The sequence below is a fragment of the Macaca fascicularis genome, chromosome 5 (genome assembly GCF_037993035.2).
Source record: "Macaca fascicularis isolate 582-1 chromosome 5, T2T-MFA8v1.1".
In the NCBI taxonomy this organism is placed as follows: domain Eukaryota; kingdom Metazoa; phylum Chordata; class Mammalia; order Primates; family Cercopithecidae; genus Macaca; species Macaca fascicularis.
The window spans coordinates 174,849,641-174,921,729 of record NC_088379.1 but is presented as its reverse complement, the minus strand read 5'-3'; the positions used below and the strand labels follow the sequence as shown (position 1 = coordinate 174,921,729).

The window sequence follows — 72,089 nt, the reverse complement described above, 5'->3', positions numbered from 1 at the left end:
AAATGGAATCAAGGAGTTCTGTTCTTCAGCAAACCAGAAATTTGAGGCAGGTGAATGAAGTTCAGGCAGAGAGCATAGGTTAGCAGGAGACTGGCACAAACATCCGAAAACAATGTGTAACTGTGGGGAAAAGAATCGGAAGAACTGTAAATCAAGCGTTAGGTCTAAGCCTAAAATACCGTCTCTGAATCCTACGGCTGAAAACAAGTGCGCGAGCGACACCTAGTGTTCAAGTCCATAAATGATGCTGTGTCGAGGCTTCCTTTCCTTTCCTGGAACCCACGCTGCAAGGACCGTCGCGCTCCTCGGGTAGGTACAACTCTCATCTGTGTACACAGCAGATACAAACTGCTATATTAGAGATTAAGGCCTTCAGAGAAGTCTTTAAGCCATTCCATTTCATTGTCCACCCACTCTTTTTAGATATTTCATAGCCCACCCACTCTTTATAGATATAGGGAAACTGAATTCCCTGTATAGTTATAGGAAAATGAATTGCCATTTCATAACGAGATATGTTTTGGGGAAAGTTATCACTGCACTTTTTTACCTCCTTAAGCTAGTTTCTACTCCCTCTAGAGCAAAACAAAATATCAGTGAAGTTAAAAACATGGGATGTTCCAGGAGCAAAAGGCCTGGTGCAAGCAGATTGCTTTCTGGGTAACTAATAACAATATCTAATCGTTATCGAGTCCCTTGTATGTACTAAATTTTGGACCAAAGACATGGCAAACAGCACCTCAAATGCTGACAGCAGTCCTGCCTTGCAGGCATTATTATGCAGAAATTCTATGAGGAAACTGAAATTTGGAAGCTGTCAGTGATTTACCCAGACACATCTCTAAATTGCAGATTTAAATCCAGGACTGTCTTCCAAAACTCACATGCTTCCCATATGCCTCACTGCCTCTCAGCTGTGCATGCATCCCAGCTGAACCTATCTCAGCAGAGAAAATTGGCGTAAAAGAAACATTTCACCATGAACATTTCATTACCTCTTTATTAGTGAGTCTTTTAGAGTTCAGCAACTAATTAATTCCATTTGATTTCTTACCCTCTAAATCGGTGTATATCAAACATCATTTTAATAGCTTTTACGACTTTTGAGCATTTATTTTTAAACTCATTTCCAATGAAATATTTAATATTTCCCCTCAAGTAAAGTTCCCTAATTTTCAAAGAGGAATTAAGTTAATTTACATCACCTAAAGAAACACAGCACTATTAGTGGCACAACCAGGCCAAAAATAAATATTATAGTTAGGGTATGTATGGCAGATGCACCTGACAGCAATAACTTAAGCATACCATGAGAATGACCGCACAAAGAATGTGTGTTCAGAGTTCTGAGCTAAGGAATCTGGGAGTGGCCAACCCAGAGGTTCACTCCTTCTCTATGAAATTATGAAATATCGGCCCCATCCCTTGGAATACAGGATGAAGAGGGGATCGGAGCCCTTTGTTTTGAGTTAGATGGAGGTTACTAGGTGGAGGGTGCTGAGTGAAAATGCCGTATAAACTGCTGCATTTATGAACTGCAGCAGTTCTCCTGTCTAGCCTGCCTCCACTGAACCGCCCCTGCCTGTCAGTCCCCCTAATAAACCCTATGTCTCATTCACTGTCTCCAGGTGTCTTCTTTGGCCTCTCAGACACAAGTGCCATCCCTATTGGCGTCAATAGGGGTCCGGTTCAACAACTGCCAAGCCCAGCCAGGAGGTCAGAGAATATCCATGAGCACCGAAAGGATAACATCAGGAACGGGAGATCCTCAGGGGAAATCTCAGGTTGGCCATCCACATCTATGTGGAGCCCGATAGATGGATGGGGCCCACTGCATTAGTATGAGGACACTCTGAAAATGCCAAAGGGTCTGGACGAGCTGTTGCAGGGAGTGAATACAACTAAGTGAAAGTCAGATGCCCAAGCCATCACAGCCACACTTGGCTGGCCACTCCTGACTGTGCTACAAGCAGCCAGAGACTGAGTTTGTGGTACAAGCAAGGGTGACTCAGTTATAAGATGAGTGAGGCTAGAAAGAGATACCAGATTAACTCAGGCTAAAACACTGGAGACCTTTGGGCACAGGATGACAAAAAGTAGACCCTGGCTTGTCAGGTGGGTCATTCAGAGGGTGGCAAGCTGCCACATCAAGTCAGGGCTATTATGACTAAATAATTCTGGGACCCTAAGTCCTGGAACCCCATAGAGAGCAATTATGAGAAGGACAGTGAGGACTGGGACAAGCCTGTAGAGGTTCCTTTCCTCTCTTCATGTCCAGTTGTCACCACCAAGATAAAAGCAGACCAACTGTGCATATAGGGAGTAGCCCCACAAGACTTGCCCCCACCTGAAACTGCAGTGAATCCCAATGCAAGATTATACCACTATAGAATTGGCAGAGCTGGGAAATTGGTTCAGATAGAAGGGGAGAGAGTTGATTGAGGGATGGCCTGTCTGTCTATGGAACATAAAGGCAGAGGGAATGATACTTTCCAGATTTGAGATGAGTAAAGTGGCATCCATCACAAACCACCCATCCCTGAGGCAGGCCTCTCCTTACCTGAGTGTTTGTGGGCTGCCAAGCAGTGACAATAGATATAGAGCTACAAGTTGAGGCCCTGGCTAAATCTATGGCTGCAGCCTTCAATGATACCCGCCATGCTATTACTCTTCTCATTAAAGAAACTACCCAAATTGGTTGCATTACTTTGCGAAACTGTATGGCCCTAGTTATCTGAACTGCCATCCAAGGCATAACTTGTGTGTTAATTAAAACTAAATGTTATGTATATATCCCTGATGACTCTCACAATGTAACCCAGGCCATGCATTCCCTAAGTACCCATATTTCTGCTATAGAGTCTCTGTCTTTTTTTCAAGATGGCAGATAAGAGGCAGAGTTAGTGTGATTCTCCCACTTGGAAGAACAGAATAGTGGGTAGAGAGTAACACTGTGAATTTCTTTTTTCAAGAGCCACCACAGAAACTTACCAGGAAAGAAGCAGCAGGCTGTAGTATAGTCCATGAAACAGGCAAAAAAACTAAGTTCCCAGATTGCTAGAAGGGGAGAGTCTGCCTCCAAGCACTCATCCCCGCCAAGGAATCTGAAAATCCAGACCACAGGAGAAGGTCTTAACCCTACCCAGAGCTGGAATGGAACTGGGGAGCAGCATGCAATATACAAGTAGAAGCAGCATCAGGAAGTACTTGTAGGCACTCCCAATCTCCAGCATGAGCCTAGGGAAGACATTACTTACTAAATCTCACAGGGGTCCTCGGGGAAGTCAGCCAACAATCTTAGGGAAAAGTTGCAGGGTGAAAGAAGCTCCAAACTGAATTTTGTGACATAATCTCAAGTGGGGATGAACTCCCTCGAACAGAACCCGGAGTGCGGCGGTGAATGGGAAGTGAACCACAGACACGAGGGCAGAGCTGGGCTCCCAGCCTTGCCAGCAGACATGGAGGAGCATGGCCTCAAAGCTCTGGTTTCTATCTCTGTGGGAAGCTTATGGCCTGGGGCAGGTCTGAGTTCTGTGCACAGACCTGGATCTAAACCCAGTGCTGTTGGTGGAGCACTGCAGGAGCAAGACCAGCCTCTCCAACTGCATGGGAGCTGGGTGAGACTTGCTGCTGCCCACAACTCCCCACTCCCTTTGTGAACTCTTCTGTGCAGCAGAGGCACAGAGGGGAGGGGCAGTTTTCCTCTCCCCTCTGGAACATTGCCCCAGTTGCCTGAGAATGACTCTCCCCAGAGGGACTATGGCCTGCCCCACCCAGAAGAGTCTGAACTTAGACCCACCTAACCCTGCCCCAACCTGGTGGTATTTCTCCACCAGCCCTGGTAGCTTAACACAAAGGACATAAACTTTTGGGAGCTTTATGGCCCCATCAATCACCTGAGAAACCAGATTACTTCCCCTGGACAACTTACAGAAAGCTCAAATCCCACTGCTACTATTGAAGCTGGTGCTCTCTTGCAAGCAACACCTCCTGGCTAGAGGCCAACCAACTCGGGCCATTACAGCACCTCTAGCACTGCACCCAGGAAGGAGAAAATGGCTGAATGATCTCAGCTATCACCACTGCCTGCAACACCCTGACTAACCAGAGATCCTGAGTCTGATCATGTCATGAGTTCACTACCAATATAAGCAGCATTTGAGAAAGCCAGCATACTAGGTTTGTCTCAAATCAAGGAATCTCACAGAGTCTACATCACTCCCCTTCCACCTTTGTCAGAGCAGGTGCTGGTATCCACTGCTGGGATATTTGAAGACAGGTTACATGACTGGATCTTTTGCAGATATTACCGAGCACCAGCAAAGAATCTGGTAACCCCATTGGGTTGCTAGAACCAGAAGAGCAGTAACAATCACTGTAGTCTGGCTCCCAGGAAATCCCATTCCTAGGGGAAGGGGGAGAGCACCATATCAAGGAAAACCCTGTGGGACAAAAGACTCTGAATGTCAGGACTTGAGTCCCAGATTGTTCCACTGGTGGAAAGTTTCTTACAATGGAGACACAACTGCAGTGCTGGGCACAGTAGGGAAAATCTGCACCTCTACCCCATCAGGCAGGCAGCCTCTGTGATCATAAAGGGTCTTGGAAAAGGGATCCTTGTTCTCCCAGGCACACTACTGCAGAAATGGTTAGGGCTTCTCCCATAGGCATGCAGCATAGATGAACCTATAGACAGCCTTCTTGGAACAATTCAGGTTGATTGCAGCCCCACAAGAGAAGCACTCTCCAGGTTCAGGACTGCACAAGAGGCAAAGTCATAATTCTTTTCTACATGGAACATCAACATTTCTACAGATAAAAAGAGATGCCTGTCTGACCTGAGTAACCAGAACATTAGGATAGGAGTGGGGCTGTGAGGTGGATAGCTTTTCTGCTAGCTTTATAGGAGAGATAAGGTAGCTCCCATCCTTCAACCTGATAAAACTTCAGCACATCTAATTGAGACCCCCCCACACCAACCACCACCTTCATCAAGGCTGGGACCTCTACCCACCATTGGCTGTTACATCTACACACCTGCTTTAGCTACAACTGGTGCCAACAGAGGGATACTTCCCCTAGTTGTCTGAGGCCTAAATCATTAACTCAATAAATAAAATACTGTGGAAAAGAGTTTCTGGGGTGTTAGTTGAGTTGGCCTCCCATGTGTGAGACACTCATGGGGAGCCATGGGCGACCTCTGAGGAGAAAAGTCTCCTTATTGCCTTCATGTCTTTATGCCCCAAGAGCATAACCACTCAGTGGCCTTCCACAGGTTGCTCAGGGAGACAACACTCCCTTGAAGCAGTGGAGTATAATCAAACATCTTGGCTTCTCCTGAAACCTGCTCCCATCCGTTTCAGTCCTAATAAGTTAAAGATCTTAAGTAGTTTAGACACATGCTTTTGCTCAAGGAAATTCACAGAAACAGCCACTGCTGTACATCTTATTGAATTACTCATGAGTTCTCCTTCACTGATTAATCCTTTTCCTCATCACTTCCTCCCCCTCCCATCTGCCCTAAGAACAAAGAGCTTGTAAACCAATAAATTGTGAGGAGCCCGAGAGCTCTGGGCCATGAGCAAGCCTCCAATGCCCCGGACCCTTGGACCCGCCTTTTAAATGCTTATTCTGTCTCTTTCTAACTCCTTTGTCTCTGCCGGACTCAGAGTACCCACTGGGTGGTGTTGGGCTGGTTTCCCCAACATCTGGCGCCCAACGTGGGGCTCCCTGTAATCTCTACAAATAACCCAGTGAAGAAAACCAAAGTGTGGAAAGTGGAGGATGACTGAAGAAGGACGCCTGGGTATGTTTTCACTTCAGGCTGTACGAGAAAGTAGGGCATTCAGAGAATTCCAGGGTAACCTCGGGAAAATATGGGTCAGGCTGAAAGTAAGTTTGCTAATTATTTAAGCCTAGTGTGGCAGTTATTGCACCATGGGGGGTAATTGTGAGTACCCAAAATCTCACATCTTTGTTCCATCTCGTAGAAAACTATTCTTCTTGGTTCCTGGAATATGGAACCATGAATGTAAAAGATTGGGACAAGGTTGGATCAGACTTAAAACGAGCACAACAAAAAGGGCCACAATATTCCCTTCTCCACTTGGTCTGTGTGGTCAGCAATTAAAACAGCCCTGGAGCCCTTCCACACTGAGAAGCAGGAGGAGGAGTTTCAGGATGACACAGAAAAGTTTAATAATAGTCTGATGATCAGCAAAGTGAACCATCACAGTCTAGTTTAGAAAAGGGGGAGAAACAGGAAGGTATATATGCTAACCTCCAAAAACTTACGAAAGAAACAGTTCCACCTACTGCAGAAACAGTGCCACCTACTGCACCTTTAGGGAAAGGTTCGGAAAGGCCACCACCACCTCAGCCTTACAAATTTTTGGAAGAGGAACCTGAGACGCAGCTTGCCGCTCCCATTGTTGCACACCCTGCCATTAACTATGGTGAAGGGAAGCTTCAGTTCACCCAACAGCCAATTAAAGTGAGGGAATGATCCAGGCTTGCCCACCTGTTAATTATTATAGAGGAATGCTGCAAGCCGGCCCAAATACAAATTATGGTGCAGGGACAATCCAGGCATCCATTCACCAGGCACAAGAAATGGGGGATTTAAATGCTTGGCAGTTTGCAGTAATTATTTCGCCAGCTGAGGAGCCCGGAGAACATGCTCAAGCAGGCTGGGAGCCATTTCCTTTTAAAATATTAAAAGACTTAAAGCAAGCAATTGGACAAGATGGGCCAAATTCTCCTTATGTTCATTCCTTGTTACAATCTGTGGCTTATAACCAGTGTTTAATACCTATGGATTGGGAGTCATTATTCCAATCCACCGTATCCCCCTCTGAACTTCTCCAATTTAAAACCTAGTGGATAGATGAAGCAACAAATCAGGCATGCAAAAATGCTCAAGCCCAACCACCCGTTAGTATCATATCTGATCAATTGCTTGGAATCAGACAGGCATGGGGTACTCTAAATTAACAGATGGCAATGGGTGATGAGGCTGTTGATCAGCTCAGAACTCTATGCCTAAGATCCTGGGGAAAAATTCACAACCCTGGTACTGCTTATCCTTCTTTTAACTCAGTTTAACAGGGTCCCAGGGAGCCTTATCCAGATTTTATCACCCATTTGCAAGATGCGACTTGAAAGGCTATTTTGGATTCTCGTGCCAGGAAAGTGATCGTTCAGCTGCTTGCTTATGAATATGCTAATACAGAATGTCAGGCAGCAATTAGACCTATTAAGGGAAAGGCAGATCTAAATGAGATCTAAAAATCTTTAAGTGAATACATTAAAGCCTGCAATGGCATTAGGGGACACTTACATAAGGCCAGCCTCCTTTCTCAGGCAATGGCTAGACTAAGGGTAACAAAAAATACATGAGTGTTCCCTGGATCTTGCTATAATTGTGGACAGATAGGACATACAAAAAGAGAGTGTACAAAGAGCCAAAAAAGGGAAAACTCAGGAAGAAAAAAGCAGGGAACCAGGTACCTGTCTTAGATGTAAAAAAGGAAAACACTGGGCTAATGAATGTCATTCAAAATTTGATAATAGTGGACAGCCCTTGCCAGAAAATGGACAGAGGGGCTAGCCCCAGGCCCGGATTCAAAATGGGGCATTCTCAATTCAGGACAGAATGTCCCTGACTCCAAATGGAGTGTTCCTGGCTCAGTCTATCCCTGTACAAATGTATAACAATTGTCCCCCTTCACAGCTAAAAGTAAGGCAGTAGATTTATGCTGTACCGAAGCCGTATCCCTCCTTCTTGGGGAGCCTTCTAGGAAGGTCCCAATGGGAGTTTACAGCCCATTGCCAATTGGCACAGTGGAACTTATACTGGGAAGGTCCAGCTTAAACTTAAAGGGAATTCAAGTACATACTGGAGTAGTGGATCTGATTGCCAGGGAGAAATTCAAATTGTTATCTCTTCCCACTGTTCCCCGGAGTACTAATCCAGGTGACAGAATAGCTCAACTGTTGCTTTTACCATATGTTAAGTTAGGAGAAAGCTCAGAAAAAAAGAACAGGCGGATTTGGAAGCACAAATTCAGCAGGCAAGGCTGCCTGTTGGGTAAATCAAGTCTCTGACAACAGACCTATTTGTATGGTCACTATTCAAGGAAAATAATTTGAGGATCTGGTCAACACAGGAGCAGATGTGTCAATCATAGCTCTTTATAAATGGCCAAAAAACTGGCCCAAACAAAAGGCCCCAGTGGGTCTTGTTGGGATTGGAACTGATTCAGAAGTTTTCCAAAGTACTTTTCTCTTACCATGTCTTGTTCCAGAAGAACAGGAAGGCACAATACAACCTCTAATTACACCCATTCCTGTTAACTTATAGGGGAGAGATCTGCTTCCACAATGGGGCACAGAAATTTCAATCCTTTCTCCCAGGTACAGTCAAGCTAGTCAAAAAATAGTATCAAACATGGGCTATGTTCCTGGAAAAGGCCTAGGAAAACAGGAGACAGGCATTATTGAACCCATACTATAAAAAATGACCAAAAAGGATTAGGTTACCATTTTTAGGGGCGGTCACTGTTGAGCCTCCAACTCCTATTCCCTTGAAATGGAAGACCCAAAATCCTGTTTGGGTCAAGCAGTGGCCGCTTTCTCAGGAAAAACTGGGGGCCTTATAGGAATTGGTCAAAGAGCAATTAAACAAAGGAAACATTGAGCCCATATTTTCTCCATGGAATTCGCCAGCGTTTGTAATAAAGAAAAAATCCGGCAGATGGCGCATGCTAACTGACTTACGAGTGGTCAGTGCAGTCATCCAGCCAATGGGAGCCCTGCAGCCAGGGCTTTCATCCCTCACCATGATTCCTAGAGACTGGCCATTAATAATTACAGATTTGAAGGATTGCTTTTTTAATATTCCTCTAGCAGAGTCTGATTTTGAGAAATATGCTTTTACTATTCCTGCCATGAACAACAAGGAACCAGCAGCCAGATATCATTGGAAAATCTTGCTGCAGAGCATGTTAATAGTCCTACTATTTGTCATACTTTTGTGGGGAAGGCTATTCAACCTGTGAGAGATCAGTTTCCAGATTCGTATATCATTCATTATATGGATGACATACTGTGTGCAGCTGAAAATCGAGACCCACTTATCCAGTGTTACTCATATTTACAGGAGGTGATAGCCAATGCTAGATTGCTCATAGCACCAGATAAAATTCAAATGGCCACTCCTTTCCAATATTTGGGAATGCAGGTTCAGGAAAGGGCAATTAAATCCCAAAAGGTTCAAATTTGAAAAGACTCTCTGAAAACTTAGATTTTCAAAAATTATTAGGGGATATCAGTTGGATTCGACCTACTTTGGGAATCCCTACCTACGCTATGTCTAATCTGTTCTCTATTTTAAGAGGAGACCCTGCTCTCAATAGTAAATGAGAACTGACTCTTGAGGCTGCCAAAGAATTACAAATGATTGAAGAAAAAATGCAACAGGCCCAGGTTAATAGAATACTCAAGTTTACCATTAAAGTTCATTGTGTTCCCTACTCTCCGTTCTCCTACAGGGGTTATAGTTCAGAGTGAGGACTTAGTTGAATGGTCCTTTCTGCCTCACAATACTGTCAGAACACTCACAGTACACTTGGATCAGATAGCAATCTTGATTGGGCAAGCTTGCCTTAGAGTTGTTAAACTTTGTGACTCAGATCCAGATAAGATTATAGTTCCAATGAATAAAAATCAGATTTGGCAAGCCTTTGTTAATTCAGCCAATTGGCAGATAAATTTAGCTGGCTTCATTGGAGTTCTTGACAATCATTATCCAAAAAAAAAAAAAAAAAAACAGTTCAGTTTTTTAAAGCTAACAATATGGATCCTTCCAAAATTACCCATAGTGCTCCATTGGAAGGAGCAGTGATTGTGTTTACAGACGGCTCTAGCAATGGAAAAGCAGCTTATGTAGGACCTAAAAATGGAATTATTCAAACTGACTTTCAATTGGCACAGAGAGCTGAATTATAGGCAGTTATAGCTGTGTTAGAAGATGTTAAGCAACCTGTAAATATTGTCTCTGATTCAGCTTATGTTGTTCGATACATAGAAACTGTACTCATTAAATATCTTATGGATGAACAACTCTATCAGCTGTTTTCTTCTTTATAAAAGGCAATGCGTGATTTCTGTTTTCCTTTCTATATTACACACATTCAAGCACACACTAATCTTCCTGGGCCCCTTGTAAGGGCTAACGATCAAACTGATTTACTAGTTTCCACTGTGCTTACTAATGCCCAAGATTTTCACTCCTTAACACATGTAAATGCAGCAGATCTCAAACAAAAATATCAAATTACTTGAAGACAGGCAAAGGACATTGTGCAACATTGCCCTCAGTGCCAGGTACTACAACTGCCACATGAAGGGACTGGTGTTAACCCACGGGGATTACCCCCAGTATGTTGTGGCAAATGGATGTAACCCACGTACCTTCATTCAGGAAACTTCCATACATCCATGTTACTATAGACACCTTTTCTTATTTTGTATGGGTAACTTGCCAAACAGGTGAGGTGGCTGCTCATATTAAAAGACATTTACTTTCCTGTTTCGCTGCCATGGGCATCCCAGAAAAGATTAAAGCAGACAATGGCCCAGGCTACTGTAGTAAATCTTTACAAGCGTTCCTTCAACAATGGCACATTGAGCACCATTCTGGAACACCCAATAATTCTCAAGGCCAAGCCATTGTTGAATAGGCTACTCGAACCTTAAAATCTCAATTACAAAAACAAAAGACAGAAGGGGGAATAGAGAATACTCTACTCCACATATGCAGCTACAATTGACTCTTATCACTTTAAATTTTTTGAATTTGTCTGGAGATCAGGTTACAATGACAGCAGAGCAGCATTTAACAGGGCAAAAAATAAATCCTCATGAAGGAAAACATGTGTGGTGGAAGGACGTCAGAACCAAAACCTGGGAAAAGGGCAAAATCATTACATGGGGTCAAGGGTTTGCTTGTATCTCACCAGGAGAGAATCAGCTTCCTGTCTGGGTACCCACAAGACATCTTAAGCTGTGCCATAAGCCAGAATCCAAGGAAGAGGAAAAGACCTTGGAACATCCCTGCACACCCAGTTTGTCAGATGGCTCAGAGGAACATCTCTGTTGAGCAGATGGAAACCAGTAAAACTCACCAAGCAACTCCAGCAACCTGGGGGCAGATGAAGAGACTAGCTCACATTGCAGAAGAGAACCTGAGATCTCAGAACAAGTCACTGACCACTAGTAATCTAATGGTAGCTATGATGGCGGTAATCTCCCTGGTGGTGAGTCTCCCCATAGCTGAGGAAGATCAAAATTACATATAGCCCTAGTAGAGGTTCTCCATGAGAGTCTTGCCCCTGTAGCAAACTTCTGCCTGGACATTGAGGTGTTTCCAGACATCCTCTGAAATCTAGGCAAAGGTTCCCAAATTCCAATTCTTGACTTCTGTGCACTGGCAGACACAACACCACATGGAAGGTGCCAAGGCTTGAGGCTTTCACCCTCTGAAACCATGGCCCAAGCTCTACATTGGCCCCTTTCAGCCATGGCTGGAGTGGCTAGGACACAGAGCACCAAGTCCCTAGGCTGCACACAGCATGGGGGGCCTGGGCCCAACCCACAAAACCACATATTCCTCCTAGGCCTCTGGGCCTGTGATGGGATGGGTTGTCCTGAAGGTCTCTGACATGCCCTGGAGACATTTTCCCCATTGTTTTGGTGATTAACATTCAGCTCCTCATTACTTATGCAAACTTCTGCAGCCAGCTTGAATTTCTTCTCAGAAAATGGGATTTTCTTTTCAGTCACATTGTCAGGTTGCGAATTTCTGAACTTTTTTGCTCTGCTTCTCTTATAAAACTGAATGCCTTTAACAGCACCCAAGTCACATCTTGAATGTTTTGCTGGTTAGAAGTTTCTTCCACAAGATACCCTAAATCCTCTCTCTTAAGTTCAGTTTCACAAATCCCTAGGGCAGGAGAAAATGCTGCCAGTCTATTGGCTAAAACATAACAAGAGTCACCTTTGCTCCAGTTCCCAACTTCCTCATCTGAGACCACCTCAGCCTGGATTTCATTGCCAATATCATTATCAACATTTTGGCCAAAGTCATTCAACAAGTCTCTAGGGAGTTACAAACTTTCCCACATTTTCCTGTCTTCTTCTGAGCCCCCTACACTGTTCCAACCTCTTCTTGTTACCCAGTTCCAAAGTTACTTCCACATTTTTGGGTATCTTTTCAGCAGCACCCCACTTCTGGTACCAATTTACTGTATTATTCTGCTTTCGTGCTGCTGATAAAGACACTCCCAAGACTGGGCAATTTACAAAAGAGAGAGGTTTAATTGGACTCATAGTTTCACGGGGCTGAGGAGGCCTCACAATCATGATGGAAGGCAAGGAGGAGCAAGTCACATCTCACATGGAAGGTAACAGGCAAGAACAGAGCTTGTGCAGAGAAACTCGTGTTTTAAAACCATCAGATCTCATGAAACTCATTCACTATCACAAAAACAGTGCAAGAAAGACCTGCACCCATAATTCAAACACCTCCCACTGGGTTCCTCCTATGACATGTGGGAATTGTGGGAATTACAATTCAAGATGAGATTTGGGTGGGGAAAAAGCCAAACCATATCACTATATAACCCAAATGCCACAAACAGTATAAAATAATTGAAGTGCTTACTTATTCTAGAAATATTTATGAAGTACCACAGATGTTTGAGGAACTAAGGAAAGCAATTCATTCTAAAAAAATGAAAGGAAATAAATTAAAAAGGCATGAGGGCCAAACGCTCTTGGCCCCCTAAATGACTGCTAAAAATCACTGACAGGAGGCAGATTGATTAATGCAAGAAAGGGCATACAAATTTATTTAACAGTGTATAGAAAGGAGCCTTCAGAATGAAGACCCAACATCCCAATGAGTTACAGACACTTACATACCATCCTGAGGCCACTGTAAAGAAAGCACACTCAGATGGCCAGAAACAAGTGAATCAGTTTTAGTGGCAAGAGGTGTTAAGAGAGAAAGGAAGAAGCTTGGCTAGCAAAGATGGCCTTGTTATGTGGATGAAGACTCCTTCAGAGGAAACAGATGGTAAATGTTTCCTTTCAGACTTTAAAAGGTGTCAGACTGTCAGTCTCTCCTGGATCCAGGGAAAGGAATAGGAAGGGAAGGAAGGCATGGCTGCATTAAGGGAGATTCTCCGCAGATGCAAATTTTCCCCACTTAAGACAGTTTTGCAATGCCACCTCTAATAAGATGGCCAAGAGGCAGCCATTTCAAAATACGTCAAAGAAATATATTTGGGGGTAAAATATTTTAATTTTCTTCAGTCTCCACCTTGCAATTTAAAATAAGTTTCACATATCAAAAGCCAAGCTGATAGCTTTGGAGAGATTTGATCTAGAGATTGTTAGATAGACATAGAGAAAGGAGTAGAAAGACAAATTGAGATGAATAGAAAGGAGCAAATTTAAGTATATGTTCCCATATCTTCTTTAGTCAGTCTCTGAGTACTGAGAATAGACCAGTTCAGTTAAACAACTGTGTCCCATTCTGAGAGGTGGCACTGCAGATGGACTAGGCCTCTATATATGATATAGGCAATCAGATCTCTAATAAAGGTATTTCTATAAAAACACAAGAAAAAGAAAAGATTAATGATTGGAGCAGTCTATATACAGCTTTCCTAAGGTCTCTGAGGCATCTTCAGATTGCAATGACAATCTGACAAATTCTTCTGGATTGCAATTCAAACCAGGCATTCAGGCTAACTTTCTGAGAAGTCTTTACATTAGCAAGTAGGCTCAAAGCTTATTTATATGTAAGTTGCTGTTATTTTCCCCTGGAGTTTAAGTTGCATAGCTTCAGTTTGCAGAGCTTTAAGAAAAGCAGAGTTTTAATTTCTAGTGATTTCAAGATAAAAAAAATTGGAGGGCAGAAACTGAACATATTAGCTTGGTGACTTGTAGCCAGAAAAAAAAATTTAGGATCCAGTCCAAGTGGTATAAAATAATCAAAACTGAATGCAATGGATAAGGCTAAAATTCAATAACAGGTATAACATAGTTTCCTTCTAAATATAATTTTTGTGTCTCCAATCTTCCAATATTACTAAAGACAAAATCATAGTAGGATCAATTTCTTAGCAAAATTAGTTTAGTCTTATTATGCTTGGACTGATTATTTGCACAAAGTGCAGCAAGAATAATTATTTTTCATATAGACTGTTTTAAGATGACTTTTCCAAAAGCTTTTTTCATAAAGAATCACAAATTAGACCTTTTAAAAGTCATGAGCACAGCCAAGTATTTATCCCTGCAGGTACCTGTATGAATTGGGAAACTTCTCTCTTCCTGAAATCCCAAAATAACCTGGGGTTCCTGGGCCTGTCAGAAAGTGACACTCTTTACTTACCACAGGTCAGGAACATGTAAGGAAATCTGTAAAGGAACTACATAGAAAATGTTTGAGGTCAGTTTTTCCAAAGAACTTTTATCAGATCTATAAGTCAATCTCAATTCCTCACAGAAATCTGCTCATATCTGAAAATATACCCTTCCAATTAAAGCCTTGGTAAAAGAGCCAGTGCCTCCAACTGTGTCCTGTTACACAAGAAAACAGATCTTACTGAATTTATGCAAATAACTATATTACCATAAGTTAAGAATACTCACAAATAGCTTTCAAATTCTGGAAAAATCAAGTAGAAAGAAAGAAATGTGCTTCAAATTTTGCTCTAATCAATTGTTAATTGTTAATTGTTTTGAGTAAGTAACTCAAAAAAGATTTTCTCAACTCTGTAAAACGAAACAAAAAGAATTAGCACTGCTTCAAACACAAGAATTCATAAAAAAAATTATTTCAATCTTCTATTAGTTCAGTCCATGCAATTGTAACTGCCCCATGGGTTCACCTTGCCTGCTGTCTAGATAGAGCCAATTTATTGAGACAGGAGAATTGCAGTGGAGATGGAGTAATTCACTCAGACCGGGCTGTGTGGGGAGATCAGAATTGTATTATTACTCAAATCAGTCTCCTCAAAAATGAAAACTTGGGATTGGAGTTTTTAAGGATAATTTGGTGGGTAGATAGTTGGGAAGTGAGGAGTACTGATAGGTTGGGCTGGATATGAAATCACAAGGGGTCAAAGTGAGTTCTTGCTGACATCTGTTCCTGTGTGGGATTGCAGAACTGGTTGAGCCAGATTACCGGTCTGGGCCATGTCAGCTGGTCCATCAGAATGCAGGGTTTGTGAAATATCTCAAGCACTGATCTTAGGCTTTACAACAGTGATGTTAATCCCCGGAGCAATTTGAGGAGGTTCAGGCTCTTGCAGCCAGAGGCTGCATGGCTCCTAAATGGTAATTTCTAATCTTGTAGCTGATTTATTAGTCCTACAAAGGCAGACTGGTTCACAGGCAAAAAGGGATTTTTTTCAGGAAAGGACTATTATCAGTTTTGTTTTAGGGTTAAACTATAAATTAAATCATTTCCCAAGGCTAACTTGGCCTATACTCAGGAATGAACAGAACACCTTAGAGGTTAGAAGCAAGATAGAGTCTGTTAGGTCTGATCTCTTTCACTGTCACAATTTCCTCTGTTACAATTTTTCCAAAGGCAGTTTCACAGTTAGCTCCTGTTCTGCTCAGTATTGGGCCAGCAAGCCTCATGAACACATCATGAGTCCTAGATACTTTTTTCTCTGCTCCAATGGCACAATTTGTAAAGTTATCAGAAACCTGCATTTAAGGGCATCTGTGAGAATCATTTAACCATAATTAGTTTATAATTAAGCTGTCTTTATAAAAGATCAAAGCAAAATAATTTTAGATAACAAAAGTCTTAGAACAGTCACGGTCAAAGACACAATTGACAAAGAAATTTGGTTATTTCTGTGGTATATAACAATTTAACATAATAATTATAATTACTACTGATAATGTATGCTAATAGGTATCAGAATTATAGGAATTCACAATTTTGGAACACATACTAATAACACATTTACATAAATATAAACCAAAAAAAGTTGAACACTGTTTTATTTTTGACAATGTTTCCTGTATGATTTTAACATATTAATTAAGCTAAATCTCTCTCTCTCTCAGACTTCTATAAAGTTAGTTTGAGGTCAAAAGTTTGAATCTAGAATTTGACTTTGGAAGAGTTGTCAAATATTGAAGATTTAGAACACTTTATATCACAAAATAGGATCATGAGTCATTGTAAAATAAAACAATTGTTTAGCCAAAATGATAACTTAAAATTTTCAGAAAGCGAAAACCTTTACTCTTTGAGAATGGAGACTTACTTCCCAAACAATAAGACCTAATAAAGACAGCATGAGGCCAACTAAATATGTCTCTCTCTCTCTCTCTTGCGATTTACTCAAAAGGTAAACACAAATCTTTCACTATGTCTTAATATTACACAAAAATTTTGTTCAAGAGAAAACCAATTTTTACCTTTGTGTGGTGTATTATTAGCACTAAATCTAATTTTAATAAAACCATATGAACAAATCTAACTTTAATGAATTTGGCCATAATATAAGGTTGTCATAAGCCTTTTATAACCTTTTCTAATTTCCTGTCGAAAAGCAGAGAGATCAATACTCAAAAAAACCCCTGTTATTCAGACACAGGAGCCCAGATACTGGCTCTCCATCATTGTGCTTTTTATTTTAATGCTTAATTTACAGAAAAACTAAATAATCCCCTTCAAATTTTAGCAAACTCGTTCACATACAGAATTCCTTTTACAGGATCAATCTTTTCTCAAACTTTCCACAACTTGCTTAACATCTTCCATTTTGTTCTATTTATAACTTAAAAGAATCCTTAAAACCCCTTAAACTAGACAAAATTCCTTCCCCTTATTAAAAAAAAAAAAAAAAAAAAAAACATATTCTCATGCCTTCTTTTAACTTTTATTTTTTTGCCAAAAATACGTCTTACTTTTCTTACACAGTTGAGTATATCCAGTAATTTTCATTACATGCATTAATTGTAATGTTAATTCTCAGTAACTCTTATTTTAGTGAAAAACCCTAGTAAGTAAGCAATTTTAATTATGTACCAGGTGCATAACCCAGAGCAAAGAACAATGCCTGGAGTTAGGCTTCATATCCTAAAGGCATAAATCTAAGCACGTAAGTTACAGACAAGTTAAGCAAGTATCAGGAGCAAAGTTTTGTATCTTAAAACATCTAACAGACACAGTGACTAATTCAGATCAAATGTCTAAATTCTGAACATGCTTCTATTTTATTTTACTGATAATTTTAAAACTATATTTACCAAAAATTACTAAAATCATATTACTTGAAAAGCATTTAGGATTATTTACTTTATTTATGAGTAAGTCAATTTAAAACCCATGCAGACAGTATACAGACAAACATATACCCATGTACACATAAAGATTATACTAACATAAAGACTTTGTAGTTTGTATTCATTTTAAGTCCCAGGCTACATGTGCAGGAAGTACAGGTTTGTTACATAGGTAAACGTGTGCCATGGTGGTTTGCTGCACCAATGGACTCATCACCTAAGTATTAAGCCCAACATGCATTAGCTATTTTTCCTGATGCTCTCCTTCCCACAATCACTTCCCCATAGGCCCCAGTGTGCGTCATTCCCCTCCCTGTGTCCATGTGTTCTCATTGTTCAGCTCCCACTTATGAGTGAGAACATGCACTATTTGTTTTTCTGGTCCTGCATTAGTTTGCTGAGGATAATGTCTTTCAGCTTCATCCATGTCCCTGAAAAGGACATGATCCTTTTTATGGCTTCATAGCATTCCATGGTGTATATGTACCACATTTTCTTTATCCAGGACTTCATAGTTTGATTTTAAAATTTTAGTCATAAGATAGATACACTCACTAGTCCAAAAAGACAGTTGGATTAAATTGTGCAAATGTTAAAGTTTATCTATTTCTCATGGCCATGACTAATGCCCTCACTGAGTTTTGGAGAAAACAAGATAGCAAATTTACTTCTCAAATCAGAGAGAGAGAGAAAGTTTGAGTGTGTTAGAGAAGTTTTAAAATAGATGTCGGTCGGGCACAGTGGCTCATACCTGTAATCACAGCACTTTGGGAGGCCAAGGTGGGCAGATCACTTGAGGTCAAGAGTTCAAGACCAGCCTAGCCAACATGGAAAAATCCTGTCTCTACTATAAATACAAAAATTAGCCGGGCATGGTGGTGAGCGCCTGTAATCCCAGCTACTCGGTGGCTGAGGCACAAGAGTCACTTGAACACAGGAGGCAGAGGTTGGAGGGAGCCAAGATCGTGCCACTGCACTCCAGCTTGGGCAACAGAGCAAAACCCTGTCTCAAAAAATAAAATAAAATAAAATAAAACAAAACATGGATGCCAAGACAGCACAAAATCATAAAAGTCTATCATAGTGTTTTGTTAGACCAATTTTATTTAGATAGGTGTTTTTTAATTTACTATCTTTTAACTGAACCACTGAGCCCAGAGCAGAGCCCACACTGAATCCTGAATCCCAAAAAGAGAGAAATGCCATGGGGCCAGGCCACATAATATTTTTACAGCGCATTTTGTCATGAAGACATTTCTCTACGTGTTTAAACCATGCCCTTTCTTATCTCAAACACACAGAGTATCCCCTGTAGTAATAACTATTTGCTCTAAGCAACTACCATTAACCATCTCAGAAAGTATATCTATTACAAACACCAATGTCAAACATTTTTTCATAATGCAAAGTAATTTTCAATTCCCCAAAAGCCAAAAAGATTAGGTAATGCAATACAAAAGAGAAAAGAGCTTTTAGATCTGAGTGGAATCTGTCCATTTACAACTCTTGGGATTCCATGAAGAAAATCAGAGGTTCCTTCCAGACACAGGAGTCTGGTACATTTTCCATTTTTCCCAGGGGATCCTGGGCTGTTAGAAATCCCTTTTTTATTTTTAGGTCCCTCATGTGGCATACATGATAGAAAGAGGAAGGAAGGTAGGGAGAAGTAAATGGTGGAACAGACAAAATTCACTGAGAAGTTTATACAGAGAGAGAACAGAGGCTTTAAAACAATATAGATACACATATGTAGCCTAAATACCTGTTTTAATTATGTTGACTTTTGACTATAGAACTCTTTAAAAATTCTTTCAAATTTCTTATTATCAGATTTTAGTCAGGACAAACAGCTGATATTTCTGAACTTTTGAACTTCTTTACCAAAGGTAACTTCCTAGGTGAAATCAATAAGCCTAAGCTAAGGCTATGAGTTAACTATGGCAAATTTTTCTCAAAAAAAATTATTAAGGCTAGCTATAACATTATTACATGTCTTTTTAAAAATTTAACCTTTTCATCAATTGTTTAGTATAAGAGATCTCACAAATCTTTCTTTTAATCTATCTTCTGGCCACTGGCAATTAGAATTTTCAATGGTGTACTTTATTCCAATAGCAACTATATTCAAAAGCCTCTGTAAAGCCCAGGTGGTAATTTTTCAGGTTTTACATTACTGGAGTATCCCCTGTAGTAATAAACACACACAGCATATCCGCTGTAGTAATAAACACACACAGAGTATCCCCTGTAGTAATAACTATTTGCTCTAATCAACTACCATTAGCCATCTCAGAAAGTATATCTATTACAAACATGAGGAAAAACATGAGACATCCTCATGACTCCCAAAAATCCACCCTGAGAAACAGAGTTAAGATAGACAAAAGATGACAAAAGCTCCATAGGGATGGGTCTTGTAAGGCAAAATTTCCCTAAGAGTGTGACACATTCAGTATAAAAAGTGTCTTGCTTAAAATATTATGTGTCTCAGACTCCCAGTCTTTTCAGACTGCCCATCTAATGTGAACCAAAAAATGCATGCCCTCTATTCTAAACAATTGATGAAAAGGTTACATTTTCTTTTTTTTTTTTTTTTTTTTTTTTTTGAGATGGAGTCTTGCGCTGTTGCCCAGGCTGGAGTGCAGTGGCACGATCTCGGCTCACTGCAAGCTCCGCCTCCTGGGTTCATGCCATTCTCCTGCCTCAGCCTCCCAAGTAGCTGGGACTACAGGCTCCCACCACCACACCCAGCTAACTTTTTGTATTTTTAGTAGAGAGGGGGTTTCACCTTGTTAACCAGGACGGTCTCAATCTCCTGACCTCATGATCCGCCCACGACGGCCTCCCAAAGTGCTGGGATTACAGGCGTGAGCCACTGCACCGGGCTGAAAAGTTTAAATTTTTAAAAACACATGCCCAGATGGTAAAGACTAAGAGAGAGTATCCCCATGTAGCCACAAAGGCAAGTTCTTAAGGACATAGAACAAGATGAGAGGGAAACCTCATCTGATTTTTGTATCAGGGACTCACAGAAAAGTGTGTCTGAACACATGCTGGTCTATCCAGAATTGAAAAAACTGACCAGTATGCAGGATAAGCTTGAACAGCAGGTACAAAGGGGTTCTAGACCCATGTTCTATCCAATACCACCCCTCTTTATGACAGAACAACACAGAAAGATAAAAGAAAACAGCAACAGAAAAGGCTATTTCTGAGAGAAAAGGGGGCACACAATATGAGTATTCATACCACAAAGTACTGAAAGTACATCAGGGACACTACAATGCAAGACTAGTCAAATTCCTTTTTCCTGTTAATCAAAACCTTGCAGATGAGACTGTGATTTTTACCATCTGCTCACTGGGGTACACAGAGAAAGAGAGGCCAGTAGCCTAGTTGGTAGGAAATTTGTATCCCTTTGCCAGCAGAGCAGTCTCTTGGTTTCTCTTCACTGTAGCCTCTAGAAGAGAAGAGCAACTTTGATGACCATCCTGCTCTGTAGGGAGTCACAGGCTCCTGGACCCCTAAATGACCACTAAAAGTCACTGACAGGAGGCAGATTGATTAATAAGAGAAAAGGCATACAAATGTATTTAATGTATATATAAGGGAGCCTTCAATGTGAAGACCCAAATTCCCAAGGAGTTACAGAAACTTATATACCATCCTGGGGCCACAGTAAGGAACACAGACTCAGAGCATGGCCAGAAACAGGTAAATCAGGTTTAGTGGCAAGACAGGCTAACACAGAGAGAAAGAAAGAAGCCTTGGCTAGCAAAGATGGCCTTGTTATGTGGACGAAGCCTCCCTCGGAACAGATGGTAAATGTTTCTTTTCAGACTTTAAAAGGTGTCAGACTGTCAGTTTCTCCTGGATCCAGGGAAACGCATAGGAAGGGGAGGGAGGCAAACTTACTTTCATGGGGATTCTCTACAGATGCAAACTCTCCCTACTTAAGACAGCTGTGCAGTGCTACTTCTGACAGGGTGGCCAGGTGGCCGTAATTTTTAAACATGTCAAAGAAGTACATTTTGGGGTGAAATATTTTAATTTCCTTCAAAGAGTGTCTATCCCCAAGTAGTTTACCAACTATTGGAAAGTGAGATGCTTATAAGCAATGTTGTAGATACTGTCTGTAATAAACTTGCACAGCATTATAAAACCAAAGAGAATGGCTGAGATCACTCTCGATTAATTTAGAGGTTTATTTTGCCAAGATTGAGGATGCACCCAGGAAAAAGAGACACAAACCACAGTAGGCTCTGTGGTCCATACTTTTTCCAAAGAGGATTTTGAGAGTTTCAACACTTAAACGGGAAAAAGCAGGCAGGAGGGAAAAGAAAAAAAGAGGGGGGAAAGTATGGTCACATCCTTGTGAGGCTTTGATTAGAGCTCAATGAATCCATATGTTGTACATGAAAAGGAGGTGGTTGAGGGAACAATCGGTTATGTATTTGTCTCATGCTTAGTGTCTCACACTTAGTAAATCTGCACTTTACAAAAGATAAACAGAGAGAGCACAGGGAAAAGTCTAACAGGGATTTGTCTCAGGGTCCATGAGGGGATGATTTCTAGTTTTCTCTTGTCCCACACTTGTGAAGATAAGCTGTTGATTTACATTGTCAGCGTGAGAGAGGTCACCTGCAGAGACATGTGGCCTTCTATCCTTTAGCTATTTGTTTAGGAACAAAAGGAACGGCAGTTTTTGTTGTTGTTGTTGTTGTTGTTTTGGCATGACTCAGTTTTCAAGCTTAATTTTTCCCTTTTGGCATAGTAATCTAGAGTCTCAAGATTTTTATTTTTCTTTCACAGGGTAATGGTAGGAAGTGGTGAGTTAAAACCAGAACAGACATCTGTGATAAACCTCACAGAAGTAGATGAATTGGAGATCAATTATTATACATGTCCTTTGCTCTGGTAAGTCATTTTTCTGAGTCACTGCCCTACACAGACTTCTTTTCTGTCTCCTTATGCAATCATCTCCCTCCCTTCCTCCTACTCTTTCCTATTTTACCCATCCATGTGCAACAAATTATCTCAGTTATACTCTGGAGTCTTTTAAGCAACTCTGGTCTCAATTTTCAAACCCACACTATTTAAAGTGGACAGTTTCTGTAAGCAATGGCTGTAATACTGCATGGGTTTCCAAAAAGCAGACCACAAAATCTCATAAAGTGCAAACTGAAAGCCTCATCCATCTCAGGACATGTCCCAGAGGCCCACTGCAAGGTGGACAGTGCTGACCACAGCATGTCCATGCACTACCGATACATCATAGGTAAGATCCAGCCTACCTTGGAAAGGCTCCACATGCTTTTCTGATTGAAACAAGAACAGACAGACACTAGGAAGGCATTCTCTCTTCACAGGAGTACAGCTGCCATAGCAACCAGTATGGAGCAATAGAAAGGAAAGAAACACCCAAATACCCTGCCAGCCAAGTCCACCAAGTCAACTCTGGAAATCAATGTAATGTGTTAACAAAGATATTCCTGCCAACACCCACACATCCAACAACAACAGCCACAACAAAATCCTAAAACCTGTCAAGTGGGAATGTTTCCCTATTGTTCAATAAATCCCATTGTCTGGATGCAAGATGTTCCCATGGATGAATGCCATGGTTGCATCGTCAGTTTCAATTTCTACTATTACCTCTATGAGTACACATACTCACTGAGGAGACTTGAACAAAATACAAATAGATCATCCTGCATTTTTTAAATTTTACAACAATAAAATTCACAATATTCATGTCTGTTTCCCTTCTCCCAGATGTTATTAAAATATTCTGTTATTTTAATATCTTATTCCAGGTTTTAGCAATGTTTTCCCCATGTTTGCTAAGCAGGCTGTTTCTCAGAGCAGAATCTGAAACTTCAGTGGAATGCTGTGAACCCATATGACTAAGTCTAATATCTTGTAAAACAAAGGTACCTTAAATTGTTAATTCAGATTTTAGCAAAAACACTCCTAATCAACACACAGCATTCTCTTCAACTACTACTAATAATAATAATTAAACTTCATGCCTTATAAAAATTGGCTGAATGTGGTGACTCATGCCTATAATTCTCGCACTTTGAGAGGCTGAGGCAGGTGGATTGCTTGAGCTCAGGAATTGGAGACCAGCCTGTGAAACATAACAAAACTCTGTCTCTACCAAAAATACAAAAATTCGCCAGGGAGGTGGCATACACCTGTGGTCCCAGCTACTTGGGGGGTCAGGGGCACTGAGTGGGAGGATCCCTGGTGCCTGGGAAATCAAGGCTACAGTGAGCAGTGATCACACCACTGCACTTCAGCCTGAGTGACAGAGCGAGACCCTGTCTCAAAAATAAATAAAAATTAAAATCTTTTGCATAGATTATTTAAATTTTATTATTATGGATACAAGCCTCTTCTTGGCGTGTTCTCGTTGGTTATATCATTGATTTTGTATTTTCCTTGTCACTGATGGCCACACCTACAGAGGAAGCCCTTTTCTAGGCTGAAGGCCTTGTCATTCCAACACTTCTCCCAGATATCCTTGAAAAAGGTCTTTGCTTTCCTGCCCCATGCTTCAGGAGCGCCAACCCTATGGACAAGCCCCCATTCTTTGGGTAGAGATATGCAGTGTGCTAACCATCAGACTCTGAGCTTTCTAACTACATAATAATTATTAGTCCAAAAATATGACATCAGAGAGCCTGCTTGGGCTATTTCAAAGACAAAGAGATTTTCAAAATCATAACTCCAATCTAATCCTTGCTTTATTAGATCCTTTCTTAATGTGTTCTAACATAAAATATTCTCAATTTCAATTTTCCTTTCCTTTATCTGATACTAGATTTGACAAATGAATTGTCATATAGTCTACCTGTTTGTTGACATATTGCCCAAGATTTATTTTAAAATCTGTAACATTTTAGCCAACCAATTAGTGTTTCAAGGCTCTTGAATTTATAATAATTATTGTATTTAATTTATTAGCAGCAGTTCCTCTATCTGGTAGGTTCAGGTTAGTTTGTTTTCCATATCAGCTTTACCTAAAAGTCTTTATCTTCCTTAGAAATGATTGGCTCATGTGTACATTTTCTATAAAAATATTCATTACATATGTGAAGAATTACCCCCAAATAATTATCTATCCATGCACAATAATGGTTCATCTTATTTTATTGTGTTTAGCTTATTAAATTTCACAGATACTATGATTTGCACAAATTAAAGGTTTGTGGCAACCCTGTATCAAGCAAGTTTATCGGAGCCATTTTTCCAAGAGCGTGTTCTCACTTTGTGTCTCTGTGTCACATTTTGGGTAGTCCTACAGTATTTCAAACATTTACATTACTGTTATTTCTTTTATGGTGATCTGTGACAAGTGATATTTGATTTTACTACTGTAATTGTTTGGGGACACGAAGATTTACACCCATATGAGACACCAAATTTAATACATAGACGGTATGTGTGTTCTGACTACTCCACCTACCAGCCATTCCCCACATCTCTCTTCCTCTCCTCAGGTCTCCCTATTCCCTGAGAGAAACTGGGCCAATTATGAATCCTACAATAGCCTCTAAATGTTCAAGTGAAACGAAGAGTCACGTCTCTCACTTGAAATCAAAAGCTAGAAATGATTCTGCTTAGTGAGGAAGGCATGTCAAAAGCTGGCAGAGGCTGAAAACTAAGTCTCTTGCACCAGATAATTAGCCCAATTGTAAATACAAAAGAAAAGTTCTTGAGGAAAATTAAACGTGCGACTCCAGTCAGCATGTTACCAGCAGTGAATCCATACGGTCTGCAGCCACCTCAATTCTTCCCTTCTCCGAAGAACTAATTGGACCGAGGGGGCATAAGGCAGAAGGAGATACCGAGGTAAGTTTTAGAGCAGGAGTGAAAGTTTACTTAAAAACTTTAGAGCAGGAATGAAAGGAAGTAAAGTACACTTGGAAGAGGGCAGAGTGGGTGACTTGAGAGATCACCTGATGTCGCCTGACATTCCTGGTGGGGGTTGGGAGCCCTCTCCTACCCTGCTCATGTTTAACTAGTTGCCTACTGTAACATTTCCCCCTCTGGAGTCCAAGACTCCAATTCTTTGGGGAAAATGGATGAAGGTCAGTCTTCTGTAACTGCTTCCTACTGACAGAAGGGCAGTGGTGGTGGTTCTGTGGGTCTTGGCCTCTTACTAGCTGTCAGGGCAGGGTTGGCTCTGTGGGTTGTAGAAATCAGTATCCAGCCAGGCTTAAGGGAGAAAGGGGCAGGATTTTGCCTCTGTTATGTTCTATTGACGGGCAGTCTAGAGGCCCGCTGCAGAAGGGTGACTTTTGACTATTTGAGAGGTCAGTATCCTTCACTGAGGATCATCTGGAGCTTGATGGCCTGAACGTGAAAGGGGACAAATCAAGTTATCAGATTTAGAAGAACAGTTTAAAAAAAAAAAAAAAAAGAGGAAGATGACCGCTCCAAAAAAAATCCTAGGGCTACCAACACACCTAGGTGGCTGGTGGGTATAGTCATGCCTGCTAAGACTTGGGTGTATGGAGTTGCTAGCTGATTTTAATACATGCCCAGAATTAGAATATTGTTCCAGAGTTTTACACTACCCATCCATCTTTTCTTCTGAGATGCAGCCAGAGATCACTGATTATTTCACAGGAATAAGAAGGGTTAGTCTAAATTGCAGACAGAAACTCAAAATAACTGATGAGACTGGAATCTAAATACAGGTGTACTATAGTTCTTGAAATGTATTTTTTCTCTCTCCAATCCTCATTTTTATTAAAAACAAATCATGATAGGACTGATTTGTTTGTGAAATAAGCTTCAGTCTTAATATACGTGGCCTGGTTATTTGCACAAAGCATAAATAAGAGTAAGCATTTGCCATTTAGCCTTCTGATACAGTTTTGATTTCTGTCCCTGCCCACATCTCATGTCAAATTTTAATCCCCAGTGTTGGAAGAGGGGCCTGGTTAGAGGTGATTGGATCATGCCGGCAGTTTCTAATGGTTTAGAACCATCCCCCTAGTGCTGTCTGGTGATAGAGTTCTCCTGAGATCTGCTTGTTTAAAAGTGTGTAGCACCTGCCCGCCTCTCTCTCTTTCTCCTGCTCCAGTCATGGTGGATGTGCCAGCTTCCCCTTCATCTTCTGCCATGATTGTAAGTTTCCTGAGGCCTCCCCAGAAGCAGAAGCCTGCACAGCCGGCAGAACCATGAGCTAATTAAATATCTTTTCTTTATAAATTACCCAGGCTCAGGTATGTCTTTATAGCAGTGCGAGAACAGACTAATACAGCTCCTCTTTTCCTTTCTTCATTGGTTCTCTTAAATTTCTTGCATCAATGTTTTATAGTTTTCTATGTAGAGATCTTTCACTTCTTTGGATAAGTTTATTCCTAAGCATTTTATTTTATTTGTAACAATAATATATAAAAGTACTTTCTTGATTTCTTTTTCAGATTGTTCACTGTTGACATGTAGAAATGCTACAGATTTTTATACGTTGATTTTGTGTCCTGCGACTTTACTGAATTTGTTTGTTAGTTCTAATAGTTTTTTGGTGGTATCTTTAGGATTCTCCAAATATAAGAGCATACCATCTGAAAACAAGAGTAATTTGACTTTTTCTTTCTAATTTGGATGCCCTTTATTTATTTCTCTTGACTGATTCCTCTAGCTAGGAATTCCAGTACGATGTTGAATAGCAGTGGTAAAAGTTGGCATCCTTACCATGTTCTAGATCTTAGAGGAAAGACTTTAGTTTTTTGCTGTTCAGTATAATGCTAACTGCAGGTCTGTCATATTTGGCTTTTATTGTGTTCAGGTATGCTCTTTCTATCCCCAGTTTTTGAGGGTTTTTTAATCATGAAAGGGATTTTGAATTTTATCAAATGCTTTTTCAACATCAATTGAAATGATCATAAGGTTTTTGTCCTTCATTCTGTTGATATGATGTATCACATTGATTGATTTGTGTATGTTGAGCCAACCTTGTACCCCTGACATAAACTCTGCTTGGTCATGATAAATACTCTTTCTAATGTACTGATGAATTTGGTTTGCAAGTATTTTTAAGGATTTTTGCATCAATGTTCATCAGAAATATAGGCTCATTGTTTTCTTTTTTGATGTGTTTTTGTCTGCGTTTGGTATCAGGGCAATACTGACCACATAGAACGAGTTTGAACGTATTCCCACCTCCTCTATTTTTCAGAATAGGTGGACAGGATTTGTGCCAGTTCTTTAAGTGTTTGGTCGATTTCAGAAGTGAAGTCATTGGATCTCAGGCTTTTCTTTGCTGGGAGACAATTACAGCTTTGATCTTGTTACTTGTTATTGGTCTATTCAGGTTTTTAATTTCTTCATGATTCAATCTTGTAGCTTTTACATGTCTAGGAATTTATCCATTTCTTCTCAGTTTTCCAATTTATTGGCATATGAGTCACTTATAGTAGTCTTTAATAATCCTTTGAATTTCTGCAGTATCAATTGTAATGTGTCATCTCTGATTTTATTTATTTGTGTCTTTTTTTCATACATAGTTTGGCTAAAGGTTTGTTAATTGTTTTGTCAAAAAATCAACTTTTTATTTTGTTGATCTTTTGCATTTTTTATTTAAATGTTACTTATTTATACTCTGTTACTTATTATTTCTTTTCTTCTACTAATTTGGGGTTTGGTTTGCTCTTGCTTTTCTAGTTCTTTAAAATGCATTGTTAGATTGTTTATTTGAAGTTTTTCTACTCTTGATGTAGGCACTTATCGCTATAAATTTCCCTCTTAGTATGGCTTTTACTGTATCTCATAGGTTTTTGTATGTTGTTTTTCCATTTTCACTTGTTTCAAGAAATTTTTTAATTTCCTTCTTAATTTTTTTCATTGATTCACTGGTCATTCAGGAGAATATTGTGTAATTTCATGAGTTTGTATAGTTTCCAAAATTTCTCTTGTTATTGATTTCTAGATTTATCCCAGTGTGGTCAGATAATTTTCCAGCTCCAGAATTTCTGCTTGGTTTTTAAAAATTATTTCAATCTTTTCGTTAGTTTTATCTGATGGGATTCTGAATTCCATCTCTGTGTTATCTTGAATTTCAATGAGCTTCCTCAAAACAGCTATTTTGAATTCTCTGTCTGAAATTACATATCTCTGTAATTCTTGGATTGGTCATTGATGCTTTATTTAATTTGTTTTGATGAGGTCATGTTTTGCTGGATGATCTTAATGCTTGTGAATGTTCATCAATGTCTGGGCATTGAAGAGTTTGGTACTTATTCTGATCCTCACAATCTGTGCTTGTTTGTACTCATCCTTCTTGAGAAGGCTTTCCAAGTATTCAAAGGGACTTGAGTGTTGTAGTCCAAGTCTTTGGTCACTGCAGCTGTATTAGGGGGCACACTAAGCCCAGAAACACTGTGGCTCTTCCACACTTGTCACCTTGGGGGTCTTGGGTAAGATCCTGAAGAAATCTCTTGATTACCATGCAGTCTCTAGTTATCTTCCCTTACTTTCCCTCAAACCACATGAGTCACTGTCTCTGGAGCTGCCTGGAGATGGGAAAGGGGTTATGCAAGCACTTCCATGACTACCACTGCTGGGACTGGGCTGGTTCACACCTGAAGCCAGCATGGTACTGGGTCTTGGTCAATTCCTGTGGTGACTACTACCTAGCTACCACTGATGTTTCTCCAGGCCCAAGTGCTCTTTACTCAGCAGGTGATGGGTCTTGCCAGGCCTGGATCTCTCCCTTCAACAAAGCAGGTTTCCTACTGGCCCAGGATGAGTCTAGAAATGCTATCCAGGAGCTAAGGCCTGAATCTGGGAACTTTAGGAATCTACTTGATGCTTTCTTTTACTTTGGCTGAGCAGGAATACAAGTCGTAAGACAAAGTGCTTTTTATTCTTCCATCTTCTTTGCTCAAGCAGAATCTTCTCTCCCAATGATTACCACAGCTGGGAATGTGCTGGTAAACACCTGAAGCTAGCACAGTATTGGGTATTGCCCCTGTGGTGACTTCTGCCTGACTACCACTGATCTTTATTCAAAGCCTACGGGCTCTTTACTCAGCAGATGGTGTATCCTGCTGAGGCTAGTTCCTTCCTTCAGTGTAGCAGGTTCCCTTTTGGCCCAGGGTGGGTCTAGAATTGCTTTCTGGGAGCTAGAGCTTGGATCTGGAAGCTTTAGGAATATACTTGGTACTTTATTTTACTGTAGCAAAGTCAGTACCTCAGTTGCAAAGCAGTTATTTTAATTCTTTCCTCTCCTTTCCTGAAAGAGAAGGATTATCTCCTGTGGCCATCACCATCCCAGGCCCCGGGCAACTACTGCCTGGCTACAACTGATGTTTGTTCAAGGCCCAAGGGCTGTTTAACCAGCAGGTGGTGAATCCAGCCAGGACTTGTTCCTTCCCTTCAGTACAGCAGGCTCCCTTCTTGTCCCAGGGTGGGTCTAGATATATCCAGGAATTAGGGCCTAGAATCAGGAACATTAGAAATCTATGTGGTGCTTCATTTTACTGTAGCTGAGGTAGTACCCAGGTTGCAAGACAAAGTCCTTTTTACTCTTTATTTTCCTTTCCTCAGGCAGAAACAGTCTCTCCCCATGGCCACCACTGTCCCAGATCCTTCACGACTACTGCCTGGCCACCACTGATGTTTGGTCAAGACCCGAGGACTCTTTAGTCAGCATGTGGTGAATCCTGCCAGGACTGGGTCCATCTCTTCAGTACAGTAAGCTCCCCTCTTGCCTAGGGTGGGTCTAGAAATGTTGTCCAGGAACTAGGGCCTGGATTTAAGAACTTGAGGAATCTACTTGGAGCTTCATTTTCCTGTGGCTGAGCTGGTACCCAAGTTGCAAGACAAAATCCTTTTTATTCTTTCCTCTTCCTTCCTCAAGCAGAAGGAATCTTTTCACATGGCCATCACCAGGCCACTGGCAATAACTGCCTAGCTACCACGATGTCTATTTCAGGCCCAAGGGCTCTTTAGTCAGCAGATGGTGAATCCTGCCAGGACTGAGTCCTTCGCATCTGTATAGCAGGTTCCATTCTGGCCCAGAGCGGGTCTAGAGGTCTAGAAATACTGTCCAGGAACTAGGGCCTAGAACTAGGGACTTTAGGAATCTGATTGGTGTCTTATTTTACTACAGCTGAGCTGCAACCCAAGTTGCAAGACAAAGTCCTTTTTACTCCTCCCTCTACTTTCTTCAAAAAGAGTCTTTCTCCATGGCCATCACTGTTCTAGGTCCGTGATGAGTACTGCCTGGCTGCTACTAATGTTTATTCAACGACCAACGGCTCTTTAGTCAGCAGGTGGTGAATTCTGCCAGGACTTTGTGTTTTCCTTCAGGGTAACAGGTTATTTTCTGGCCCAAGGTGGGTCTAGAAATGTCATCCTGGAGCTAGGTCCTGGAATGGAGACTTCAGGGATCTGCTTGTTGTTTTATGTTACTGTGGCTGGGCTGGTATCCCAGTTGCCAGACAAAATCCTCTTTACTCTTCCCTTTCCTTTCCTCAAGCAAAAGGAGTCTCTCCTAGAGTTGCAAGCTGTGCGTTCTGGAGTCAGGAAAGTGTGACACTAGCATTCCTTTGGCCACCCCAGCTGGTGTCTCACTAGGTCATACACATGGCAAGTCCTGTGAGTGGCTCTGAGTCCAACACTGTAGTAAGTAACAGGAAAATGCTCAGGAATTGCAGTCCTTGTGGTCTAGACTGCCTTTCCAATTTATTTGGGACTACAGAGTGCTTTAGCCCATGGTGAGTGGGGCTAAACAGAACTGAGTTTCCAACCTTTGGCATGGAAAATTTCCCTCTGGCTAAGGCTGGTCTAAATGGTCCTTCCATGGGCACTTAGCAGCTGAATTCTACCTATGTTGCTTTCTGCCATGACAGAGCAGCATTGAGTTTCAACACAAAGTCCCACAATCACTGCACTCTCCCTCCTGCAAGCACATAAACTCTCTCTCCATGCCACACAGCCACTGCTGAGGGAAAGGGGATGGGTGGTGTAGGTAATTCAAGACTGTATTTCCTACTCTCTTTAGTGCCTCTTTCCTTGACACGATGTTAAAACCAGGTACTGTGATTGCTCCTCTGATTTTTGTTTCTTATGAAGGTGATTTCTTGTGGGCATAGTTGTTCACTTTGGTGTTCTTGCAGGAGGGGACAATCACTGGAGGGTTCACTTGGTCATCTTGCTCCACCTCTCCACTCAGCAGTAAAATATTTTTAAATTAAGGTATGTATATTGATTTTCAGACACAATGCTTTTGCACACTTAGTAAACTACAGTATAATATAAACATAACTTTTACGTGTACTGGGAAACCAAAATATTTTCATGACTCACTATACTGAGATACTCACTTTATTGCAATGATCTGGAAGCAAACTCATAATATCTATGAGGTATGCCTGTATATATATATATATATGCACATGTAGAAGTAGGTACCAAGAGCAACAATTTGCCACAACAAATTTTATGCAGAAACTTGCTGATCTATTTTTCTCCCTTTACTTCAAACACAAAACACAATAGGGCATTAAATATTTTTAAAACATAAAAAGACAAACGTGAGCTCAAAAACAATTTAGAAATCTATATGAAACCAGAAACAGAATGGAACTACCTAGTGGTGTCTGGGATATGAAAACGCATATCTATAGGGCTCTGAGCCTCAGTATAGGTTGTCCACCCTAACTCAAAGAATTGTTTTTGGGCGGATGCCATTTATGAACAGCAATTTCATAAACCTCTGCATGCAGCCAACCAGGGCTTTTTGCCCAGGGATACCGACCTTCCCTACCTTTCTAGTAACTTTCTTCTCCCTGCCCCCACCCACTCCAGCCCACCCAAAGTTTCCATTCTTACCTGTAGAGGTCATGATGGAAATTTGGGCCCCAATTCCCTGCAGCATGTGCAGTCTCTCCTCATATCCTGGGTGGTAATCATAGATGCAGGCAGTGAAGATGTGCAAGCTCATGTGTCTATTCTCCCTCAGAAATCCAGCAATTTCCTGGGCACAGTTGAAGCAGGAGCTCCAGGAGATGAAGTAGATGATCCTGTAGCACTGGGCAGGGTCTAGATGCCAAGAAGAAACCAAGTCCAGGAAGCACTGCTCCACATGGTGGCCTTGACAGCCATTGAGAAAAATCCAAGCCTAGAAAAGAAAACAAAGAGATTGGTCACTTGTGAACAGGAAGGAAGAACCTGGACGAGATGAGACTAAGGAGGCAAGGAGCCTCCAGCACGAAATTAGAAAAGGCACCAAAATCCCAGTTATCAGAATGAATGAATTTCTACAGAATATTTAAAATGTAAAAATTGAAGCAGCAATTCCAAGATGAATAAATATCAACCATGTAAATACAAAGAGATCAGGAGTGAGGATGTTTTATTTTGCCCCAACTCCGATATACTCAGCACATCACTGTTACTATGTCTTCTTCTTCTTTTTTTTTTTTCCTCCCCCCAACTGTTTGTCTTTATCTAAAATCTTTTGGATGAATTCTGGTATTTCAACTCCTGCAAGGGAATGGGACTGATATGGTTTTGCTGTGTCCCCACCCAAATCTCATCTTCTCATCATATGAATTGTAGCTCTCATAATCCCCACATGTCAAGGGAGGGACAACGTGGGAGGTAATTCAATCATGGGGGCAGGTTTTCCCATGCTGTTCTTGTGATAGTGAATAAGTCTCATAAGATCTGATAATTTTATAAAAGGCAGTTCCGCTGCACACACTCTCTTGCCTGCTACCATATAAGACGTGCCTTTGCTCCTCCTTCCCCTTCTGCCATGATTGTGAAGGCTCCTCAGCCATGTGGAACTGTCAATCCATTAAACCTCTTTTTCTTTATAAATTACCCAGCTTGGGTGTGTCTTCATAGCTGTATGAAAATGGATTAATACAGTAAATTGGTACTGGTAGAGTGGGGTATTTCTTTTAAGATACCCAAAAATATGGAAGTGACTTTGGAACTGGGTAACAAGCAGGAGTTGGAACAGTTTGGAGGACTCAGAAGAAGACAGGAAAATGTAGGAAAGTTCAGAACTTCCTAGAGGCTCAGAGGACTCAGAAGACAGGAAGATGTAGGAAAGTTTGGGACTTCCTGGAGACTTGTTGAATGGTTTTCACCAAAATGCTGATAGTGATATGAACAAAAATGTCCAGGCTGAGGTGGTCTCAGATGGGGATGAGGAACTTGTTGGGAACTGAAGCAAAGGTGACACTTGTTATGCTTTAGCAAAGACTGGAGGCATTTTGCTCCTGTCCTAGAGATCTGTGGAGCTTTGAACTTCGGAGAGATGATTTAGGGTATCTGGTAGAAGAAATTTTTAAGCAGAAAAGTGTTCAAGAGGAAGCAGAGAATAAAAGTTTGGAAAATTTGCAGCTGACCATGTGATAGAAAAGAAAAACCCATTTGCTGGGGAGAAATTCAAGCCTCTGCATAAATTGGCATAAGTAACAAGGAGCTGAGTGTTAATCACCAAAACAATAGGGAAAATGTCTCCAGGGCATGCCAGAGACCTTCATGGAAGCCCATCCCATCACAGGCCTGGAGGCCTAGTTGGAAAAAATGGTTTCACAGGCCAGGTCCGGGGAAAGGACTGCTGTTTGCAGCCTAAGGACTTGGTGCCCTTGTGTCCCAGCTCCAGCTGTGGCTAAAAGGGACCAAAGTACAGCTTGGGCCATGGCTTCAGAGGGTGCAAGCCCCAAGACTTGGAAGCTTCTATGTGGTGTTGAGCCTGAGGGTGCAAAGAAGTCAAGAATTGAGGTTTGGGAACATCTGCCTAGATTTCAGAGGATGTATGGAAACGACTCAATGTCCAGGCAGAAATTTGCTGTGGAGGTGGGGTGACTCATGGAGAACCCCAAGTAGGGCAGTATAGAAGGGAAATGTGGTGTTGGAGCCCCCACACAGAGTCCTCAGTGGGACATTTCCTACTGGAGCGGTAAGAAGAGGGCCACCATCCTCCAGACCCCAGAATGGTAGATCCACTGACAACTTGCACCGTGCACCTGGAAAAGCCGCAAACCCTCAACACCAGCCTGTGAAAGCAGACACTCAACACCAGCACCTGGAAAAGCCACAGATGCCCAACACCAGCCTGTGAAAGCAGCCAGAAGGGGGGCTATCCCCTTCAAAGTCACAGAGGTGGAGCTGCCCAAGGCTATGGGAGCCCATCTGTGACATCCTGTGAACAAGGGCCACAAACCTTTATAGTAGAGCTGATTCTACCTCTCTTGGAGTTTTGGAGGAAGCAATGAATACTGCCAGAAGAAAGGAGAGAGTACTAGGAGAGAAAACACCAAACTACTCATGCAAAATGTCAAAGACATGGGGAAAGCAGACACTATGAAATATAGGCCAAGGGAAGCTCAACAGATGGGAATTCACTCTCATGAAGACGAAAATAAGAAAGCAATATGAGAAAGACCTAAAAACAAGTTTATTTAAGACCTGAAAGAACTAGTGGTGAAAATGATACCCACTTTTCAAAATCTAAATAAAGCAGATGAATATGAGAAAGAATCACAAAGATGGAAAAGAATTAATCAGAATCCTAGAAATAAAAAATATTTTCACTGATATTTAAAACTCGGCTGGGCACAGTGGCTCATCCCCATAATCCCAGTACTTTGGAAGGCTGAGGTGTGCAGATTGCTTGAGCTCAGGAGTTCAAGACCAGCCTGGCCAATATGGCAAAACCCTGTCTCTACAAAAGCTACAAAAATTAGTCAGGAATGGTGGTGTGCACCAGTGGTCCCAGCTACTCGGGAGACTGAGATACGAGGATTACTGGAGCCCAGGAAGTCAAGGCTGCAGTGAGTCATACTTGCATCACTGCACTCCAGTCTGGGTGACACAGCGAGACCCTGTTCTCAAAAAAAGGAAAAAACAACTGAGAAAAATGTGCAAACAACTACAAATAATTGAATAAAAAAATTAATACCTTAAAAATGTAACTACAAAATCCACATGGACACAGCACAGTGAAAGTAATAAAATATGAAAGATGTTAAAAGAAATGAGGAATAGATTGAGAAGATTTAAAATACATATAATATAAACAAGTATCCTACATACGATGCATGTAATAATGGCATTATATCAAATGAACATTAGCTATTTAACAGTTGAGCAGCCAGCATCCTAAATGACAAGGACAGCATTCCACAGAGTCATCCTATGGTCTTCAGTCTAAAGATACATTGTGTCTCTTTCCAAAGACTATACCCATAGACTCAACACACAAGGGTGTTGATTCTGAACAGTTCTCTAAGATGATACTATTTCTATTTAATTATAAAGTTCTAGAGTTGCCTACCCATTTCATGACAGGTAATATCTGCCATCTCTCAAGCTTTGACTGGCAGTTCTATTATGATGGTTACTCTACGGACCTCAGTACATTTCTGTCTGTATCAGAACCCAGTGGTTATTTTTGTGTTTCTCTTCTGCACTCCAAACTGCACCCAAATTAATGACTGAGATCTCCAATATACATACCTCAACAGGGATATATTGCCCACAAGGCAAGGCTGTCCACCCTAACTCAAAGAATTATTTCTGAGGTAGATGCCATTTATGAATAGCAATTTTTTTCAAGTTACTGTGTGCTCTGGTTTGGATTTTGTCTGTCACCACAAAAACTCATGTTGAAGTTTAATTACCAGTGTAGAAGCATTGGGAGGTGGAGCATAATAGGAGGTCTTTGGTCATGGAGGCAGATCCCTCATGAATTGATTCATGCCATCTTATGGGAGTAAGTTTTCACTCTCACAGGACTGGATAAGTTAATGCAAGAACAAGTATTATGAAGTAAGCCCAGCCTTTGGTGTTTGTCTCTTTGCATATGTCCCCTTAGCATTCCACTTCTCTGCCACGTCTTGACACAACACATGGCCCTCCCCAGAAGCTGAAAAGATGCAAGAATCATGCTCTTATACTTTCTGACCTTCAGAATCATGAGTCAAATCAACCTATTTTCTTTATAAAGTACCCGCCCTCAGGTGTTCAGCTATAGCAACACTAAATGAACTAAGACACTAAGACACATCTCATGATTACTCCTTGATGAGACATGGGCTGGCATAAGAACCCAAAACAGTCTTAAAGCAATTGAGTGTTACTCTTATTGGTTAGTGATAGTTGAATCTGTGATCCTGGAGTTCTGAGATAAAAGATATAAGTTTATCCTCTTAGGAGCCCTTCAGTCTTTCTCGAAACATTCCCTTCCTTCACTGTCTTTCTCACTGTAAATTTCTGGTTTTCCTCCTATCTCTCAGACTATTACATATTAGGCTCCTTTAGTCATTGACTATAGCAGGCTGAATAGTGTCTCCCAAAAATCATGCACACACACAACCTGTCAATGTGCTCTTATTTGTATAAGTTGTACATCTCTAATCCAAAAATTTGAAATCCAAAATGCTCCAAAATCTGAAACTTTCTGAGTACCAAAATGATGCCACAAGTGGATGATAAAGATGATGTTAACTCAGCAGGAAAAGTGTCTATAGCTGACATGGTGAAAATCTGTGATGGGCTTTTTTAAGCACTAGAGCAGCATGCATGTATAAGAGAACAAGAAACCATGTCAGCTTATGAAATCAAACAGCGCCTTCTCAGACAAAAACCATTGTTAATGAAGCAGATGACTCTAGAGGACAGAGTTTTAAAATCCATCCAGCAGATTGACTCCTCATCCCTAGGGGACCCACTTTCTGGTCCTTCAGCTGCTTCTGACATTTCTTCTTGCCTAAAATACAAAATACGGTCTACATAACCTTAATCAAAACACAGCACCGTATCTAGAGACTGAAATCCTGCCATTGTCTGCTGTTACTGTTGTTTAACAGCTGATACAGGTATTGTGGTGATGCTGCTGTGCTGCTCAGTTGACCTAAACACATTATTTCTTCACTGTACTAATGATTAACAAAATATTTTACTGTTAAGTACTATGTGTGAATAATTATAAGAAAATGATTGCTTATCAGTAGCATATAAATTCAGAGTCAGGAATGATAATGATGCCAAACAACTACAGAGGGCCTACATGGGTGGTTCAATGTACACGAACTTTGTTTCATGCACAAAATTATTTTAAATATTGTATTAAATTACTTTCAGGCTACGTGCATAAGGCATATATGAAATGTAAATGAATTTCTTGTTTAGGATTGGGTTCCATCCCCAAGATACCTTATTATGTATATGCAAATATTCCAAAATGTAAAGAAATCCAAAACCCCCAAATACTTCTGTTCCCAAGCATTTCAGATAAGGGATACTTAAGAAAAGAAAAGGAGAGGGGTGGGGAGGGGAGGGGAGGGAAAGGGAAGGGAGGGGAGAGAGAGGAGAAGAAAAGAGAGACTTCCTTCCCTCTGCTTTCCTTAGCAGCTTGCACCTGCCTCTGCCACAAACATTGTATTATCTGACATTATTGACGTCTTAATGTGCAAACAGTTGCTTTTCAAGAGTAGCGACTTGTCTTAGTTATCTTTTTAAATCAATTACAGTTCCTAGAACAGAGTAAGAATTCAGTAAATGTTTGGAGAAAGAATCTGACGTCTTTAATTCTATCCTCGGGCAGTCCTAAGCCAAGCTTCTAAAAAGGCAGCACTGAGCAATGAACCTTGCTCATTTATCTTAGTCCCTCAGGAGAAGCCTTCTGCTGTTGTCGCCTGACAAATCCAAAGTCTGGTTTCTCTGGCAATCAAATTTACCTTCAGTCTTCAGCTTCTATTGTCTGGTAAGCTCTTCCCAACTTAACCCTTGCTTGTCCCTTTCCCACCACTGTGACTATATTCTGCCTTGCATTTTCTGATCATGACCCCCAGTGCCCCTGCATTCCATTAGCCTGCCCTGATGGACCATTTCTCTGCCTCTCCATCTGGCCTGAATCATCAGCCAGCTTGTAATCAATCAGCACCCCCAACGTCTCAGTAGTACAACTCCAGGGCAGGCCAAATAGAAAATTCAGCAAACTGTGTAAGGGTTGAAAACCTGCACCTTAGGATTTGATGACCTCACGTCTCTTCAGTTCGGGTTCCTTAAATTGTGTCACCACTGTTTGGAAAGGGGGAAAATCAATTAATTATGTATTTTTAAAAATGCCTGTGTGAGGCCAAGCATGGTGGCTCATGCCTATAATCCCAGCATTTTCGGAGGCCAAAGTGGGAGGACTACTTGAAGCCAGGAGTTGAAGACTAGCCTGGGCAACATAGGGAGACCCTGTCTCTATAAGGTATTTTAAACACTTACCCTGCTGTGGTGGTGTTCTCCTGTAGTCCCAGCTATCCGGGAAGCTGAGGTGAGAGAAACGCTGGAGCCCAGGAGGACGAGGCTGCAGTGAGCTATGGTTGGCGTCACTGCATTCAAGCCTGGACAACAAAGTGAGACTCCAGACACTCTGTCTCTCAAAATAAAATAAAATAAATAGCCTGTGAGTAATAAATACTATAAATCACAGATCGGTGCATCAATGTGCTTACAAAAACCTTTAGTCTTTTGGCCCAGGACTTCAAACTCCTTTGACCAAACAGGTTGCTACTGCCAGAGGGAAGACATTTAAACTGAGACAGAGTCTCGCTCTATCCCCCAGCTTTATCCCCCACTGGAGTGCAGTGGCGTGATCTCAGCTTCGACTCACTGCAACTTCGGCCTCCCGGGTTCGAGCAATTCTCATGCCTCAGCCTCCCGAGTGGCTGAGATTACAGGTGCCTGCCACCATATCCGGCTAAAGACGGGGTTTTGCCACGTTGGCCAGGCTGGTCTCGAACTCCTGACCTCAGGTGATCCACCCACCTTGGCCTCCCAAAGTGCTAGGTTTACAAGCGTGAGCCACTGCACCTGGCCGAAGTTTAAATTTTCTTCTAAGTATCTGAGGAAACCATGCTCAGTTAGAGCCCTCCCCCTATCAAAAAAAAGCCTGAAGTCCCCAGGAACATCAATATATCTAGTTACAAGTCATAATTAACCTTGATCTACACCTTATTTAGATGTTTTTAGTGCTTCTTGAGTTAACTTCTGTAAAAATTCAGGGACAACTACTTTTAGAATAGACAAGCTCAAACAGATAAGGATCTGTGTGCAAGGATTAACTGGGAACATGCCTTAAAAGTTGCCAAATAGCTTCTCTAGTCAAAACCATGTGAAGGCTGAGTCCTTAAGTTTTGCTTAAAAGCATTTGTTACTAATAAAAACAGCCAATGTTCATAGAGTGTTTTTACAATGTGCAGACCACTGCACTTATTAGTTTAATACAGATTGTCTAATTTATTCCTGCCAACAGGCCTGTGAAAAAACCAATACACAGAAAGGTTAAGTAACTTGTCCAAAGACACCCAGCTGTTAAGCCATCAAGTGGCATTTCAACTACTTGAAGTCTCTGAATCCAGAAGCATCTTGCCTCTTGGGTTTCTAACAGGTTTACTAATGATACTCCCTTTTTGTTATTTAGCTGCTAGCATAAAGATTTTACTGGGTTATCTCAGCCTTTTGCTGCCAGGACCTAGATAAAAGCAGTGGCTCCTTGACCAACCTATTAAATAAAGATTAAAAGAGAGCCATTGGCAGTGAGCCAATAATCATCCAGGAAGTACTCAGCAAATTCGTACTGAATGAGTGAATCCAGTTCATTCATTTTAATGACCATTAAAGATTTTTTTTTTTTAAAAGTGAAAGAGAGGTTTTCTGAAACCCTTCCCTCACTAAGTGCTCACATTAAACCTTGTACATTCCATTTTGGTGATTCAGGAAGGAAAAACTGCAGAAAAGTTGAGGAGGTGGGGCGTAAGCAGGATTATTTTGTAAGAAAAAAAAGGCAAGGTGCTAGACCCAAAAAGATCCGGATATTCACTTCCAAGATAATTCTTATTTAAGGAAAGGTCAGAAATTCAATGCGAGGGTAGACACTAAAACTGAAGAGACTCTCAGAGTGATTATTGAAAAATTTTTGTCAGAACTCCATCGTCACTCCAAAATGCTGAGATCTTCGAGAAAGTGATGTTGAAATTCGTCTGGGTCGCCGGGGTGCTTCCCAGGAGAGTGCCCAGAGTTTCACTAACGAAAGATGGGTATTTAGCATAGCCATGGTCTGAGCGGGCAAAATGCACAGTCCCAGTGACTGAGAGGAGGCCAGCGGAGCGCGCGGGAACGAAGGTGCGGCCTCTCCAGGCTGGGCGCAGCTCGGGAGCCCCCTGCAGTGGACCCAAGCGGCCGCCAGATGGTTCCCGAGGATTAGGATCACGGGCACTTCCGGTCCCCTCGGGCAGCCCCTGGGCTGGCCTCCCGGCCGGCACCTAGGCAGGCCAACGCGGACGCCGGCTTCTGGTGACTCCCAGCGGCGAGGTCAAGAGTCATTGGCCTGGGGCTGCAAGCGCCTCGCACCCGGGCTCCCCCGCGCGCCCTGCGCTCTGAGGGCGATGATCCGGGACGGGGAGGCGCGCGCGGCGGGCGGCCATAGGCCACGGCGCGGGGCGGGAGGGGGCGCGGCGAGGCCCGCGGAGGGGCAAAACTGGCGTGGGCCCTGGCGGCCGCCGGAGCGCGTGCGGCGTGGACTTTGCCAGGCTCGCCACCAGCCCCAGACCCGTTTAGGACCGGGAGACCGAACGCAGCGTCCAGCCGGGGAGTTTCGGCGGCGTTCTCCGGGCACTGCGCGCGGGAAGCCAGACGCAGCGGGGGGACAGCTCGCGTTGGCGTTGCCAGAGTGAGGAAGTTAGCAGGCAGGACTTGACGAGGCTCTTTGGTTTTTCTAGTCCTCAGCCACTGAAGAGGAAGCTTGATGCTTGGCTGTCAGAGACATGAATTACGCACGGTTCATCACCGCAGCGAGCGCAGCCAGAAACCCTTCTCCCATCCGGACCGCGAGTGAGAAACGGGGCGACCATCACTCCTTTGGGGTGGGACATTCCTCGCACAGCCTCTAAGGAGGGTTCCCTAGCAAGCCACCGCTTGGCTGCATCCATGCGTACCCCTGTGCACGCTCGCGATGAGCCAGACTCTGCGTGCAGAAATGAAATAGGCAGAGCCTTTGTTCTCAAAGAACTCGGGCTGAAACGGAAGGCGGGTATTTCTGCTGGAGCAGAGTCCGAGCAGCTGTAGAGAGAGGCGCAGACTGCTGTGGGGCACGGCCTTGGAAGGGAGGGGGCGTGCTATGGAGAAAGGCTCTTCCTGGGAAGCTGAGAAGGGGCAGGCACAGCGTGCAGATGGGTGTGCAGTGGAGAGGGCCAGGTAAATGGGAGAGGTAGGGGTGGGCCATGAAGCTCACAGACAGGTCGGGGCTAAGTGGAGGAGGGCTTCTGCTGTTGTGGCCCTTTGCTGTCTTCCTGATCCCTCTGCCTTCTCTTTGGTCACCTTCATTCTTTAGTCCCTCCACAGGTGAGGCGGCCCAGAAAAAGTTATTCTGTATGTTTATTTTAGACTAGCGTTTGTCTTAGTCCATTCAGGCCGCTATAACAAATACCACAAACTGGGTAATTTATAAACAATAGAATTATTTCTCACAGTTCTGGAGACTAGGAAGTCTAAGATCAAAGTGCCAGCAGATTCTGTATCTGGTGAGAGCCCTTCCTTATAGACAGAGGCTTCTTGCTGCATCCTCACGTAGTAGAAGGGGGAACCTGTGTCCTCACATGGCACAAGGGTCAAGGGCATTCCTCAGCCTTCTTTTATAAGTGCACCAATCCCATTCAGGAGGGTGGATCCCTTCTGACCTAATCACCTCTAGAGACCCCACCTCTTAAAACTATCACATTAGTATTAAGTTCCAAGTATGAATGTGGGGGGAACACCAGCATTTAGACCATAGCACATTCTATCACTAGAAATTGTTAAACTTTATAGTTTTATTGATGATAATGCATGCTTAACTATCTGCTTATAACAATCTTCAGTGAAATTGTTTCTTCTCTTCCATGTGTATGATAGCTGAAATATCGAGCAGAGGACCAAAATCGATGATCTCCTTGGCTGGTGGCTTACCAAATCCAAACATGTTTCCTTTTAAGACTGCTGTAATCACTGTAGAAAATGGAAAGACCATCGAATTTGGAGAAGAGATGATGAAGAGAGCACTTCAGTATTCTCCGAGTGCTGGGTAAGTATCAATACTTAACATAATTTTATTGGCTTATTTTCATGAGAAATATTCTAAGGCCCATTGATAAAGAATATTAAAGAAATATTCTAAGGCCCATTAATAAACATTCTAAGGCCATTGACTCATTTGGTCATTCAGTGACCAAATACTCACTTGGTCATTGAATACTAACCAAGTGAGTATTCAATAGTTAGGAAGGTCTGGGGAAAGGTTTTCAAAGGATAATTAAGAGCAGAAAGGATATTGAATGCTTAACACTCCTCAGTGATTGCTTCTCAATTGCAAATGACCAAGAAGGCTTCTAGAAGGAAATACGATTAGAGCTGAGTTCAAAAAAGTGAGAAGATATCCAGGTGAAAAAAACATATCAGGAGAAATGAAGAAATGGAAAGTCCAGGAGGCAGCAACTTTAAGTCCCCAGGCAATTTTTTAATAATTATATTCCCTTTCTAAACAAGCAGCCATGCAAATACATTGCCCTCATGGGTTCAAATGTCTTTAATTTCTTAAAGGCAAGCTGAAACATATCTGACGACTTTCTTTAGCTGGTCTTCTTCCAGTGATAAAGGATAATTTATGGAGAACCTATAAATTATACTTTATTAAAACCTTGTTTGTTCTGTGATTGAAAAGTATATTGAAATATGTTATTCGTGCATACATGCATTAGTTATATAATATGTTAAATATACATAGTCTTATTCGAACGTTCCGTAATACAAACAACTTATTGAGCCTGAACTTCTAGATAGCCATAGAACTCTTCCTAGAGAGAACAAAGAATCGATTATGCAATGATTCCTCTAAAGACTTCAGGTTTGGAATAAGAAAGATATAGATTCAAATCTCAGCTCGTTGATTACATAATTGACTTTATGAGAATTTCTGGCTGATTGACTTATGGGAATTTCCTAATCTCTAAGTCTACTGCCTATCTTTTAAATAAGAATATTAATACTGGCAAAAAGCATTTGAGGGTTTTTTAATTGAGTGTACAAAGTACTTGATAAAGCTGTCATTTATTATTTCCTGTCTACTACTATTACTATGATTTTTACTACTATGAATTTAAAAATACATTTTATGCTTTAGAATTCCAGAGCTTTTGTCCTGGCTAAAACAGTTACAAATAAAATTGCATAATCCTCCTACTGTCCATTACCCACCCAGTCAAGGACAAATGGACCTATGTGTCACATCTGGCAGCCAACAAGGTCTTTGTAAGGTAAGACTGAAAGGAAAACTCAGCCAAAATGGAGAATTGGAAGCATTCGTTTCTATAGTCCTCTCTCACTTAATCACAGAGAATCATATTTTATGGATTACTGGTCGTCTTTCTTGTCTTCACCTAGAATTATTAACAGGGAACTAAAAGACAAGTCATAGGATGCCGGTGGGAGCAGTTGTGGCCGGGGATGGGCAAGGGTGGGTAGGGGATGTTGACTGTAAGCAAAAGCCAGGCAGAAATATTGTAGGTTGATCTATCAATATTTCCCCTTAGTTTTCCTCATTGTGAACACAAGGACTTTCAAACATTATCTGTTCTTAACATCATTCACTAGCCTAATCTGTTAAATATTAAATACAGAGCATGTGGTCAATTATGCAGACCTATTAACCATTAAAGCAGGATTCCCACTAAGGGAGTACTCAACTCCTACCAACAGCTTAGTGAACATTACTTAATTTCATCTGGCTCAAAAATTCAAGTTACACTTGATTTCTGCCTATAGTTAGGAAATTTCAATATGATTTTTAAATTTTTTAGAGGGCATACCTTCATATTCCTGAGATAAAAATATTTATATTCCTTTGCATATCTGTCTATGGAATCTCTGTGCTTGCCACTGCTTGTATCTTGTCCCCCTCTTGGGTGCATTTCTCTAGATCTGTTTATATGTCTGTATCTCTGACTTCTTACATGGATTGGTTCTCTCTCTCCCTCTCCTCGTGGCATTAGTTATTCCATCTTCTTCCCTTCTGGGTTCCAGAAACTCCACGGATGTAAACACCACTGGTTAGTTGCCACAATAAAGAGACCACATCTGTGGTCCTCAGTTTAATCTGTTCTTTTCTTTTCTTTTTTCTTTCTTTCTTTTTTTTTTTTTTTTTTTTTTTTTTTTTTTTTAAGACGGGGACTCACCCTGTCATGCAGACTGGAGTGCAGTGGCGCAATCACGGCTCACGGTAGTCTCGACATCCCTGGGCTCCAACAATTCTTCCACCTTAGCCTCCCAAGTAGCTAGGACTGCAGGTGTACACCAATATGCCTAGCTAATTTTTATATTATTTTGCCATGTTGGACAGGCTGGTCTTGATCTTGTGGGCTCAAGCAATCTGCCTACCTTGGCCTCCCAAAGTGCTGGTATACTTTCTCCTTTGTTTTCCATGAATAATAAGATTCTCTATATTCATTCTCAGATCTAGATTAATCTCTGACTCCCATTTATCTTAATCTGAAACCAGAGTATTTTCTTTTTCATGGAAATATGAAAACTGTAATCTGGTTTGCTTTAATGAATTTTAATTAAATTATTGTTATGGAATAATGAGTTACAGTAGTAAAAACATTTTTTAAAGTTTTTAAAAATTAAAAAAAACTTACCCTTTTTGCATATAATTAGGAAAAGTAAAAGAATAGCTAGTGTTTGAGTCTTTGCTTGAAGAGAAACATTTGTGATTGTATAGAATGATATAAGAGTATTTTTCAATGAAATTCTTTCCTCAAGAAAGGGTGCCAGGACTTTTTCTTCCAGAAAGTTGCTTAAGACAGTTTCTTCTTTATCCATCACAGCACCAGTTATACAAAGAAGACAGCATAGATGGCTAAATACATCAGTAACTTACTACTTACAGACATGCTTATTACAGAGGCACTAATATGTATCTGGTTTAATATTTCTTCCACGTTGTTCTCTAGGATTCATGTTATTTTAGGCTCCTGTGTTTCTCTCTCATCTTTTAAACAATGCTCCCAGATGATAACAGCCTTCCCTTCTAATTTAATATACTTGAAATTTGTATGTCCCCTAACTGATGTGGAAAATATATTTACAGTTGACCCTTGAACAACACAGGGATTTAAGGGCAATGACTCCATGCAGTTGAAAATCTGCATATAACTTTTGACTCCTCTAAAACATAACTACTAATAGCCTACTCTTGACCAGAAGCCTTACTGATAATATAGTCAGTTAACACATATTTTATATTTTATATGTATTATACACTATATTTTTACAATAAAGTAAACCAGAGAAAATAAAATGGTATTAAGAAAGTCATGAGCAAGAGAAAATATATTTACCATTAAGTGGAAGTGGATCATCATATAGGTCTTCATCCTCATCTGCATGTTGATTAGGCTGCGGAGAAGGAGGAAGAGGAGGGGTTGGTCTTGCTGTCTCAGGGGAGGCAGAGGCAGAAGAAACTGTGCGTATAAGTGAACTTGTGCAGTTCAAATCCATGTTGTTCAAGGATCAACGCTAATTAGGTTTTCCTTTGATCTGTTAATATGTGCATGCCACCCAAGTGATTCCTTTGGTCCTAGGATGTCTTGTAAAGCTTAACTCAATTAGAAACTTTCCAGAGGAGGATACTGTTTGTCATAAGATGCCAAAAGTTCATAAGGAAAAGATAAACTGAACATGACAGGCCAATTGGGAAACAAAAGTTAAGTCTTCTATCTCAATTGATAATGGCCCTACTGTTTGTGGTGAGATGTGGGTTGATAAAATGATAGGAAAAAGGACTCAAACTGGGGATTGTGAAACATCACATGTTAAGAAGCAATTATTCTGTGACTTATGTATGATTTAGTCATAATAGACCCCTTTGATTTAGGCTGGAAAAATCTATTGCCTGGCTCTAGTGATTGTAGTAGAAATCATATTATCCACATAATTTCCAAAGATTTGTCAAACCTTCTATTACTTGACCTAGAAATATCCTTTAACACTGTTGATCTCCCCATCCATTTTATTTTTAAAAATTAATTTTTAATTTTTTCTGTTGCCATAATATATATATACACACACACATATATATATAAAATTTGCTATCCTTACCATTTTTAAGTATACAGTTCAGTGGTAATAAGTACATTTATATTCTTTATTTTTTCTTTCACCCTATCTCCCCCATGTCCTTTCCATCCTTCAGTAACCACCAGTCTACTCTCTATCCTTATGAGATCCACTGTTTTAGCTCCCACAGATAAGGGAGAACATGCAATATTTGTGTTTCTGTACTTGGCTTATTTCCCTTAACATAATGACCTCCAGTTCTATCCACGTTGCTGCAAATGACAGGATTTTATTCCTTTTTTATGGTTGAATAATATTCCATTGTGTGTATACCACATTTTCCTTATCCATTCATCAGCTGATGGACACTTAGGTTGGTTCCATATTTTGGCTATTGTGAATAAGTGCCATAATAAACATGGAGGTGCAGATACTGCTTTGATATATTGATATTTTTGTTTTGGATATATACTCAGCAGTGGGATTGCAGGATTATATGGTAGTTCTATTTTCAGTTTTTTGAGGAACCTCTGTACTGTTCTCCATAGTGGCTGTACCAATTTACATTCCCATCAAAGTGTACAAGGGTTCCCCTTTCTCTACCCTCATCAGCATCTGTTATTACTTGTCTTTTTGAAGCTAGCCATTTTGACTGTGGTGAGGTAATATCTCATTGTGGTTTTGGTTTGCATTTCTGATTGCATTAGTAATATTGAACTTTTTAAATGCCTTTTGGGCATTTTTATGTCTTCTTTTAGAAATGTCTGTTAAGATCTTTTGCCCATTTTTTAATGGGATTATTTGGGGTTTTTGCTATTGAGTTGTTAATCCCTTGTCAGATGGGTGGTTTGCAAATATTTTCTCCTATCCTGTAGGTTGTTCTAGTTCCTTGAAGTGCATTATTAGGTTGTTAATTTGAAGTCTTTCTACTTTCTTGATACAGGCATTTATTGCTGTAAACTTTCCTCTTACAACTGCTTTTGCTGTATTTCACAAATTTTAGTATATTGCATTTCCATTTTCATTTTTCTTAGTAAAACTTCTAATTTCCTGCTTCATTTTTCATTGACCCATTCAGGAGCACGTTGTTTAATTTTCATGTCCTTGCATATTTTATAAAGTTCCTCTTGTTATTGATTTCTAGTTTTATTATTGTGGTCAGAAAAGATATTTGATAAGATTTGTTTTTTTTTTTTTTTTTATTTGTTCAAACTTGTTTTATAGCCTAAGGTATGGTCTGTTCTGCAGACTCTTCATTGTGCTGATGAAAAGAATGTATATGCTGCAGCAGTTGGTTGAATATTTTTGTAAATGTCTATTAGGTCTGTTAGATCTAGTGTGTAGTTTTACCTCACTGTTTCTTTATGTTGATTTTCTGTCTGGATAATCTGTTTATTACTGAGAGTGAAGTGTTAAAGTCTCCTACTATTATTGTATTACATTCTATCTCTCCCTTTATATTTATTAATACTTGCTTTGTATACTTGGGAGGTATGGTATTGGGTGCATATATATTTATAATTGTTATATTATCTTGCCGAATTGACCCCTTTATCATTATATAGTGACCTTCTTTGTTTCTTTTTACAATCTTATATTTGTAATCTATTTTACGTAAGTGTAGCTACACCTACTCTTTTTAGGTTTCCAATTCCACGGAATATGTTTTTCCACCTCCTCACTTTCAGAATGTGTGTCTTTATAGGTGAGGTAGGTTTCTTGTAGGCTGCATATGATTGGGTCTTGTTTCTTTATCCACTGAGCCACTCTATGCCTTTTAATTGGAGAATGGAGACCATTTACATTCAGTGTTATTATTGATATGTTAGGACTTACTACTGGCATTTTGTTGCTTGTGTTCTGGTTGTTTTGAGACTCCTCTCTTCTTTTCTTCCTTTCTTACTGTCTTCCGTTGTGGTTAAGTGATTTTCTCTGGTACTATTATGTAATTTGTTGCTCTTTATTTTTAGTGAATCAATTATAAGTTTTTGTACTGTGGTTACCATGAGGCTTACAAAAAAAAAAAACTTATTGATATAAAAAGTTATTTTAAAGAGGTAACAACTTATCTTGGATCAACTTATCTTATGTTGGAGAAGCAAACAAATGCAAAAAAACACACACAAAAAAAATCCTCTATTCTTTAACTCCATTCCCCCCGCATTTTGACTTTGAGATATCTCAATTTACGTATTACCTATCTTAACAGGTTGCTGTAGCTATTAATGTTTTTGATTGATTTGTCATTTGGGCTTCATATGAGAATTATGAGTGGATCACACACCATAATTACAATCATAGAATATTCTGGGTTTGTCCACGTACTTAATTTTACCAGTGGGATTTTTACCTTGAAAAGTTTTCTTTTGTACATTAGTACTTTTTTATTTCAGGTTGAAGAATTCCCTTTAGCATTTTTCATACGATCTGGTGGTGGTAAATTCTCTCAGCTTTAGTTTGTCTGAGAAAGACTTTATCTCTCCATCATGTTTGAAGGATAATTTTGCTGGATACAGTATTCTTGGATGATTGCTTCTCAGCCTTCTGGCTAAGATCAAGTGTACAATATTCTTGGATGGGCCGGGAATGGTAGCTCACACCTGTAATCCCAGTGCTTTGGGAGGCTGAGATGGGAAAATTGCTTGAGGCCAGGAGTTCGAGACCAGCCTCGTTAACATAGCGAGGCCCCATCTCAATCAATCAATCAGTTAAAAAAAAAACAATATTCTTAGACAGCAGCTTTTTTCTTTGGGCACTTTTAAAATGCCATATCTCTTCTTCCTGGCCTGTGTGGTTTCCATTGAGACGTCTGTTGTGAGACAAATTAGAGCTCGTGTATGTATTATTTTCTTCTTTTGTCTTGTTGCTTTTCATATCTTCTGTTTGTTCTTAGCCTTTGAGAGTTTGATTCTTATATGCTTTGAGGTAGTTTTATTTGGATTAAATCTGTTTGATGTTCTCAGACCTTCTTTTGTGGCCTGGATATTTATCTGTCTCAAATTTTAGAAACTTTTTCTGTTATTATTTCTCTAAATAAGCTTTGTACTCCTTGCTTTTGCTCACCTTCCTCTTGCAGACCAATGATTCTTAGATTTAGTCTTTCGGGGTAATTTTCTGTATTTTGTAGGCATTCTTTGTTCTTTTTTCTTTTTTCCCTGACTGTATTTTCACATAGCCAATCTTCAAGCGTACTGATTCTTCCTTCTGCTGGGTCCGTTTTGATTTTGAGAGCCTCTAATAATGAGTTCCTCAGTTCAACAATTCTGAGTTCAGTATTTCTCAGTTCCAAAATTTCTGGGGCGTTTTATTTTTATTATTTCAATCTCTTTGTTAAATGTCTCTGATAAATTTCTGAATTGCTGTTCTGAGTTATCTTGAAGATCACTGAGTTTTCTTTTCTCTTTTTTTTTTTTTTTTTTTTTTTTTTTTGAGACAGAGTCTTGCTCTGTCGCCCAGGCTGGAGTGCAGTGGTGTGATGTCGGCTCACTGCAAGTGCCACCTGCCAGGTTTACGCCATTCTCCTGCCTCAGCCTCTTGAGTAGCTGGGACTACAGGTGCCCGCCACTACGCCCAGCTCATTTTTTGTATTTTTAGTAGAGACAGGGTTTCACCGTGTTAGCCAGGATGGTCTTGATCTCTTGACCTCGTGATCCACCCGCCTCGGCCTCCCAAAGTGCTGGGATTACAGGTGTGAGCCACCGCGCCCGGCCCTGAGTTTTCTTAAAACTGCTATTTTGAATTTTTGGTCAAAGAGCTTACAAATTGCCATCTTGTTAGGATCAGTCACTGGATTGTTGCTCTGTCATTTTGGGGAGGTCATGGTTTCCTGTTTGCTATTGTTTCTTGTAGGTATACATCTGTTTTTTGCATTGAAGGATTACTTATTTATTCTAGTTTTTCGTTTGTTTTGTCTGGCTTGCTTTGCTTTTTATTGGATATATTTGCTTAGTAAATCTCTATTGCTAGGTCACTGCTTCCTTGTTGGCATCTTTGTAGGTAGCACCTTAAGCCCAGGTTTAGTAAATAATTCGAGAATAGCCTGTCCCAAATCAGGGAGGTCCCAAAGGATTTATTCCATTGGCATGAGGTGGCTAGCAAAATAATTATGCCCAGGAACCTCTGGAGCATTCCTCCTGCAGTGTGGTGCTGCTGAACAATCACTCTGATTTGGCATGCCCTTTTTGCTGAGTTACAGTGCAGAGTTTCCAGGGCTTGGGATGGTAGTCCTGCCTTCCCATTTTGTCTCTGCCTTTCCTCAGGGATGTTTTTTCCTCCAGTCCATCATGATGCTTTCCAAGGGTTAAGGCAAGGACAGAACTCCTGCCAGGGAACCAAAGATGGTGGGGAAACTCTTGGCCACCTCAATCTCACTTTTTCTAGTGTAGAAGCCGTGAGTTAGGGGGAGATTTTCCATGTGCTTGGTGCCAGGCAGAATTGGGAGGAGGAGTATCATAGATGCAGAAGTATGTTTTTCTTACCATCTGCTCAGAGTTTTTTCACTTCTCTATAGTCCTAGGAACTGACTCATCCTCATATTTGAGTTCTGGGTTGTTTCTGGTGAAAATTTTAGCACTGTATATTTGTTAGTGGTTTTGTGGGAGGGAATGAAGCCAACTTGCTTCTACACCACCATTTTGGAACTGGAAGTCTCCCCCGCCCTTTTGGAAACACTGTCCTCCTCCACCTCTCTCAGTAGCATGTTGTGTGGTTCCCCTCCAGCCCACTTGCCCTGCCTTCCTTGCAGTGTCCTCCTCTACCCAGCCATTATTGATTGGAGTTCCCTGTAGCTCCGTCCTTGAACATCTCTCCTTAGTCTATGTACTTTTCCTGGGTATCTCTATTAACATTCACATGATCAACCATATGCCAGTAACTTCCAAGCTCCTTCCAAATCCATTTGTCCATCTATCCATCTGACATCATCACAGGATGTTTCAAAGGCATCTCACACTAAAACAAATCATCCTCTCACTCAGATATGGATGGCTTTTTGGTTTTGTGTTTCAGTGAATAGCACCACCCCCACCGTCTATCTAGTTCCATAACCAAATACCTAGGCATCATTCTTGACACCTCCACTTCCTCATTTCCCTATTGTCCATAATCATGTTCCGTTACTTTTCATTTCCTAATACCTCTCAGTTCTTCTCTACAATTCCACTGTCACCACTCTACTTTAAGATGACCCTTATCTGTTTCCAGGACCATGGCAGTAACTTCCCAAACAATCCTAAAAACTTTCCAAACTTTCCACATGTATTCTCACCCTTCTTTTATTCTTTCATACTGCAGTCAGATTGATCTTTTCCAGATGAGTATCTGATCATGCAACTCTCCCTCCCCACTCTCTTCTTAAAATCCTTACTTCCCTCCCTTGGCTCAAATGCCTACATGGTTGGTCTCTGCCCACTTCTGTCTGATCTCACACCACTCTTTACCTTCTGCCTCAAGACACATAATTATTTTGGCTCTTCACATGTAACTATTGTCACCCCCTACACCAACTCATCACTTCTTCCAGGATGCCTTCCCTGAGTTTCCTCAATGCCTAGGTCTTCCTACAATGAGCTCTCATGTCATTGTGCATCTGTACTTAATATCACTTACCACTGTTTTTAATTGCACATTTATTGGGTAGTTATTTAATTGGTGTCTAGCTTTCCCAGTGGACCAGTAGCTCCATGAGAGTAAGAACCATGTCATTTTGCTCACTATTTTATCTCTGACACTTTACACAGGCCTGGCTTATAGTAAACATTTAATAGATTTTCAAAGAAGCAATGAAAGGAATAAATGAATGTTAGGAGCCAAACCTCTGTTCACCTTACTCAGGAACAGGAGTTGGCAAACTGTGGCTTGAGAGCCAAATCCAGCCCTTCATCAAATTTTGTAAATAAAGTTTTATTGGAATGCAGTCACACCCATTCATTTATATATTGTCTATGGCTGCTTTTTCACTATAGAGGCAGAGTAGTTGCAACAGAAATACTATGATCCACAAAATGTTTACTGTTTGGCCCTTTATAAACAATTTGCTAATTCTTACTGTAGAATCATGTGAGCTCAAACTAAAAAATGGGCTTCTGAGCATAGAAACAGTACTAACCTATGCTGACTAACAAGCTAACCTATGCTTCTTTTGTTAGGTGTTTGAAATGATCATTAACCCTGGAGATAATGTCCTCCTAGATGAACCTGCTTATTCAGGAACTCTTCAAAGTGTGAGTATACATTTTACAAAAGGCAACTCTGTTGTGGTAAATAAGAAGAAAACTTATAATAAAAGTTTTATAATAACTTTATAATAATAAAGTTAATATCTTATTAACTTTAGAATAATCTATACACAGAAAAATGAAGTAGCATCTTTTATCCATAAGCAGGATAATCTTAAATGATATATACAAAATATGTTAAAGGTACCCTCTTCTTTATACATTTCTTTTTAAAAATCCAAGTGTATAGGCATTAAAATTAGGTTATACAAAATCGTGTCCAATTCTCTTAATATTTCACTTTAAATGTAATTTAAATTACAAAAATTTATTTTTTATTACTATCTTATTACCATATGCATAAGTACACCATGTTATATGTCAGTTTAGTATACTAATATAGTATAATTAGGACTTTCCACTCCAAAGTTAGATCCGTGGAACTGTGATATACAGAATGAGGAAGCGGATGATCTGACTCTGCTCTGCACTGGTCAGAGCACATTGCTGAGAATTAGGTTTGTTTGGGGCAGTCTACTTTAAGAAAGAAATGTCCACAACTGGAGCATATTCAGAGAAAGATAGTCAGAGTAAATAGGGAATTGGAAACCATACCATATGATGAATGTTGTAGGAACTGGAGCTATTTTCCCCAGAAAGAAAAGACTCAAGAGAGGCATGAAAACTGTCCTCAAATACATAGAAGTTAGTCATGTAACAAAAGAATTAGATTTATTTGTACATGACCTTAGGTTAATAAAACTGGAACCACAGGGAAACAATTTCAGCTCTATATAAGAACTTGCTAACCACTGGCCTTACCGGACTTCATAAGAGGTTACAACATTGCCCATCACTGTAGGTGCTCAGTTACTTTTGACTGCCACCTAACACAAATACGGCAAATGTAATTCTAGCTTAGAGTAGGGGAATTGAATGAGATGACCTTTATGCTCTGTTGATTCCAACTACATGGATTCTCTTATTTTTTAAAAATTTTATATTATTTTTATGAAAATCAACATATAAAGCAATATATAAAACAATTCCATTTGTAATAGCATCCAAAAGAATAAAATACCTAGGAATAAATCTAACAAAGGAGGTGGAAGACTTTTACATTAAAAACTGAAAAATTTTGCTGAAAGAAATTAAGCAAAACTCAAAGAAATGGAAAGACTTCCACTGTTCGTAGAATGTAAGACTTACTATTGTTAAGGTATTAATACTACCCTAAGCAATTTACAGATTCAATACAATCCCTATCGATATGCCAACAGCCTTTTTTGCAGAAATAGAAAAGCCAATGCTTAAATTGATGTGAGTTTAAAGGACCTAAATAGCCAAAATAATCTTGAAAAAGAACAAATTTGGAAGACTCTCACTTCCCAATTTCAAAACTGCAAAGCTACAGTAATCAAACAATGTGGTACTGGCATAAAGACAATCATATAGACCAATAGAATAGAACTGAGCATCCAGAAATAAACCCACAAATCCAGTTGATTTCAGTAAGGGTACCAAGATCATTCAGTGGGGGAAAGGGTAGTCTCTTCAACTGTGGTGCTGAGACAACTGGATTTCCACATGCATATGAAAGAACTTGGACCCTTACCTTACACCATATGAAAATTTAACTCAAAATGGATCAAAGACATAAATATAAGCACAAAAGCTACAAACACTTAGGAGAAAACATAAGGGCAAATTTTTATGACCTTAGATTTGGTGGATTTTTTAGATATGACCAAAAATATGAACAACAACAACCACAAAAATAGATAAATTGGACTTGAAGATTTAAACGTGGTTGTGTATCAAAGGACATTATGAAAAAAGCGAAAAAAGAGTCTATACAATGGGAGAAAATATTTATAATAATATATCTGATAAAGCTTTAATATCCAGAACATATAAAGAACTCCTACAACTCAACAACAGAAAGATAAACAACCCAATTTAAAAATGGACAAAGGACTTAAATAGACATTAGTCTGAAGAACATGTGCAAAAGACCAATAAGCACATAAAAAGATGCTCAGCATCATTAGTGATTAGAGAAATGCAAAGCAGCATAAATCAACATATGAAAGCTGCAAGTTCCATGATCATGTAGTGGTTAGTACTCTACAATGTGTGACAGCTGTACCTGCAGTGTGATTATTTGGCAAGACTCAGGCTTGGGGAAAAAAAATTTTTAAGTAGAGAAATGCAAATCAAAAGTACTGTGAGATACTACCTCACACATACCAGGATATTATTTTTTTAAAAAAATAGTGAATATGTGAAGACACTGGGTTCATTCATTGCTGGTGGAAATGTAAAATGGTATGGCCACCATGGGAAAGTTTGTCAGTTCCTCAGAAAATTAAAATAGAATTACCGTGTGACCCACAATTCCACTCATGGGTATATACCCAGAAAGAATTGAAAACTGGGACTGAAACAGATACTTGTATACAAATGTTCATTGCAATATTATTTACAATAGCCAAAAGGTAGAAGCAACTCAAGTGTCCATCAGTGGATGAATGGATAAATAAAATGTGTTATATACATACAATGGAGTATTATTCAGCCATAAGAAGGAACACAGATCTGTTACATATTACAATATGGATGAACCTTGAAAGCATTTTAACTTTAAGAAGCCAGACAAAAGGACAAATATTGTATTATTCCAATTATATGAAACATCTAGAATAGACAAATTAATAGAGATAGAAAGTAGATGGGTGGTTACCAGTGGCTGGGAAGAGTAGAGAATGGAGAGTTATTGATTAATAGGTACAGAGTCTCTATTTGGGGTGAGGAAACAGTTTTGGAAATAGAGGTGATGGATGCACACATTGTGAATGTAATTAATGCCACTGAATTGTACTCCTAAAAATAGTTAAAATGAACTAGACGAGGTGGCTCACGCCTGTAATCCCAGCACTTTGGGAAGCCGAGGCTGAAGGATTACTTGAGGTCAGGAGTTCGAGACCATACTGGGCAACATAGCAAAGCACGTGTCTACAAAGTTTTTTTGTTTGTTTAATTAGCCAGGCAGAAGGCAGAGGTGGAAGGATCACTTGAACCCAGGAGCATGGTGTTACAGGGAGCCGTAATTGCACCACTGCACTTCAGCCCGGGCAACAAAGTGAGACCTTGTCACTTAAAAAAAAATTTGTCGCTTAAAAAAAAAAAAAAAGGCTTAAAATGGCAACAATTTTACCACAATAAAAAACCTAAAATAAAATAATTACTTTTTCTTAATGATTGGATACTCATAATTTACTTTCCTAAACTCCTGAGATTTAAGATTACATAATGCCTGTGAATGTAAAACCAGTGTCTACATACAAAGCGTGCATCTACACACACACAAATGTTTTCACATACCCAAACAGAAAAACAGAAGCTGTATGCCAAGCTTTGAGGAAATATGCTAATAAGCAGTATGCGTTTATTGTATGGCGCAGTGTTGATTTGCTTTATTCATGGTAGATGTGCTTTATAAGATTAAGGCCTTTTAAATTTGTCATAAGGAGGATCTGAATTGTTCTTTTTTATGCATAATTCTACATTTGACTGCTAAAAGAGTATTTGCTTTTCATTTGCAATTTTTTTAGAACCTCATTCAATTATTATTTCTTAAGTTCCTTTTTTAAATTTTAATGCTCAACCATGAATGAGATTCCACAAATTTGTATAAAGCTAAGTCTATAAGCAATGCCAGTACATGCCAGTACAGCCTTAGCAATTGGTAAAATATGGAAATTCTACTATACTGCTTGGTGATCTGCTCATCCCATTCATTGTCCCACCACCACCTGTAATCCCAGAACTTTGGGAGGCCGAGGAGGGTGGATCACGAGTTCAGGAGATCCAGACCATCCTGGCTAACATGGTGAAACTCCGACTTTACTAAAAATACAAAAAATTACCTGGGTGTGGTGGCATGCACCTGTAGTCCCAGCTACTCAGGAGGCTGAAGCAGGAGAATCTCTTGAACCAGGGAGTCGGAGGTTGCAGTGAGCCAAGATCGCACCATTGCATTCTAGCCTGGGCGATAGAGCAAGACTCCATCTCAGAAAAAAAAAAAAAGTGTATAACCTCAACCCTCAGGAGCTCAGAGCTGCGTGCAGGTTTATATATTTTTAAGGGTATGAATGAGCAAGTTCTTGGTTAGAAGGAAAAAAAAAATAGCACTTACATTTTGTAATCACGACTGACTCAGGCTTTCTTTTGTGCTCAACAGCTGCACCCACTGGGCTGCAACATTATTAATGTTGCCAGTGATGAACATGGGATTGTTCCAGATTCCCTAAGAGACATACTTTCCAGATGGAAACCAGAAGATTCAAAGAATCCCCAGAAAAACACCCCCAAATTTCTTTATACTGTTCCAAGTGGCAACAACCCTACTGGAAACTCATTAACAAGTGAACGCAAAAAGGAAATCTATGAGGTACTGTAGAATGGGTTAAAGCAGTTATGTTCCTGTTTCTTTGTGACTTTTTAGAAGAGCACTATGCAAGCTCCCTTTCTCATTAGCCTTTTGCTTTCAAGGAATATAATTTTTAATAAAAGGAAATCATATATGCTCAGGGTCCTAATAAATTTAGACACAATAAATTTCTGCATCTTTCCTTAGTTATTAGATTTTTCTTTCCCCATAATTGATGTTTTAATACAAAAGAAATAGCATCCTTGGCCTGATGTTACATTTTATGAGATTATTTAATATTTTACCCCAAGTTTGATTTCTGTTTTTTCTGTGTTGTTAACTTGCCTGTTCTGCTTCCTACTCCTTGTCATCTTAGGTTACCAAGAATTCTTTAAAAATAAGAGGCATGCTCCCCTTTTATGAAATCTCTCTGAGATACCAATGATGCCTAGCTTTTCACTATAAACATTTTTTTAAGTATCAAACATATGTTAAGCTCCACAGAAATCTTTGAAAAATAAGAGAAATTTTGCCTTTTAGAAAGTCTCTTTTATGTATCTGACTGTGCCCCCAACCTTTTACTACAAATAGCTTTTTAAAATAAATACCAAACCCTTTTTAAACTCTATAGAATTTAGTCACATCCAGTGGAATCATAGGAAAGATTTCAGCCAGTTCCTTTTACTTAGAAAATTTTAGGTTCAGGCCGGGCGCAGTGGCTCATGCCTGTAATCCCAGCACTTTGGGAGGCCGAGGCGGGTGGATCACAAGGTCAGGAGATGGAGACCATACTGGCTAATACAGTGAAACCCCATCTCTACTAAAAATACAAAAAATTAGCCCGGCGTGGTGGCAGGCACCTGTGGTCCCAGCTACTTGGGAGGCTGAGGCAGGAGAATGGCATCAACCCGGGAGGTGGAGCTTGCAGTGGGCTGAGATCGTGCCACTGCACTCCAGCCTGGGTGACACAGCGAGACTCCGTCTCAAAAAAAAAAAAGAAAAAGAAAATTTAGGTACAAAATATTGTCTCAGATTGGGTGCAGTGACTTACACCTGTAATCCCAGCACTTTGGAAGGCTGAGGTGGGAGGATCGCTTCAGCCCAGGAGTTTGAGACCAACCTGGACAACACAGCAAGACTCCAACTCTAAATATATATATACACACACACACATATATACATCTAATACATGTATATAATACATGTAAGTATATCTATATACACTTATATACATACACACATATATTTACACATATATACACACACATATACATACGCATATATACACATGTATATATACACATATATATACACACACATATATATGTACACACACCACATACACCGTCATGTTCTTATGTTTGTACTTCCCGGGCTCTGTCCTGAGTTCTCTTCTTTGTTTACATACCCCCCAGGCAGCCTTGTCCAGTTTTGTGTCTGTCTATTCCATTACATACACAATGACTGCCACATTGCCTGGCCCCTACCTCTTCCCTGAGCCCCAGGCTTCTGTATCCAACTTTCTACTGATATCTCCACAGAGATATCTAATAATCGTTTCACACTTAACATGCCCAAAATAGAACTCCTGATTTTCCACTTCCCTACCCCAAACCTCTGATCTCCAGCCTCTCACATTCTCCATCTCCATAAAGAGTGCAACTATGAATGGTTACCCTTTATTCCTGTCTTTCCCTCCTTTGCCCCACATTCCCCACATCTAGTTCCTCCTGTGGACTGTACCACTGAGCTTATCCAAGTCCATCCATTTTTCTCTGTTGTCATCACTGTCCCCATCTTCTGAGCCCCTGCCTGCCCTCACTGGACTCCTCCAGTGCCTTCACTGCACCAGCTGCATTTCACCCTGCGCTCTTAACCAGTCACACTCTTCCCACAGCAGCCAGCCACATCCATCCCTGCAGAAATGTCAGTATAAAGCCGGGCTCCAGGCTCCAGTGGTTTCTCCTTGCAGTTAAAATAAAGCCCAAATTCTTTTATCTGCCCTGCAGAGCTAGGTAACATGGTCAGTCTATTCTCAAGCTTTCTCTCTTATCATTCTTCTTGCTGCACTTGGGGCAGCCGCACTGTCCTTTTTAGCCCTTAAACATGTCAAGCATTTTGCGTATCCTGCCGCCTTTGCCCTCATTCATCCCTCAGTCTAGATTCTTCTTCTTCTGATATTTGCACAGCTGACTCCTTCCTGTCATTTTAAGCTCTGATGTTACCTGGTCCGGAAGGCCTTCTCAGTGATTGAACCTGAAATAGCTACCCTGTCGCTCTCTTCCCTCACCTGTTGTAATGCGCTGCCCAGCACTTTAAAGCCACCCATCTAGCTGGGCACAGTGGCTCACTCCTGTAATCCCAGCACTTTGGGAGGCTGAGGCAGGTGGATCATTTGAGGTCAGGAGTTCGAGACTAGCCTGGCCAACATGGTGAAACCCCATCTCTAGCAAAAAATATAAAAATTAGCTGGGTGTGGTGGTGCATGCCTGTAATCCCAGCTACTCGGGAGGCTGAGGCAGGAGAATCGCTTGAGCCCAGGAGGCGGAGGTTGCAGTGAGCCAAGATCGTGCCACTGTACTCCAGCCTGGGCGACAGAGCAAGACTCCATCTCAAAAAAGAAAGTAAATAAAACCACTCATCTAATGTTTATTCTGCTCATGATCCACAGGCTTATGTATATGCTGTCTTTTCCCCTGGAATCTAACTTCCATGAGAATAAGAGCCTTTAATGCCTTGTTCATCTTTTTATCCTCATTGTCTAAGACAATAGACACACAGTAGTTTTTTGAATGAGTACAAAGAATTACAATTCCAAGTGAATTTAATTTTAAATAACTTTTAAGAAATAGATTGCTTTAAGAAATAAACAATTACCTCAACCTTTTTTAGCTTGCAAGAAAATATGATTTCCTCATAATAGAAGATGATCCTTACTATTTTCTCCAGTTTAACAAGGTAAGTGATGATATGAACTTATTTCACTATTAGAAGATAAGTTGTTGTAAGTTACTGCACTGTGTTGGATATTAGGCTGACTACGGAGTCAGAACTAATCCACTTTTACATGGAAAGTAAATCAATTATGATTAATTTGCTACTACTTTACTTTTCAGTCTCCCAGTTTTATTATGGAATTAGTACCTTTCTTTTTTGTTATTACTGCTCTTTCCAGAAATTACTTTCCTTCAAAACAGTAGCTGGCTTTCTGTACCAGGCACTGGGGCAAACAGTAGATCAGGGCTGATGGATGCCTTGAACTCCACATCCAAGTTCACAGCTCCTCAAACATCACCCAGGGATGTGAACTGAGTTTCATCTTTGGCTGTCGACTTCTGTGTCTTGGTGGTGGCCGATTAGAATGATGTATGAGAAGGGTTAGGAAGCCATGCTCAAGCTGAAGGAGAAAGACGGCTGTGCTCCGTTAGCAGTGTCTCCCATGGACACAAGAGGAGGCATCACAGGCAGCACACCACACATTTGCCACCCTGTCATTTCTGTCGTGGATCTTACTTCAGAGTAATGGGCATTTAGATTGATTCTCACACGTGTGCAACCTTTCATGATGATTTTTTCTGATAGATGATAATAATAGTAAGACCAAAACCTGATTCTTCAAAAGCCAACACTTTCTTTGCTCTCAGGGCCGCAGAGAACATACACTTGGATTCAGCTTGCCCCTTAAATATAGTGGGAAAAGATAAGAGCTCTTTATTTCTCTACAGGGTTTCCTAAAACATCACTTTTGCCTCCTGCCTCCCACCATCAGCATGCCAGCAAATTTCCTTTCTCATTTGTAGCTACTTTTAAAGTAAATGTTGAAGTCAGTCTTTCATATTGACTAATTTCTCATCTTCATTCGCATCATTTTTCCTTCTGCCGATCGTAAGGATCAGCTCTCTCTCTGAATACCCTTGAGGGCTGCTGGCCATCTTCATTATAGTCTTGTTCAAACTAGTGTTCCTTGAGTCCCTCCTGTAAGTCTGTTAATCCTGGATTTCAACCTCTGGGGCAAAGAGGGCCTGTTTGAAGTTTCCCTAAGTTCATAATAATGGCATCTGAAGCAAATAATAAGCCCTTGTGTGTGTTTTTGGCAGAAAAGCCATGAAGACAAGCAGATGCTAATAAAAGAACATGCATCTTTGTTTGTTATTCCATGTTAAAGGGTTGAAATAAAGGTAAGAGAATATTTGTACTGTTGTTATCCAAATCCATCTCCTGTCTACTCTCTATTCAGAATAATCATACAGTGACTAACAGAGCTTTCAGATCAACAGTATTTTTTATTTTTCATTTTAAGTTCAGGGTACCAACATTTCTTTCCATGGATGTTGATGGACGTGTCATCAGAGCTGACTCTTTTTCAAAAATCATTTCCTCTGGGTAAGGCCCTGTGTCTCTAACTTGATGCTAGATCTAATAGAGCCAGAGACAGTACCTCAGTATCTTTTAGTCTAGACAAATTTTTTCATTTAAAATGCTTGTAGTCTGCTTGTCTTAAAATATTAGTTTCATTATTAATATTAACATAGGCCTTTTTTTTGCTTTATTCACCTCCACTAATCAAAGATTCTTGACTGTTTATCTAACATTGTAGTGGGACCAGTCAGGCTTTTGATATCAGGTATGAAAGGGCACATTTGGAAATACATGGTCAATCTTGTTTTAAATGTACACTTAAATTTATTTTTGAAGTAAGAAGTAGTTTTATTAGAATGTTTTAATTATCTAGATCCTTTTGTCCCCAGGTCACAATTGTCTGTCTGATGAAATCAGGAAAGTGATATGTAATAATTGTTAATATGGAATTGGTATAGTGCCTTTTCTCTTTTGACATAGGTTGAGAATAGGATTTTTAACTGGTCCGAAACCCTTAATAGAGAGAGTTATTTTACACATACAAGTTTCAACATTGCACCCCAGCACTTTCAACCAGGTAAGGACAATTTAGGAAATAGATTTTTTTTTTGTAATTAGATCAGAATTTTTTAAAAAAATAGATGGTAGAGAACAGAAACGCCAAACCTGTTTAGTGACTCATAGTTTGCCTTCTTTGCAGACATGCTAATCTTTCCTAAATAAATTGGTTGGAATGCGTTTTAATTAAAATAAAGTAAAATTAATTTAAGAGAATATGTAAATTTCCTTACAAACTTTGAGAAATTATTGGATCCCTCTGTAACACAACCTTGCAAGAATGAATAGAACAGAAAAGTTTGCGTAGAATAGGACACTTGTTTGATGTATGTTCCATAAAGTGCAGATGGCCCCATGTTTTGCCAAGTTGGGGACTTTTTTCATATTTTTTGTATCTGTTATCAACAGAAGTTCACATATTTTTGCATCTGTTATCAACAGAAGTTCACTATCAATTTATAACATTTTAAACTTTTTTTTTTTTTTTTTTTTTTTGAGACAGAGTCTTGCTCTGTCACCCAGGCTGGAGTACAGTGGCATGACCTTGGCTCACTGCAACCTCTGCCTCCCAGGTTCAAGCGATTCTCCTGCCTCAGCCTCCCAAGTAGCTGGGATTATAGGCACACATCACTATGCCCAGCTCATTTTTGTATTTTTGGTAGAGACAGAGTTTCACCATGTTGGCCAGGCTGGTCTCTAACTCCTGGTCTCTGGTGATCCCCCCGGCTGGGCCTCCCAAAGTGCTGGAGTTACAGGTGTGAGCCACTGCGCCCAACCTATAATTTCTATTTTAAATAGAAAATCTCCAAATATGTCATGTAACTTTACATATCTACTGTACATTTTTATATTTAGAGAAGCGGTATAGTATGGCAATTAACAGCATGGGTCAGGAGCTGGATAGCCTGACTGAATTCAGGCTGGGGGACTCAGAAAAGTTAACTTAACCCTTGTGCCTCATTAGTAAAACAGAAATTTATGGAGATTACATTTGGTAAAATATATTAGTATCTTACAATAGTGCCTGCTACATAACAAGTACTGTATCAATATTTGTTATTTTTACTAGTATTATCATTGTTATTAATTGACATTTGTTTTAAATCACTGACTATATAAGCTAGGCTCAGCTTGTTATATCTTATTATGGTTTACATGTAATCAAAAGTGGTTTGCTTTTATATATGCAAAAATTATATTTTCAGGGGATGAAACATGGTATTTTTGATTTTATCTCTTTTAGCTCATGATATCACAGCTTCTACATGATTGGGGAGAAGAGGGTTTCATGGCTCATGTAGATAGGTATTGTATCATTTCTTTAAATATTTATGAACAAAATAGGAGCCCAGTGAACATAATACAGATCACCTACAGTATTGATTTATTCTTCCTTCCTAAGTATCCTGGGAAAGGAGAGACAATAGGAATGGTCTACTATAAGTCAAAAGTCTATTCATTTTATTAGCTCTTCACCTAGCAAGTCTTCTCAGCATCCAAGGTGTGGTTTGAAAGCAGTGTCCACCCACTCCTAAGGTAGTCCAAAATTCCCACCAGGGTTAGGATTTACTTACTTAAATGATTTAATGGGTAAACTATTCATACACAGAAATATTTTATTTAATAATGATTAATTGTGAAGGATACATGACATGGGATTTGGCTCAAGTAAAGATGAGTGTGAACATAATTTCCCTAAATAGTCTGTATATTGGTACAAGTTATGGATTACTTTAGCTGTGTAAATGTGGTACCTCCTAGGACATTTAGAAATAAGGAGGAATTGGGTATTCGCATTCCCAGACCAGTGATTCATTATTTCGATAGTATTTTCTTTTATCCTGAGTGATGAGAACCAGTATTTAGACAACTAAACACAAAGATTGATCCTGCTACTTCTAGGTTCCATATTTTACATAGAAATGGACTTCTCTTTTTGAATTTTTATTTTGTAATTATTCTACAATGAAGGAAAAAACACAGCGGTTAAAAGTTTATCACCAGACAAGTGAAACAAATATGCTCCATTCTTCCATCAAGCATTCAACATTTTAATCAAGATAGAAAACAAATTCTTATAGCCTGGACTCTGGAGCCTTTTTCGCTTCTGCAATCAATGTACTGAGCACATCTATTTCATTGTTTTCTTCTTCTAGGGTTACTGATTTCTATAGTAACCAGAAGGATGCAATATTGGCAGCTGCAGACAAGTGGTTAACTGGTGAGTGGAACATATATCCGTCCTCATGATAAACAGTATAAGAGTAGGGGCTAAACACTGCATATTACTAACAATCCTGGTGGAAAAGAAACAGTCCAGGAGTATTCTTGCTAAGGAAACATTACACCATAAATCATCTTAGAAGCAACATTTGATAAACCTGGGCACAGGCCTTCCTATCTACTTTACCTGTCTGCTGCAAAGAATTTGTGATTTAAAAAAAAAAAAAAAAAAGATCTAAAAATCAACCTCTAACTTACTTAAAGCTTAATATTACCTATTTTCAAAAATGTTAGTTATTTCAGAATTTTACCCCAAAGGGTAAAATTGTCAAACCGTGTTTCTTCTCGAACTAAACTGTACAAAGGCAGATGTCTCCTTGACACATAATTTGCCTTCTAATCATTAACCTCATTTTTCTCTGTAGTATTATCTATTGCTAACTTGATTACAAGATGTTTTACATTCATTTTTCTATTATGAAGGTCAAATTAATCGCATGGCTTTAATTGTATTGCTAAAATGCCTTTGATATAAATAATAGTAAACCAAAAATAGCAATTCCTTATTTCTGTCCTATCTTATTTTCTATAAAGTCTTGGTAAAAACAGAATTAGTGGCCGGGTGTGGTGGCTTACACCTGTAATCCCAGCACTTTGGGAGGCCAAGGCGGGTGAATCACCTGAGGTCAGGAGTTCGAGACCAGCCTGGCCAACATGGCGAAACCCTGTCTCTGCTAAAAATATACAAATTAGCTGGGCATGATGGCGGTCACCTGTAATCTCAGCCACTCAGGAGGCTGAGGCAGGAGAATCGCTTGAACCTGGGAGGCAGAGGTGGCAGTGAGCCAAGATCATGCCATTGCGCTCCAGCCTGGGTGAAGCAAAACTCCATCCAAAAAAAAAAAAAAACAGAATTAGTATCTTTTTGACACGAGCACTATTTTACCACTTTGCATAATAGTACTGAAGAAAAACTTTTGATCAACAGCAAGTTCTTTTTTAAAAAAGATAGTAATGTAAATCAAAAATCATTAGGCTTTTTTTTGATTTCTGTATCCTAATACTCAATGAAACATAAAGCCCACAACTGCTTCTGGAATTCTTGAATTTTAAGTATTTCTTTTCATAATTAATTACATTCTGATAAAAACGCTAATCCACTGGACATCTAAACTGTTACAAGAATAATAGAATTTGTTGTAATGCTGGAAGAATCCACAAATAATGGAAGAATCCTCTTCTAAATTGAAATAGCCATGTTTGTCTAAGTATGGTTCTAAGTGAAGGAGAGGTGAGTGGGATTTCTTGCACTACCCTGACTGACTGCGTTGTAAATATGCACACGTGAGCTATCACTTGCCCACCTTACCTCTCCCTTCCTCCCTCACCCGTAGTAACTCGTTGAAATAAAATCCAGAACATCAATTTTCAAGGCTCACAAAATGTTATTTTTTAAAATGCTATAATTGAAGGACCTTTTTTAGGAATACTAGTTTCTACTTACTACATTTATGCCATTTAACAACACACTTTGATATCATCCAAGATGCTTTACTTTAGAAGACATTTATTCTCTTCTTTTGTTTGTAGGTTTGGCAGAATGGCATGTTCCTGCTGCTGGAATGTTTTTATGGATTAAAGTTAAAGGCATTAATGATGTAAAAGAACTGATTGAAGAAAAAGCCGTTAAGATGGGGGTAAAACTGGGAGGCGAAGGGCTGGGAAACCTAAAGAAAAGTTACACTTTTTCTTTAATATTTTACTTGAATAGAAATAGAAAGAGATGCTTCTTGTTGCCCACCAGCCAACTCATAATGTTCTAATGTTAGATATTTTATTGCATTATCAAAATCGTAAGAGGTTTTTGGGTTACATAATTATCCAGCTGGTCTAAATTAGTGGAAATACAGTTGTTCATCTCAGCTACTGATTAGCATAGTAGCTGAGTGTGGTCTCTGGAGTCGCACTTGTTGGGTTTGAGTCCCAGCACCACCCTTTAGGGGATGTGTGGCCTTGAATAGGTTATCCTTTCTGTGCTTTGTCTGTAAAACAGAGGTAGTAAGAATCCCTCTCTCATAGGGTTGCTCTGATGATTAAGTGAGTTAATATGTGTAAAGCCCTTAGACTAGTATGTGGCACATACTCAGTGCTCAGTAAGAGCCACTGATATTTAAAATGAAGGGATTTTTTTCTGATGATGAAGATAAAGTATACTCATGGTAGGATATTTGGAAAATGTATAAAAGTATAATGAAAATTTTTTAAATAGCCCATGATTTTACCACCCAGATTTTGTGACCATTTATAGTATAGTTTCTTGAAACGCTTGTTCTTTTAGTATTTTGGCTGTGCACTTATGTTACATGGTTAAAATTATACGGAAAAGTTTGTATCCTGATTTTTTTTTTCACTTAAAATTAGCTCATAGAATGTATTCTAGGTTTCTTTTTTTTCCCCTCTTTTTATATTTAAATTATAAGTCTACTTAGGTTTCATTTGGGGCATCAAGTAAGCTGAAAATTCTAAACATTCTTCTGTGTAGCTTTCCAGTTTACCAGATAAATTATTCCTTCTCCATTAATTAAAGCCATTAGCATATTTGTCAGTCTTTTACACACACTGAAACCTACTGCTAGAGTCAGTTTTGTCTTGAATCATAAGAACTAAAGGACAGATTGGACTGATGATGGCAAAGTGCCATGCTAGTGCCTAAGAGACAAGGTGCTCTAGAAGTTAGATCTAGAGACAGACTGCCTGGACTTCAGTCCTACCTCCACCGCCTGGGTAAAGCTATTATCCTCTCTTAACCATCTTATTTGAGGGCAGGACTCAAACTTTATTAATGGTTCTAACCCTAATCACAGCACATAGTAGGTACTTGATAAACACTTAATTGACTTACTTCAAATAATACATTGTAGTATAATAAATCAATTTGATACATTCTTTTCTTTTCTGTCAATGCCATCATCCTCAAAATATGTGGTAAGTGCTTATCTATAGGTATGTCTGAGTGAGGTGCCAAGGATATAGACTTTGTTTTTACTATACTCTTCTTCAGTCCTCTTCATTTACTCCATATATCCTGCTACATGTTCTTTTTTTACGTTTACTAAATAATCTCCAGCTTTATCCCCACTTCGTTAGCCCAGATGTTGGTTATCTTGCAAAGAGATTATTACCACTCCCTTCTCTTTCAGCTCCTTGCTTCTAGTACATCCCAAAACTCATCCATGCTACTGGGAGAAACGATGGCTTTCATTTTATTTTTAACCAGGACAGAGAAACCCATCTTCTGCCTTGAAATCTTTTCCCCAGAGTACTCCAGATCATGTCACTCCCAATTCCTCTTGTTTTAGCAGACAGTGTAACAAGCAGTTACTCAGTGCTTTTGAAGATCATGATTATACTAGTCAACCCTAATTATCGTAGAAGATAAACTTGAAAATATCAAAGACTTAATAAGCAATAGAAGTTTATCTCTGACTCGCATATAATTCTAAGATGTGACCTGCAGCCTGCTGTGTTCCAACAGTGATTCAGAGACCCGTGTTTCTTACATCTCGTTGCCTTTCATTCTTCAATACACGGATTCCAAGATGGCCACAAAATGGAAAGAGCGTGGCAGATCACACGTGGGATTATTTGTATGGGCCAGCCTTAGATGTTGCTTACCTGGCTTCTGCTCACATCCATTGGTTAGGATTCGCTCTCATGGTCACACACAGCTAGAAAGAGGCTGGGGAATAGGGTACATGTGATGCCCAGGAAGAAGAGGAAATGGAGCTTACCATCAGTGAGCTGTCTGCCTGTGTGGCCATCAAGAACAGCAGCTGTTCCGACCACCCCATCTTGACATGCTTACTTAAAACTTTTATTCCTTCATTTGATACATTACATCTTTTACCTCCTTTCAGTTCTTTGCACCAATTTTCCTCCCATCTCAGGGCCTTTACTCTGTGTACCTTTGCCCTCAAATACTGCTCCCTGCTTTTTGTCTGACCTAATTTGTGTTTCAGGCCCCAGCTTAAAAGTAACTTTCAAACTTAATTACTTAAAAATTACTTTCTAGTTCAACATTTGTTTGTATTTGTTACCATTTATCTTTCTTTAGTAAACTGTCCTTTCTACATTAAAGCTGGAATTTGAGTGTTCTCAGTTTTTCTATATTCCTGACAGTTTGAGAAGAGATAGCATTTGCCATATTTATTCTGAACATTTTTTCAGTTTCTATGTGTTTAGTTTTGTTCATTGTATGACATACACAATTCTTATATAAATTAGTATTTTTTCTTGTGATTTCTTTAACTGCTTTTAAATTTAAAACATCCTTCCCTACTCTGAGATTAGGCTGAACTATATTATCTTTGAGTTTTTCTTTAGTGGTACATTACCTATCTTCCACAAACTCTCTTAGGTATTAATGCTCCCTGGAAATGCTTTCTACATCGATAGCTCAGCTCCTAGCCCTTACTTGAGAGCATCCTTCTCTTCAGCTTCTCCAGAACAGATGGATATGGTGAGTGTAGTATTCTCTTCAGAGTAATACTAGCTAGCAGTTCTATTTTTTTAATGCATGTGTATACTTTGTGAATTAGAATATTACTTAATATCTGTTTGGGTTTCTAAAATTCAGGTATTTGTTGACCAGTCATGAACTATCATTCAAAGACCCATTTTACTTTGTTGCTAGACTTCTATAGAAATGAGACTAAATTGGAGTTAAAATTTATTGTCTGCATGAATAATGTATCACAACCTACTGAGCTGGGTAAATTGTTATGTTATGAGGAAAACTTCTTTCCTTCCTTTAATGAATTAATACGAGCCAGAAGTACAAATTCATGATGGCTGTCAGTCTCTTTCTCTGAAGAAAAAAGTATCAGCAAGGGTCAAATAGAATAATTTTCTTAATCGCAATCTAGCTTTAACCAACATAAGCTGTGTATGTGGAAATAAAACAGAAGAGCTATAAATTGAACAGTGCCATTAACCTTGAGAAGAGTTTATATTTATCCTTGGAAAGGGACATTTTTGGCATGTTCTTTATTTACTTGCATTCTCATGTCATTAAATGTGTTTTTCATAAGTTCTCTCTGTTTTAATTTATTAGTGGAGTTGGACAATTGAATCTATATAAAATGCAGGTGAGAGGTTATATAAAATCTAAAATAATTCATGTTATGGATAAAATGGAAAATGATCTTGAAGGCCACAAGTAAAACAACAACAACAAAAAATCCTAGAAATCTGATGTACTTCAGTCTTCATATTTTAATAGACATTGATGGCATCCTGCATGGATAAAGTTGATGTTCAACTTGACTTTCCAATGCCTTCTCTCAACCTTAGACAGATACTCTTTGTTTGGATTTTTAAAGTTATTACAGAGTTTTCCAATATAGTATCCTAATTTAATTAATTCTAATATTTTTTTCTGTTTTAGGCCTTCCAGGTATTAGCACAACTTATAAAAGAATCTTTATGAAGAAATTAAACTAGGTTGGGCATGGTGGCTCACACCTATAATCCCAGCACTTTGGGAGGCTGAGGAGGGAGGATCACTTGAGCCCAGGAATTCAAGGCTGCAGTAAGCTACGATCACACCACTGCACTGTGGCCTGCGTGGCAGAACAAGACCCTGTCTCTTAAAAAAGAGAAAGAAAGAAATCAAACTAATCATGCTGCTCATGGATTTTTCCAATAAATTTCTTGTTTTGGCAGGAAGAAATGAACACTGGTATTATTAGACTTACAGATTAAATTAAATTTCCTCAAACATGTCCTATCTGTAGTAGTTCAACTAGACACCTTTTAAAGTGCCTCTAAATTCATCAGATGGCCAAAATGTATTTATAATCCACTGAAGCATTTTGAAAAATTTTCAACCTGTAAAAAATTACTTTTATCTTGGATTTATTATAAAGAACTTTATAGTTGCTTTATAATTTCCCATAAATTGTCTTTGAAACTAACATTTTACACTGAATTATTTTGAGATTTTAAAGAAATAATTAAGTTCAAAATGGTATATAATGTGTACTTTTTCTACTTTTAGGAAAATTTAATGAGAGCTTATTGCAAAAATTGTTATAAGTTGATCATTATAAGTGACTTTCAGTAAAAGTACCATAAACATTATGTTATGCCACAGAAATTCCTTTAAAATAAAATTCTTAAACTAAACATACCTAAAGGCTTCAGACCCATTAATTCTAAGTAAGGAGGGGAGATCATGGACTTAGGAAAATTTACTACATTGTATTTTCATAATAGTACATAATCTACAAAAACACATTCTTACCAATTATGTAATTTAAATCTACTACAACCCTTTAAGGTATTGGGAAATACTTTTTTAATGATTTTTTCTCACCTTTTAAAATCTTTATTAAAGTAAGATATGCTCATTTTAGAATTTTCAAACAATCCAGAATATATAAGGAATAAAGTAAAAGCCACTCACTGTCTCACCCCCAGTGATAACTGCTATAAGCATTTAGCATTCTTCCTTTGCAATGTTCTTCTCTGCATACACATGTAATATGTAGAATAGGATCTCATTGTGACAGTGTATCATAAATACCCTGTATTTATTTTCTATCGCTGTTTAACCAATTGACGAAGTGTTCCGTGACCCAGTAATTGTGAAGTTGTAAGTATCTTTGAGGAATTAGGAAGTTTATGTCATTATTATTGATGCCATCCCTTGTGTATATAAACATCTCCATCACAGTTATTATTTTCCTGGACGTCTGGATGAGATGTTACATCTTTCAACAGCTAAAATTCTCAAGCAGAAATCTCAACCTCAAAGATCAAAGCAGCTGTGACCCCAAGCCCAAATCCCTATTTCTGAGGCAACCAGTGATAATTATGTAGGACCGATTGAAGAGATGCAGGGCTTGGAGGAAGACCAAGATGAGGAACCTGACAATTCACTGTGGGAACAGAAAATTATAAATTAGACTTATAAAAGTAAAATTAGCCTTCCCCTTACTTTATTCAGTACTTTTCAACAATAACCAAAATTGCTTAGCCCAGCATTGCATAGATGAGTGCCTTGCTTTGATTTTGTTTGTTTGTTTTTAAGTCACCATCATAGAACAGTTGATTTGTAGATCGACTTATAATTCCCAGCTTTCAAGCAAGGGATTACTCCTAACCACAATCTTAAGAAATCTGTTTCTTCAAAGAAAACAGAGCAAGAAAAAGAGTGGGCACACACAGTGCCTTATGACTTAGTGCTTGTTTTTGTCTACTGAGATTATCTTTCCCTCATTAGGAAACTATAAAGTGTTGGCAAAATGGAACGTTATTCATTGCTATTGCCATTGTGAATTTTTCCAACCTTCTGGAAAAGCAATTTGGCAGTGTCTACCAAGAAACGTTAAAATGTTCATACCCTTGAATGCAATGTGTTTGATACTGTGGATTAGCTCACTCAGCATAAATTCGAATTTCCTGCTTGTATCTTTGAGCACTGTAAATGCAAAATGCTCCATTTCCAGATGCCCCTGCAGCTACAGTGTCAGATATGGCTGTCATTCAGATGCCCGGATTCAGAACTGAGTTAAGAGGGCAGCAAGGTAAGATGTAAGGCACGCGTTTTGCTGACATGGATCCTAGCTAAGGCAGTATGATTTTTATAGCAAGTAGCTTATTAGTTTGGTGGCTTTCTAATTCTGGCAGAAGCAGTGAAATGCTGGTGCTAGAAATGGTTCCTGGAAGCTGTATCTACTTTTTTAGCAATTCCAACATCTTTGGAAACCACAGAATACATGATAGTAAACAAT

The 72,089-nt window shown here is 39.7% G+C and overlaps 1 protein-coding gene across 6 annotated transcripts; it reads left to right on the top strand.

Moving 5' to 3' along the window:
• The first annotated feature begins 26,462 nt into the window (after nt 1–26,462).
• AADAT (aminoadipate aminotransferase) lies at nt 26,463–70,483 on the top strand. 6 transcript variants are annotated; one of them, XM_074040761.1, is made up of 17 exons: nt 26,463–26,526; nt 29,950–30,096; nt 31,524–31,602; nt 38,033–38,131; nt 41,139–41,250; nt 42,310–42,478; nt 43,574–43,706; nt 52,653–52,727; nt 56,965–57,174; nt 60,046–60,111; nt 61,454–61,536; nt 61,993–62,089; nt 63,314–63,375; nt 64,227–64,291; nt 65,884–65,990; nt 68,711–68,812; nt 69,740–70,483. In XM_074040761.1, the coding sequence occupies exons 5-17, from the start codon at nt 41,184–41,186 to the stop codon at nt 69,779–69,781; spliced, it is 1,278 nt and encodes a 425-aa protein (XP_073896862.1). In that variant the 5' UTR covers nt 26,463–26,526; nt 29,950–30,096; nt 31,524–31,602; nt 38,033–38,131; nt 41,139–41,183; the 3' UTR covers nt 69,782–70,483. The 6 variants fall into 6 exon arrangements, with proteins under 6 accessions (XP_073896862.1, XP_073896863.1, XP_073896864.1 ...); XM_074040762.1 differs by having other exon boundaries at nt 26,463–26,624; XM_074040763.1 differs by lacking the exons at nt 29,950–30,096; nt 38,033–38,131.
• Nucleotides 70,484–72,089: the final 1,606 nt, after the last annotated feature.

Bases quoted from the DNA above. Each gene is read 5' to 3' on its own strand.
- AADAT (XM_074040763.1), top strand. From the start codon at position 41,184: ATGAATTACGCACGGTTCATCACCGCAGCGAGCGCAGCCAGAAACCCT. The intron at 64,292-65,883 runs GTGAGTGGAACA...TTTTGTTTGTAG, and splicing joins TGCAGACAAGTGGTTAACTG to GTTTGGCAGAATGGCATGTT. The intron at 68,813-69,739 runs GTGAGTGTAGTA...TTTCTGTTTTAG, and splicing joins CTCCAGAACAGATGGATATG to GCCTTCCAGGTATTAGCACA.